Raw genomic sequence first — 72089 nt, forward strand, 5'->3', positions numbered from 1 at the left:
GCGGGGTAATGTATGGTGCGGCATTATGGGAGGAAGGATAATTGGCTCCCATTTTATGGATGGCAATGTAAATGTTTCAATGTATGCCGATTTCCTACGTAATGCTCTACCGATGTTACTACAAGATGACAGAATGGCAATGTACTACCAATATGATGGATGTCCGGCACATAGCTCGCGTGCGATTGAAGCGATATTGAATAGCATATTTCATGACAGGTGGATTGGTCGTCGAAGCACCATACCACAGCCCGCACGTTCACCGAATCTGACGTCCCCGGATTTCATTCTGTGGGGAAAGTTGAACGATATTTGCTATCGTGATCCACCGACAACGCCTGACAACATGCTTCAGCGCATTGTCAATGCATGTGCGAACGCTACGGAAGGCGAACTTCTCGCTGTTGACAGGAATGTCGTTACACGTATTGCCAAATGTATTGAGGTTGACGGACATCATTTTGAGCATTTATTTCATTAAAGTGGTATTTACAGGTAATCACGCCGTCACAGCATGCGTTATCAGAAATGATGACTTCACAAATGTACATGTAGTACATTGGAACAACCGAAATAAAAAAATGGTCAAACGTACCTACGTTCTGTATTTTAATTTAAATAACCTACTTGTTACTAACTGTTGGTTTAAAATTGTGAGACATATGTTTGTGACTATTACAGCGCCTTCCATCACAAAGCGAAAAAAGTGGTCCAACTAAAAGATATTTCTTTACGTACTATACGAATATGTATTTAAAAATAACGCAGTTGATATCCGTCGGACCTATGGCAGCGCCATCTAGGGGATCAACCATAGCGCCATCTGGTTTCTCCCTTCAGGCTAGACAAGTTTCGTTTTTTCATGTGACGCTTATTTCGTGAGAAGTTTGGCCCGGTCACGATCAGTACACCACCCCGTATAATTTCCTTGGCGCTTCAGCTAATAAGGTATGAGGTATTACTAGATGAAGTTTTAAAGGCAGATTCATAGCGCCATAAGAGGAGGATGACAAAGAGGGATGACAAAAATAAGTGTACGCATACGTAAGGAGACTGAAGTGACGGATGGAAACTCGTTCCGAGGCCTGAATTCGAGCTTAGGTCTCTTGCTCACTTGACAGTTGCATTAATCGCTAAGCTATTACTCTACGTAATAGCAGCGATTATCCCACTGGGCCGCCCTCATCCATGGGAATTCCCTTTCATGCTCCAGCTCACTCGATATTCTCCCTAATTTCGAACAGACCTGGGTTCGAATACCCTTCTTGGCACAAATTTTCATTCTGTGTGTCAGTCTTCAAATATATGTTATAGGTGTTTGAAACTTTAAAAAGTCTCTGGAACCATATAGCTCCATCTGATTAGGTGTAGATAATCTGATGTATTGTCACCAGGACAAAATGGGAGTAAAATAAGTGGCACAAAGTAAATCGTGTGTGTGTGTGTGTGTGTGTGTGTGTGTGTGTGTGTGTGTGTGTGTGTGTGTGAGAGAGAGAGAGAGAGAGAGAGAGAGAGATAGGGGGGGCAAGGGAGGGGGGGGGGAGAAAAATAGTGCAAATAAGATATGAGAAGCTGATGACTAAGTACACAGTGAAAAGAGCAAAAGGTCCCGGCGCTTTGTATTCTGTTTTCGGAATGTATAAACATAGTCGCTGGAGGTCGAGTGTTGCAGACTAGACACGCTCACAGGTTCCGAGGTACAAAGGCCCCTCTCTGGCCTGTTCGTGGTTCCGCTAATGAAAGCCACATGCGACCGCAAAGGGACTCCAAGGCTTAGCTCTCTCCATCCGAGAGGACAGCGCACCCGGGAAGCGCGCAGTACGCACCCGCCGCCTCAAACACTGGCGTACAGTCCACTGATAGGGTGCATCAAGTGTCTGCACTGTGGCACTTTTGATTAGGCAAATGAACAGCCAATCGTGTAAGCAACGCCATGCTCGGACGTTCGGTAGATATATCTACCAATCCGTGTACCTATTTCGGCCACCTGCCTTGTTAAAGACTTACACGAAATACCTACCACTTTCTGTTTTACCTATTACAGGACCATTAACGCAACCACTATCATTGTACACCAGCATGCTATAAATATTGTTTTATGGTGGACATGCGTCTTTCTCTCATCCGGCCGGTGTGGCCGTGCGGTTCTTGGCGCTTCAGACTGGAACTGCGTGACCGCTACGGTCGCAGGTTCGAATCCCACCTCGGGCATGAATGTGTGTGATGTCCTTCGGTTAGTTAGGTTTAATTAGTTCTAAGTCTAGGGGACTGATGACCTCAGATGTTAAGTCCCATAGTGCTCAGAGCCATTTGCGTCTTTCTCATACTAAACTTCTACTGAGCATAGTACGAAACAATATTCACTAAGCGGATCACATACGTTACTTTAAGAAACAACTTTCACCTTAATCATGCCTGATCCAATGAACAAATCGTCTACTCCGAACGTAGTATGTCGGTGGACACCACTATTGGTACCTCGAGTTGTGCCTTTCACTCACGCGAGTAAACCATTGTTGATCACAGTAAACAGAGCTTAATCAGATCGTGTTAAAATAAAATTATGCGATTCCAAGTTTGTGTTAACTGAGACAGTACTACAGCTGACTAGTATCTGCGCCAATTTAAATGGTTCAAATGCCTCTGAGCAGTATGGGAGCTCTGGTCATCAGTCCCATAGACTTAGAACTACTTAAACCTAACTGACCTAAGGACATCACACACATCCATGCCCGAGGCAGGATTCGAACCTACGACCGTAGCAGTCACGCGCTTCCGGACTGAAACGCCTAGAACCGCTTGGCCACAGCGGTCGGCGCCGATTTCAAAATGTAACGCTCTCTCGTACTATCTTTGTAAGAGCGAAACGTTATTCCTGGCTGCTTTTCTATTTGATCACAGAACTTTGCCTTGCGATCGCTACTAAAGTCCACCTATGAGAATGAATGTGGTTACTTTTGACTTCAGCCTTTCCTGTCTCAACTCTCAAGCTCGGATGTTTCTTATAATTAAACGGAAAGAGGAGAGTTTTCAGAGAGTTTCACCTTTTTACATACAAAAACGGTTCGAGGGAATCGCTGAAACTTTAAAATTTTGCGAAGTCCTTGCAAAATGGGTCTCAGTTGGTAGAAACGTTCAATTACCAGCAGGTCTAGAACATCCAGGAAGCTCAGTGCCTCGAGGGGTATGCAATAGAAAGTGAATCGTACAACAACTTAAACTATAGCAAAGGTATTGTGACTTCCAAGGATATGATTGACAATTCCTCGGGAATAACTGAAAGCTGAGTGGTCCCAGGAGGGCATCGTTGATGTGCTGAATATAATGAGTGGATGGTGATCTCGTGAAGTCAGGCTTACTGATACTGGCAGCTCAGAATTTCTTGAGCACGTTGCGGCTGATTTCCTCCGCTCCAGTGTGCGGCGTTGTTTCCATAACCGGATGCCTTGTTTTACCTGCCAACGCTTTGGGCACGCTACTTCAGATTGTAAGGCGGCTGCCACTTGCGGCAAATATAGTAAGGCCGCCCATGAAAGTGTTGGGTGTTCATCTCCTCTAAAGTGCGTCAACTGCTCTAGTGATCACGCTGTCTTCCTTGCAGAAAAGTAGGTACAGGAAATCAAAAGAACTAGACGTGTTTCATACGGAGAGGCCAAAGGGATCTATAACGCCATGCCGCCCCCAGCATTTGCTACCTCCTTTGCGTCCGCTCTTAAACAACCAGTTTTGAAGACCGATGCTGCTACCCAAACGGAGGTTGTCAGTGTTAGCAGTAGCTCTTGCGTTTGCCGGTGCACTTGTGCCGCTTCCATTCCTTCAAATCTCCCACCAATAACATCAGACAAGTGTTGTGTCGCTAACGTTGCGGAGCTCACTGCGTCTTATCAAAATTTTTAACTGCTGATGGTAACGTGCACAACATGAAGATTTGTCGATAACACCTTAAATAAAAGTAATACATGCTCATTAGATCTTTAACTACTTTTCGTAATTTGTCCAGTATGGAAATCTATTCATAACAAGATGAATGATTGTATTTAAGAAAAATGCGTCACGGCACTGACTATTATACTTTGTTCGTAAGAGTTTAAATGATAATAGCATTTATGGAACATTTGCCATAGCACTGCCGGTCGGAGTGGCCGTGCGGTCTAGGCGCTTCAGTCTGGAACCGCGTGACCGCTCCGGTCGCAGGTTCGAATCCTGCCTCGGGCATGGATGTGTGTGACGTCCTTAGGTTAGTTAGGTTTAAGTAGTTCTAAGTTCTAGGGGACTGACGACCACAGATGTTAAGTCCCATAGTGCTCAGAGCCATTTTGAACCATTTTGAACCATAGCACTGACTAAAGTAATTCATTCGTTATAATTTAGACGAATATTACATTTAAGAAAAAGGCACTAAAGTGCTCACTAGAATAATTTGTTCATAACAGTTTAAATGGAGTTGTATATGAGGAAAACATACCACAGCTCTCATTAGATTACCAATTAAGCATGACTTGGCCAGTGGTAGATCAATCACCAATTTCAGTGCTACCAGACGCACAAATAAAGTCAAGCATACTTAAGAAATAGGAAACAATTTTCGGTACATTTACAAGGTGCAGTTTTACAGGTGCAGCCTTGAGCAGTTAGCAGACCGGCATGAGATCGCCTGGCCATTTAAACGTGGGCACCTCGGCCTCCTACGCACCACCGCTAGACTCTTAGCCAACCAGGACAGCGGAAAACTGCTGGAAGTGCTTCTACATCTACATCAACGTGATTACTCAGCTACTCACAACAAAGTGTTGGCAGAGGGTTCAAGGAAACACCTTCAAGCTGTGTCTCTACCGTTCCACTCTTGAACGGAGAGCGGAAATAACGAGAACCTAAATTTTTCTTTGCGAGCCCTGATTTCTCTTATTTAATCCTGATGATCATTTCTTCCTATGTAGGTGGGTGCCAACAGAATGTTTTCGCAATCGGAGGAGAAAACTGGTGACTGAAATTTCATGAGAAGACCCCATCGCAACGAAAAACCCCTTTGTTTTAACGATTGCCACTCCAATTCGTGTATCATGTCTGTGTCACAATCTCCCCTATTTCGCGATAATACAAAACGAGTTGCCCTTCTTTGTACTTTATCGATGTCATCCGTCAATCCCACCTGATGCAGAACCCACACCGCACAGTAATACTCCAAAATAGGGCGGAAAAGCGTGGTGTAAGCTGTCTCTTTGGTAGACCTGTTGCACCTTTTAAGAATTCTGCCAATGAAAAATGAAATGATCGTATGGCATTGTTGGCCGGGAGGCCCCATGTGGGGGAGTTCGGCCGCCGTATTGCAAGTCCTTTTTAGCTTCGGCGACTTGCGGGTCAATGACCATGAAGGAGACACGACACCCAGTCGCCTGCCGGGAATCGAACCTAGACCCCCTGCGTGGTATGCGGAAACGCTACCGCTACGCTACGGAGGTGGACTCTGCCAATTAATCGCAGTCTTTGGTTTGCTCTACCCACAATATTATATATGTGGTCATTCCAATTTAGGTTATTTGTAACTAATCCCTAAGTATTTAGTTGAATCTACAGCCAGATTTGTGTGACTTATAGCATGATAGAAATTTAGCTGGTTTCTTTTAGTACTAATGTGAACGACTTCAGACTTCTCTTTATTCAAGGTCGACTGCCACTTTTCGCACCATACAGATGTCTTATCTAAATCATTTTGCAATTCGTTTGGATCGTCTGTGGACTTTACAAGACGGTAAATGACAGCATCATCTCCAAACAATCTAATAGCGCTTTTCAGATTGTCTCCTATGTTGTCTGTGTAGATCAGGAATAACGGAGGGTCTATAACACTTACTTGCTAAACGCCAGATATTACTTCTGTTATACTCGCTTTCTACTATTACGAACTGTGACCTGTGACCTGACAGGAAATCATGAATGCTGTCGCACAACTGAAGCGATATTCTATAGGCACGCAGTTTGGTTAGATGACGCTTGTGAGAAACGGTGTTGAAAGCCTTCTGGAAATCTAGATATATGGAATCAAATTGACATCGCCTGTCGAGTATAAAGAACTAGTTGTGTTACATAAGAACGATGTTTTCTGAATACGCGCTGACTGTGTGTCAATAAATTGCCCGTTAAGGGGGGAGGGGGAGGGTTGCAGAGTGGAGGGTGGGGGGGGGGAGTAACAAAGGCCGATATATTTGACTCAGTTACAACCGCCTAAGATTCTAAATTAACAGTTTGTTCGTTAGAAGGTTGAACAATTACAAGAGGTGAATAAAGATCAATGCAGCCTAAAAGAAGTCAGAATTAGGCTCCTATTTTACTTTTTACAACTAGCCCCTTTACAAATTGGCGATATTTAAAATTAAAACTATGAGAGATGGAAACATTTCAACCACAAACCAGGCAATAAATTCGATCCCAAACATTCATGAAAGTCACAATATTTAGCAGTGGAATAACACGCTTACCCGGGCACTGCAATTCGCCGAATGGACACCATCACTTACCGTTTCCACTTCAAATGTGATATTGTCTCGGAACATTGCCTGTCTGACGGCTGAGATAGCGAAAGAGCTTCCTGAGAACATCCGAGAAGCTCACCATTTCACCAGAGAAGGCGAGGCTGGAGTTATGGAATAAGTCGACGCCTCACCTGCAGACGCCAGAAGCTGAAAAACTACCACCTGGACACAATGAGAGCTGGCTGGTATGGAAATCTTTAAAAAGATTACGATCAGGAGTTGGACGATCCAGAGACAACCTGAAGAGATGGGGCTTCGTAACATACGATACGGCCTGTGATTGTGGACAAGAACAAACCACAGGCCACATGCTCCATTGCCTTGTGTGTCCTACAGCCTGCACGATGATTGATCTCCTGCAAGCTACTCCAAGCGCCTTGGAGGTTGCAAAGTACTGGGCACATGTAATATAAATACAATTTGTATAATATATATATATATATATATATATATATATATATATATAATGTACATATTTATTGATGTGTATGGCTACTGTAAATTTATATCTTTCTGATTCGAGAATATATATATTGTCTGTCTGGAGAGATTGCTTGGTACACCGCTAGTAAATACCTGACATCGTTGTCCAGGAGCTCCACTCGAAATTCAAAGAGTGCACGACGTTCCCTTTTATATATATGAACACGCTCTCATCAGACAATTTCCTCGCGAGATTTTTTTTTAGTCATCAGTCTACTGACTGGTTTGATGCGGCCCGCCACGAATTCCTTTCCTGTGCTAACCTCTTCATCTCAGACTAGCACTTGCAACCTGCGTCCTCAATTATTTGCTTGACGTATTCCAATCTCTGTCTTTCTCTACAGTTTTTGCCCTCTACAGCTCCCTCTAGTACCATGGAAGTCATTCCCTCATGCCTTAGCAGATATCCTATCATCCTGTCCCTTCTTCTTATCTGTGTTTTCCACATATTCCTTAACTCTCCGTTTCTGCGTAGAACCTCCTCATTCCTTACCTTATCAGTCCACCTAATTTTCAACATCCGTCTATAGCACCACATCTCAAATGCTTCGATTCTCTTCTGTTCCGGTTTTCCCACAGTCCATGTTTCACTACCATGCAATGCTGTACTCCAGACGTACATCCTCAGAAATTTCTTCCTCAATTTAGGCCGGTATTTGATATTAGTGGACTTCTCTTTGCCAGAAATGCCTTTTTTGCCATAGCGAGTCTGCTTTAGATGTCCTCCTCACTCCGTCCGTCATTGGTTATTTTACTGCCTAGGTAGCAGAATTCCTTAACTTCATTGACTTCGTGACCATCAATCCTGATGTTAAGTTTCTCGCTGTTCTCATTTCTACTATTTCTCATTACCTTCTTCTTTCTCCGATTTACTCTCAAACCATACTGTGTACTCATTAGACTGTTCATTCCGTTCAGCAGATCATTTAATTCTTCTTCACTTTCACTCAGGATAGCAATGTCATCAGCGAATCGTATCATTGATATCCTTTCACCTTGGATTTTAATTCCACTCCTGAACCTTTCTTTTATTTCCATCATTGCTTCCTCGATGTACAGATTGAAGAGTAGGGGCGAAAGGCTACATCCTTGTCTTACACCCTTCTTAATACGAGCACTTCGTTCTTGATCGTCCACTATTATTATTCCTCTTGGTTGCTGTACAAATTGTATATGACCCGTCTCTCTCTATACCTTACCCCTACTTTTTTCAGAATCTCGAACAGCTTGCACCATGTTATATTGTCGAACGCTTTTTCCAGGTCAACAAATCCCATGAAAGTGTCTTGATTTTTCTTTAGCCTTGCTTCCATTATAGCCGTAACGTCAGAAGTGCCTCTCTCGCCTCTTTACTTTTCCTAAAGCCAAACTGATCGTCACCTAGCGCATTCTCAATTTTCTTTTCCATTCTTCTGTATATTATTCTTGTAAGCTGCTTCAATGCACAAGCTGTTGAGCTCATTGTGCGATAATTCTGGCACTTGTCAGCCCTTGCCGTCTTCGGAATTGTGTGGATGATGCTTTTCCGAAAGTCAGATGGTATATCTCCAGACTCATATATTCTACACACCAACGTGAATAGTCGTTTTGTTGCCACTTCCCCCAATGATTTTAGAAATTCTGATGGAATGTTATCTACCCCTTCTGCCTTATTTGACCGTAAGTCCTCCAAAGCTCTTTTAAATTCCGATTCTAATACTGGATCCCCTATCTCTTGTAAGTCACTCCTGTTTCTTCTTCTATCACATCAGACAAATCTTCACCCTCATAGAGGCTTTCAGTGTATTCTTTCCACCTATCTGCTCTCTCCTCTGCATTTAACAGTGGAATTCCCGTTGCACTCTTAATGTTACCACCGTTGCTTTTAATGTCACCAAAGGTTGTTTTGAGTTTCCTGTCTGCTGAGTCTGTCCTTCCGACAATCATATCTTTTACGATGTCTTCACATTTTTCCTGCAGCTATTTCATCTTAGCTTCGCGAGATTTAGAATTGGTCACTGATGTTTCCAAGAAGTCTTGGATGGAAAGGCATAACCAGAAGGCTGTATCCTCCAGCGGTAACACTGGCGTCCTAACAACATACACGTCAACATGAAGGCTGCAAACGACTGGCTACAAATCGGCGTCTTACCTCACCTCGGCGCACGCAGCCCACCGCATGGGCTGGCAGTCTGTAACAGGTCTCCATTCACAGCAAGGAGCTCCCTGTATCTCCCGTGACCTAACTGACTTAAATACCACTTCAACCTCTCGTAATCTGTCTAGAACTAGCTTGTGAACCAGTTGTAACAACAATGACTCTGTACTATTGTACATATAAGTTATTCTGTTCATTTGATTTTACGATAAAGCTGGGTCATTGATGTTCTGATTTCATTTCTTTTTGTTTCATGCCATTATGTTAAGAAAACTGTAAATAAGTTTCAATGTGAGTGTTAATGTTTATGTCTAATGTTAAGCAATATTATAATAGAATTGAAATGTAACAACTGTTGGAACTGTTGTAAGATGTTTAAAATTGTAACTGTGCGTCTGGTCCATACGTAGGCAATGTGTTAGGATACGTAGACTGCAAAACCTCGTGTGAATACCCGGTCTGTCAGGGAGCGGTAAAAGGTGGATGGCGGACGAGCGCGGGAAAATGCGTACGGGCACTGCACGGCACAACGGTGACAGTAGTAGTTGGAGTTTGGCACTGGCTTGAGCAACACCTTCTGGAGCGAGGAGGCTATCCTGGAAGAAATAGCTTCACTGAGCCTCGGGTACGCCGTTCCAACGCCCACACAGCATGGCAAAATTCCATAGGCACTAAATGGAAAAGTGTTGCAACGCTGAGAAGAATTAAAGTGCCGATACATCAAGAGCCATAGCTGTGGTTGTATGTGTGCTTTGTGCGTCGCCATCTCGCCGCATCGATACAAGTAGGTTGAAACTTTTAGTACTGTATACGTATGGACCAGAGCGAACGGTTCAATAATAACCTAAATTTTACCAGAACTTCTCCATCGTTTAATTATCCTCACAATTAACCTAGACAGGGTATTTTCCAAACGTTGTGCAATCCGAGTGTCCCGAAATGAAAATTAAAAATTTTGTTAATAATAATTATTTGCAAAACTAGCTATATTAGAATGGTGTTTAAAGAAATGTTTTGTTAATGAACCAGTAAATCAATAGAGAAAGTCTAACGAAGTCGAAAGATAACTTTAGTATTGATATAGTAATGAAGTTTATTATTTCGAGACAGATTTAAAGGCATTTAAATGAGCAGTAACTAAGATGAAAAGAGTAGCAACTTATATACTGGAAATCTTGAATGAATAATAAATTCATAATCAATTTTTTTAAATACAGCGATAACAACAGTTTCAGTGTCCTCCCCCCCCCCCCCCCCCCCCTCATTTATTTGAATTCTGAAGTGTTCTAAATTGGTTTGACCAGCAAAAGTTAAAGTCAATATAAAAGTAAAAATGTATCAGTGTTTATCTTTATCAAAATTGACATTTTGTGTGTGGCATGAAGGTACAATTTCTGGGGTAACCTATGCCTGATTTTAATCAGATTAATAGACAGTATAAAGTTTTGTAGTAAACATTATAGTGTAGTGTTATGTATTCATGGTTTTCCATATCAGTACAGATCGTGATACTATAAGTTCAATAGATTTTCTGGTTCTAAAATTCTACTATAATATGCAGTGTTACAACTTCTTGTTTCGCATGAATATATACCAACTTATACAGAGAAGAAACTCAGTTATTGCCTAATTAGGAGAAGAAACTCAGTTATTGCCTAATTAGGCTGGCGACAGTATTATTGTCACATTGGTAGCATCTTCTGGTTTGCTATTGATCCGTCCGGACGTGTGATTGCATTTCGAACTTACTTGACGTATCATTGTTATTACAGAGTGGATGTAAGTCTGATTTGCTACCATTCAGGCACACGCGGTCGATATCTATGCGAAAATCCTTTCTCATAAGGTGAATTCCGCTCACTTACCATAGCAAATGCTTTAAAGACTACTGTGTCACGGGGATTACACAGTCTGCCATCGATATATCGAATCGGACACCGCGGCTCGATGCATTGAAAGCAGTGGGTAAAATGCTCCTCCTCAACCCTGGATCGATTTCAAACATTACAATTATTACTTACTATCCAGCGAGAAAAACTGTCGATGCAAGAACAATCAGCCTCTTACTGGGTCAGGAAGAAAATGTGGAGAGAAGAAGGAAGGACTACATTGGCAGACAAACAGGGAAGTGGAGGACATTGACTCACATAGGAAGGAGGACATGGAAAAGAGAGGAGAGGGGAGCAATGAACACAGAAAGGGGAGGAAATGAACAGAGACATTAGGGAGGAGGAGGTAGTGGTGGCAAGAGTGGTTGGATAGAGCGGGAAGGAGCAGACGGATGGACAGAGAGTGTAATGAGGAAAAGATGGACTGAGAAAGCGGAAAGTTGAAAATGGAAGAGAAAGTGGTAGGACGAGATGGACAGATTGGTTGGGTGTGCACAAGGTGCAAGGTGGAGAGAGAGAGAGAGAGAGAGAGAGAGGGGGGGAGAGAGAGAGAGAGAGAGAGAGAGAGAGAGAGAGAGAGAGAGAGAGAGAGAGAGAGAGAGAGAGGGGGGGGGGAAATAAGATGCACTAATACAACCACAATAAATACATACCATAGCATGGCTGGGTGCCCTGCTAGTATATCAATAAAATACAGACATATTACAACATTTATGTTGAGAAACTAAAGCCTGATCCTGCCATTAGATTCCAAATGCAACTGAGAAAGACACTGAAAATATGAGAAACGTGCCACAAGAGCACAGAAACAAAACACAGTACAAAAAGAATAAGAAGCATCAGCATTTAGAAGCTGCCCAAAATTTCAGGAAGTTAATAGCCCATGGGACAAGTTATCAGTTTCGAGAATGGTGCCACATACCACATTACAAAGTTCACATATGAATACTTATCTAAAACGTACATACTAGAGAGCCATGGACGTGTATATAACGGCTTAGTATTAATTAAGAGAAACCAGAGATTCACTCAGCCCACCAACTGCAAAACACATCTCCTTGAATGTCCAAGACATGTACACCTTAACTACACTTAGTGACATGATCAGTACCACAAATGAACAACTGGCAGAAAGCCCATTAATCCGTAACTGAAGAAATGCAGCCTATCATCAAAGTAACCGATGTGATTGTCAAACGGCACACCATTAATGCTGTACTCAAAGTTCACAGGATTATCTCTCCTACTCATCTACATTGACATACTTTTTCCACATTTAGAGGAAATTGTCTTTCTTCACACCAAGTAATTCCGTCCAATGTATCCTGTATCCTCCTCGTCCGCCAGCGACGACGTGTTCCAACACGGTGCAGCATCATCAGCAAATAGTAACAGACTACCACTCACCGTTTCCATCCAATCGTCTATAGAGATCATGAGTGATCATGTCACACTTCCCTGGTGGACTCTCGACCTTTGTCTGTGATCAGAACTTGCTATCCAGTACAGCATGCTCTGTTCCATTATATGAAGGGTGTTTATGAGTCAGTCACATGTATTTGACATTCGTTAAAAGCTCGCAGTGTGGCTCTATGTTAAAAGCTATCCAGAAATTGCTGACTATATTGTGTAATAATTGCGAGTTGTAGACTGGAGACCTAGAAATTGTATCGATGATTCAGTGAGAATTCATCTCAATTCTGTAACGAAACTTACACTTCCCCCTGCTGCCCTTCCCTCACTGTCAGATAAAGAACAGTACTGGTGTTCCTTATTTCTGCAGATTCGTTTAGATACTATTAATCTGTGGTGTTATTATGTCTGTTCCTTTCTTTTTCGGTTGGCCTGAGAAATGCTCCAAGACGTGAAGTAAAAGCCTGAAGTTTTGCCAGTATCATGATAATTCTGTCACAAATAGCAAAAGAAGGATTAGTTGGACGTATGGAAATCGCCATCAATGAACGTTATAGATGAAAGTAAATTAAAGTAGAGCAATAGTGACTAGATGAAGTAGAATTACGTCAAGAAAATCTGAACCCGCTTACATTAGGGGAGGGACATAGAAAGTAGCGTATGAAGTCTGGCAATCGCAAAAGAGGTATATAAATCTAAGATTTGAAATTCTTTTTTGAATGTATTTGCGTAGAGGATAGAATTTTAAGCAAAAGAAACGACGACGATAGAAAGCACAGAAAAGAAAAACATCGAACAATATAAAAATGGAGAGGAGTGTTTTTTTATGTAGTGCTACGAAAGAACGAAGGGGTGTCTCATGAAGAGGTGTTTCATGCTACTGGGGACATATGAGTATGTGGTGGCAAAACGTAACTAAAATAACAGAATTTTTAATAGGAGATGTCCAGAGGCATTAAGGAATAGTTAATCAGGGTTGAAGAGAAATGTGGCCGGTAAAAATCGTAAAGCACAACTCTTTAAAGTGTATTGCGGATATGAAAGTGATAGCACACAAGAAGCTAGCGTGGAGAGCTACATCAAACCAGTCCCTGCACTGAAGAGCTTAATAACATGATTTAGGTATAAAGAATGTGATAACGTCGAATAAAAAGAAATCGTGCGCTGTTTGGTATGGTGGCCCACTATCGCAAGAATTAAAAATTTTAACAGCTTTTTTTGCACCTTCAGATCTGTAACAAATTGTGGAGCTAATTATTCACATATTCACCATCATTGGTAATTTCAACAATGGCGTAACCAAACACACGCTTAGTGACAGCATCTCGGATGCAGCGTTCACCATATAACGTTAAATAGCTCGTGGAAGTAAAAGTGACTTACCTATCCTATATTCTATTCTATTGAAATTTTGAGAAACTTCGAAGCACTGGAATTCTTCAAATCTTAGGTTAACCTTCGCCCCAAATGTTTAAATCGAGTTATCGTTGTTTGAAATAACTGTGGACAGTTTTAACAAACACGATCATAAGGCGTTTTCGTACGTATGTGCTGCGAGAATGATTGAGATGCTTTCAACGTCACAGTTAATCACAACAAATACATGTAATCTACACAGAATGAGTCTTTACAAACATTCCACAGGCATTAGATTTTTTTGTCTTACACGTGCTTAAGAGACGCGGGTGTGTCACAGTCAAGCTTTGGGACCAATGATAATCTCAACGTAAGTCTACATTTTATTTGAGAGATTCGTTGTACCAACAGATTCCTCTATCTATCGGAAAGCGTCGTCGCCAGCTGATTTTAAGGGACTTTCGAACGAACAGCACAAAATTTAAACTCGGTGTACGTCATAAGAGTTTTTCTCTAAATGTGGTTAAATACAGAAAGAATAAGAAGGGAGCTGTGGTACCCCATTAAAGGTAATAACCCGTAGAACCCATGACATCTAATTGTACGAAAGGATATACAAATTAAAAAGGAATAATGAATTTTGTAGCAAAGAAAGCTAGCGAAACACTTGGACCAGTAGGGAGGATTTTGGGGTAGACGAGTGGCAGTGTTAAGCAGTAATTTACGGGAAATTAGTGCAATACTAGTTCGACGGTAAAACTAGCAATGCAAAGCGTTCGTGCCCTACTTTCAGTAATGAGATAATTAGTGACGTCAGACAGCTAATTATGCCATATCCTCCCACCCTGTTCCCGTCCATATCCCCCATTCCTCGTGGGAGATTATAAAGTGGCAGAAGCACGAAAACTGCGAACTGATTCACTTGTTCTACGTCACAGTGTGCATTTGAACTCCGACTGTACTGGGTTAAGCACTTTCCCTAATTATTTGTCTAAAAAGCGTATTACAGTATCGTCTGTTATGTTCTATCTATTGGTTTTACGGTACGGATCACTGGTTTGAATTAAAGCGCAGGCCACTTTTCGAAATGTTTTTGGAGTTTTCGTAATTTGTTTTAATTTCAGAAGAATCTCATTAAGTATACCTTGTGGCATTTCTCCTCCGATTTTTAGGTTTCACCCAGTGAGGCAATTTTTATTTGCAATATTCCATACCTTCCTACTTTTTCTGCTCAGCAAGTGAAGGGTTTGTGTATAGATGTAAGTATTTTCAGACTTTCTAACCTGTGGCTCCCGTTTTTTATGAGCCGAAAAATTCTTTCAAGACCCACATGCAATTGCGCCAAACATAAAAAGTAACAATAACCTTATCTTGGAACTCTTTCATTTGGTCCATGTTTGCATAAAAAAAACAACAATATGGGAATTGTGAGTCCACCTCGATGTAAAGTCCTTTCTCTTATTTACTTACTTATTTATTCTCCAGACCAGTTTCAGCGGCAAATATCGCCATCAATAGTGAGTTCTTTCATTTTTTTAAGTTTGTTTAAGAGCTTTACTGAGAATGCCTGGCACGGCGTAGAAACAGTAACTTCGTCTTGGATGCTTTCCATTAATTACGTGTTTTCATAGAAAAACAACAGTATGGAATTGGTGAGTCCGTTTCGGTGCAAAATACTTTTGTTATCTATTTACTTATTTATTCCCCAAATTAGTTTCAATGACAAAATATCGCTATCATCAGTGGGCTCCTTCGCTTTTTTAAGTTGGTTCTGTCCCATGCCAGGAATTTCCAGTAAAGCTCTTCAACAAACTTAATAAAAACGAAAAAATCAACTGATGATGGCGGTATTTGTCGCTGAAACTAGTTTGAGGAATAAATAAGTAACAAAAAGTGCTTTGCATAAAGCAGACTCACAATTCCAAAATTGTTGTTCATAAAAAGTAGGTCTGCATGATCCTGTTGATACGGCTAATGCCAGTTATTGGTTGTATTGTTGCTGTGGTTGGCTGGTGGGTGACTGGCTTGATGCGGCTCACTATTTATGCCCTGCAAGACTTCCCCCCCCCCCCCCCCCCAAAAAAAAAAAGAAAAGTCATTTGTTGTGGGACATCATGGAATATTCCAGCTTCAGACCCTATAGTATAAAGTTCCGGTAGGTGGCGTCGTTACAATGCAGCGTTACAAGCGGAGAGCTGCAACTGTGTTTCTCTTGGCGGAAAAGCATAGTACAGCAGATATTCAAAAGAATGTGTGTGAAATCTTATGGGACTTAACTAGTAAGGTCATCAGTCCCTAAGCTTACACACTACTTAACCTAAATTATCCTGAGCACAAACACACACACACCCATGCCCGAGGGAGGACTCGAACCTCCGCCGGGATCAGCCGCTCAGTCCATGACTGCAGCGCCTCAGACCGCTCGGCTAATCGTGCGCGGCAGACTCTTCTTCTCTGCGTAACTGGTGTACACATTTGAACGTGCTTATTCCCTGACTTCCGTCTCTCCGTACTATTTTTCATAGCGACACCTCCCTCCGTTACCAAACTTATTCTTGCTGCGGACCAGGGTGGCCGAGCGGCCCTGGGCGCTACAGTCTGGAACCGAGCCACCGCTACGGTCGCAGGTTCAAATCCTGCCTCGGACATGGGAGTGTGTGATGTCCTTAGGTTAGTTAGGTTTAAGCAGTTCTACGTTCTGGGGGACTGATGGCCTAAGAAGTTAAGTCCCATAGTGCTCAGAGCCATTTGAACCATTTGATTCTTGCTTGATGTTTCAGTATCCCTTCTTTTAGTCAAGTTCTGCAACAGATTTCGATATTCCCAGTACCTCTTCATTAATAAATCTATGTGCCCATCTTATTTTCAATATTCTTATGTAGCACATCATTTCATTCAGCACATCATTCAGTACACTCCACATATACCATCAGAAAAGCGGTTCTAACACATTAATTCATATTCGATGCTAGGAAATCTCTCTTTTACAGGAACGCTATTCTTGCAATCGCCAGTCTGAACTTGAAATTTTTGATAAACTCCACTGTATTATCATCACAGACTATTACGTATACCTTTTTTTTTTTTTTTTTTTTTTTTTGCAATAGCGCCATCAATGTCAATGAGGCACGCGGCTGGCTGCTAAGAAAACTGTTTAAGAAAGCTGTTTAAGAACGAAAACGGAAATAGTTATTTCCAAACATTGGTTTATTGTTTCAAAATACTTAGTTTAGGATACGTTACCATCTATATGATTTTGACTTCTAACGTTCAGGACTCTCTTTTGATTAAAATAAATTACATGTACTTTTTGTGCCACTGTTCAAAAATAAATAACACATGTTTAGAAAACAAAGACATATGCTAATGGCCTTTTCAGAAATCCTAAGTGAAATGATCGTCGGGCATATGGATTAAATAAGGGGAATCATAGCACATTTTTATTTAAGAAGAAATAACGATGATGCAACAGAACGCAGTAGCGTACAATATATTATTATACGAACGATAATTCTTAGACTGCTGCAGCTATTGATATCAGTTTACGACATGTATTTGACTTGGTGGCTATGATGATTGTGTAAAGATGTGACACAATATTTCAGATTATATTACTAAGAAATTCGTCAGTAGACAAGGATGATGTGGCCACCATCAAATTCTTTTGAGTAATCTTCGTTTAGTAGTTAAGCTTTACATGGTAGCCGAAGTTATTGTACATGTTCGTTCCTGAATATCGGGCACCTTTGTGGACCACAATAAGTGACTTTACATCTTCACTACGGTGTGTCATATTTTTAGAGACGATTCCTTGAAGTGGGCTGCAGGTCTGAAAAAGAGATATTCTATTTAGGAAATGTTTAGTTAAGTAATAAATACATTCGTAAGAATGAAGAGATTCAAATATCTCAAGCAGCCAGATATAGTTTGGAAACTTTACAATTAGATTCTGTGGAATTCCTATACAAGACGAAATTGGCCAACAAATTAGATAATGTTAATGAATCAAAGGCATCAGAATTCTACAGTGAGGTGAAAGGGTGAACTCATAATGCAGCACGAGAGGCCTTAGAAATAATTGGAGATCTTAAGGAAACGAACCAGGAATGATGTACGATGGGTATTGACGAAGTGGTTAAACAGAAGAAACAACTGTACTAGAAGTGGTTAAATAGACAGGATAGCACAGACAGAACGCGCTATGCAAGATGAAATTGAGAGTTTAGAAAAGAAATTTTAAGAATAAAAAATGTAAAGCGATCAATAGATATATGGTAGATACCATAGCAAGAAATACCTGAAATGAATGAAAACCTTATAGCATGGAAAAGTGGAAACAGCTAATGTCCCAATAACCAGCTTACAGATGTGAGAGGGACATCACAAAAAGCTATTGAGTAAGAAGAGAAGTGAGTACATACAAACAGTATATCAGAGGAAGGAGGAGGAGATTTGACTTTAACGTCGCGTCGGTAATGATGTCATTACAGACGGAGCACAAGCTCGGACTACGGAAGGATAGGAGAGGAAATTGGGAGTGCCCTTCCGAATTTGCCTAAATCAGAATGGCACGACGCTGGTTTGAACCGTCGTCATCCCGAATGCAAATCCAGTGTTCTAACCACAGCGCTACCTGACTGTTGAACCAGTGACGTAGAATGAAGTCGAAAAAGCTGTAAGGAGATTCGCTGTACCGGGAAACTTTCTGTGGTAGTTACTGAACTGTAGGCAAAAAGTTTCAGAAGATTTAAAATTCTGTTTTAAATTTAACTGCAAAATTTGGAACATATGAGACATGTGGGAGAAGATTATGTTAAAAAACTATCATCTCTCTTCAAAATTTTAAAACCTAAAGTAACTGACTAGATCACAACATTTTCAAAAGATGGCCACAATGAATACCTACCCTCCCACCCCCTGATTGTATTGCGAGGGTTAATGTAGTTTATCAAACAAAAACCTTCGAACTACGAGGTTTTGAAGCCTGAAATTTTCCTTTTACAGTTAGAGTGGAATAACTACACTCCTGGAAATTGAAATAAGAACACCGTGAATTCATTGTCCCAGGAACGGGAAACTTTATTGACACATTCCTGGGGTCAGATACATCACATGATCACACTGACAGAACCACAGGCACATAGACACAGGCAACAGAGCATGCACAATGTCGGCACTAGTACAGTGTATATCCACCTTTCGCAGCAATGCAGGCTGCTATTCTCCCATGGAGACGATCGTAGAGATGCTGGATGTAGTCCTGTGGAACGGCTTGCCATGCCATTTCCACCTGGCGCCTCAGTTGGACCAGCGTTCGTGCTGGACGTGCAGACCGCGTGAGACGACGCTTCATCCAGTCCCAAACATGCTCAATGGGGGACAGATCCGGAGATCTTGCTGGCCAGGGTAGTTGACTTACACCTTCTAGAGCACGTTGGGTGGCACGGGATACATGCGGACGAGCATTGTCCTGTTGGAACAGCAAGTTCCCTTGCCGGTCTAGGAATGGTAGAACGATGGGTTCGATGACGGTTTGGATGTACCGTGCACTATTCAGTGTCCCCTCGACGATCACCAGTGGTGTACGGCCAGTGTAGGAGATCGCTCCCCACACCATGATGCCGGGTGTTGGCCCTGTGTGCCTCGGTCGTATGCAGTCCTGATTGTGGCGCTCACCTGCACGGCGCCAAACACGCATACGACCATCATTGGCACCAAGGCAGAAGCGACTCTCATCGCTGAAGACGACACGTCTCCATTCGTCCCTCCATTCACGCCTGTCGCGACACCACTGGAGGCGGGCTGCACGATGTTGGGGCGTGAGCGGAAGACGGCCTAACGGTGTGCGGGACCGTAGCCCAGCTTCATGGAGACGGTTGCGAATGGTCCTCGCCGATACTCCAGGAGCAACAGTGTCCCTAATTTGCTGGGAAGTGGCGGTGCGGTCCCCTACGGCACTGCGTAGGATCCTACGGTCTTGGCGTGCATCCGTGCGTCGCTGCGGTCCGGTCCCAGGTCGACGGGCACGTGCACCTTCCGCCGACTACTGGCGACAACATCGATGTACTGTGGAGACCTCACGCCCCACGTGTTGAGCAATTCGGCGGTACGTCCACCCGGCCTCCCGCATGCCCACTATACGCCCTCGCTCAAAATCCGTCAACTGCACATACGGTTCACGTCCACGCTGTCGCGGCATGCTACCAGTGTTAAAGACTGCGATGGAGCTCCGTATGCCACGGCAAACTGGCTGACACTGACGGCGGCGGTGCACAAATGCTGCGCAGCTAGCGCCATTCGACGGCCAACACCGCGGTTCCTGGTGTGCCGTGAGTGTGATCATTGCTTGTACAGCCCTCTCGCAGTGTCCGGAGCAAGTATGGTGGGTCTGACACACCGGTGTCAATGTGTTCTTTTTTCCATTTCCAGGAGCGTAGTTTCGATTGCTTTCTACAACCATATTCGTATCCCGAGGATACAGTTCAGGACGGAGAAAGAGAGCAACAATCAACTCAATTTCCTGGATGTGTCGGTAACTAAACGGGTAGGTGGGACGATGGCTCACAAGGTATATAGAAAGAACACTCACACGGATCGATATTTCCATAAGGAATCTAACCATCATCCTAGGCAAATAAGAGGTGTCATGAAAACTTTGGAGGACAGATCCATCATCAAAATCTGCGAGCCGGCTTGCTTACAAGACGAACTAATTCATTGACGGTCAACCTTCATGATAAACCCGTGAACCAGCAAGGAAATTGATCAAGGAAGTAAAGAAGCCAGATGTCCAGAGCAACAAGGTCACCTACTTGAAATGTTTTCCTACCGTTCACTAATATAGTCACGGACGGTGTCGGGAAAGTTCCGGCCAAATATGGGATAGAAACAATCTTCAGACCCACCAAGAAAATTAAGGAATATTTAAGAACTGCAAAAGACGCCCGACAACCCCTAGCAACACCTGGGGTATACAAAATTCCATGCAGTTGTGGACAAGTATACATTGGAACAACGAAAAGGAGTGTAAACACCCGCTTAGACGAACATAAAACAAACTGTCGCTTAGGACACATTGAAAAATCGGCCGTAGCAGAGCATGTGTTTCGAAATGGGAACCACGAAATTAAATTCAATGAGACAAGCGTTCTAACACGAACGTCCCATTACAATGCGCGCATGCATAGAGAAGCAATAGAGATTCACAAACACTATAACAATTTTAATAGAAAGGAGGAAGCTTTAAAGTTAGACAAAAAATGGATGTCGACGTTGCGCCAGCAGAATGGCAATCGATTACTCTTAATCGAGAATGATGACGCCTTCCAAAGATAGGAATACCGTCGGCATCACGTGACGAATGGTGGTGCTCTCTATGCTCTCTATAAATGCGAGAGCACCTGCAGCCTCAGTGGCAGTAGCCGGACTATCTCGGAAGATGTCTCCCGCAGATGGAGACGAAACGTTAGGTGGAAATTTTATACATCGACAACGGCCTCTCAGCGCGGAAGTTTTAACTGAAGACAACCCCGGCCGTGAAAGCCTACATTGTATCATATTCATACCGTTCGAAACCTAAAAAAAACTATGAAGATATTTGGATAGCATCGTTAGCTGTTGTCAAGTAATGACATGCATTCCTAAATACCTAGACAATGACAGTATGTAATTTAAAAACATCAACGTGAGGAGGCCAGGATGTAGACCGTAATCTCGCAGGATGACAGTAATAACGAAGGAAAATGGCTAACTGCATGAGTTAAAGTTACATCAAATGAACACTCTATTTCCAATAGTGCACCAGGTATAACAGGTATTAAAAACTTTTGGAAAGTAGGAGACGAGGTACTGGCGGAAGTAAAGCTGTAAGGACGGGGCGTGAGTCGTGCTTGGGTAGCTCAGATGGTACAGCACTCGCCCGCGAAAGGCAAAGGTCCCGAGTTCGAGTCTCGGTCCGGCACACAGTTTCAATCTGCCGGGAAGTTTCATTTCAGCGCACACTCCGCTGCGAGTGAACATCTCCTTCTGATAACAGGTATTAGTAAACAATTGGAAATAATGAGCTTTAATGCCACTTTGACTAATGTAACAGGCCATTTTCCTTCGTTAGTACCGTCAACCTGCGAAATTACAGCCTGGAACCTGAATTGCTCACTGTGGTGTTTTTGAACCAAATACAATCTTTTTTTGGCATTTACCAAGACATGTCAGCATATGACTACAGGTAATGATGCTTTTCAATGCTTATTAACCCAAGTTTTAGATTTTGAACGATCTGAAGATGGCTGCAGAAAGCAACCGAAACTAGTTACTACGCTCTAAATGCAGTAGGAAAATTGCGGCCTAGGTGTGAAGGGTTTCTAACTTCAAAAATTTTTATTTAAAGACCAACTTATCTGGGGTCTTCCGCTGCACCTACTGAGCTCCCATGGTTTGCAGTAAACAATATTATTATACAATATTATTAATCGACTAAGAGGTGTGCCTGAGCGATACAGATGGCCGTACCGTAGATGCAACCACAACCGAGGGGTATCTGTTGAGAGGCCAGACAAACGGGTGATTCCTGAAGAGGGGCAGCTGCCTTTTCAGTAGTTGCAAGGGCAACAGTCTGGATGATTGGCTGATCTGGCCTTGTAACACTAACCAAAACGGCCTTGCTGTGCTGGTACTGCGAACGGCTGAAAGCATGGGGAAACTACAGCCGTAATTTTTCCCGAGGGCATGCAGCTTTACTGTATGGTTAAATGATGATGGCGTCCTCTTGGTTAAAATATTCCGGAGGTAAAATACTCCCCCATTCGGATCTCCGGGCGGGGACTACTCAAGAGGATGTCTTTATCAGGAGAAAGAAAACTGGAGTTCTGCAGATCGGAGCGTGGAATGTCAGATCCCTTAACCGGGCAGGATGTCGTTATCAGAAGAAAGAAAACTGGAGTTCTGAGGATCGGAGCGTGGAATGTCAGATCCCTTCATCGGGCAGGTAGGTTAGAAAACTTAAAACGGGAAATGGATAGGTTAAAGTTAGATATAGTGGGCATTAGTGAAGTTTGGTGGCAGGAGGAACTTGATCAGGTAAACACAGGGTTATAAATACAAAATCAAATAGGGGTAATGTAGGAGGAGGTTTACTAATGAAAAAAGAAGTAGTGCGGGTAAGCTACTACAAACAGCATAGTGAACGCATTATTTTGGCCAATATAGATACGAAGCCCATGCCAAATACATTAGTACAAGTTTATATGCCAACTAGATCTGCAGTTGATGAAGAAATTGATCAAATGTATGATGAGATAAAAGAAATTATTCAGACAGTGAAGGGAGACGAAAATTTAATAGTCGTGGGTGACTGTAATTCGACGGTAGGGAGAGAAGGAAACATAGTAAGTGAATATGGATTGGGGCTACGAAATGAAACAGGCAGCCGTCTGGTAGAATTTTGCACAGTGCATAACTTAATCGTACCTAACACTTGGTTCAAGAATCATGAAAGAAGGTTGTACACATGGAAGAATCCTGGAAATTGTAGAAGGTATCAAATAGATTATATAATGGTAAGACAGAGATTTAGGAACAGGTATTAAATTGTAAGACATATCCAGGGGCAGATGTGGACTCTGACCACAATCTATTGGTTATGAACTGTAGAGTAAAACTGAAGAAACTGCAAAAAGGTGGGAATTTAAGGAGATGGGACCAGGACAAACTGATTAAACCAAAGGTTGTACAGAGTTTCAGGGAGAGCATCAGGGAATAATTGTCACAAATGGGGGGAAAGAAATACAGTAGAAGAAGAATGGGTAACTCCGAGGGATGAAGTAGTGAAGGCAGCAGAGGATCAAGTAGGTAAAAAGACGAGGGCTAGTAGAAATCCTTGGATAACAGGATACTGATTTTAATTGATGAAAGGAGAAAATTTAAAAATGCAGTGAGTGAAGCAGACAAAAAGGAATACAAACGTCTCAAAAATGAGATCGACAGGAAGTGCAAAAGGGCTAACCAGGGATGGCTAGAGAACAAATGTAAGGATGTAGAGGCTTATCTCACTAGGGGAAGATAGATACTGCCTACAGGAAAATTAAATAGACCTTTGTAGAAAAGAGAACCCTTTGTATGAATATCATGAGCTCAGATGGAAACCCAGTTCTAAGCAAAGAAGGGAAACCAGAAAGGTGGAAGGAGTATATAGGGGGTATATACAAGGGCGACGTACTTCAGGACAGTGTTCTAGAAATGGAAGAGAATGTAAATGGAAGACGAAATGGGAGATACAATACTGCGTGAAGAGTTTGATAGAGCACTGAAAGACCTGAGTCGAAACAAGGCCCCGGGAGTAGATAACATTCCATTAGATCTACCGACGGCCTTGGGAGAGCCATTCCTGACAAATCTCTACCATCTGGTGAGTAGGATGTATGAGACAGGTGAAATACCCTCAGACTTCAAGAAGAATACAATAATTCTGATCCCAAAGGAAACAGGAGTTGACAGATGTGAAAATTACCGAACAATCAGTTTAATAAGCCGCAGCTGCAAAACACTAATGCGAATTCTTCACAGACGAATGGAAAAGCTAGTAGAAGCCGACCTTGGGGATGATCAGTTTGGATTCCGTAGAAATATTGGAACACGTGAGACAGTACTGACCTTACGATTTATCTTAGAAGAAAGATTAAAGCAAGGCAAACCTACATTTCTAGCATTTGTAGACTTAGAGAAAGCTTTAGACAATGTTGACTGGAATACTCTCTTTCAAATTCTAAAGGTGTCAGGGGTAAAATATAGGGAGCAAAAGGCTATTTACAATTTGTACAGAGACCAGATGGCAGTCGTAAGAGTCCAGGAATATGAAAGAGAAGCAGCGATTTGGAACTTAGTGAGACAGGGTTGTAGCCTCTCCTCGATGTTATTCAATCTGTATTTTGAGCAAGCAGTAAAGTAAACAAAAGAAAAACTAGGAGTAGGTATTAAAATCGATGGAGAAGAATCAAAAACTTTGAGGTTCGCCGATGACATTGTTATTCTGTCAGAGACAACAAAGGACCTGGAAGAGCAGTTGAACGGAATGGACAGTGTCTTGAAAGGAGGCTATAAGATCAATATCAACAAAAGGAAAACGAGGATAATGGAACGTAGTCGAATTAAGTCGGGTGATGTTGAGGGTATTAGATTAGGAAATGAGACACTTAAAGTAGTAAAGGAGTTTTGCTATTTGGGGATCAAAATAACTGATGATGGTCGAAGTAGGGAGGATATAAAATGTAGACTGGCAATGGCAAGGAAAGCGTTTCTGAAGAAGAGATATTTGTTAACATCGAGTATAGATTTAAGTGTCAGGAAGTCGTTTCTGAAAGTATTTGTATGGAGTGTAGCCATGTATGGAAGTGAAACATTGACGATAAATAGATTGGACAAAAAGAGAATAGAAGCTTTCGAAATGTGGTGCTACAGAAGAATGCTGAAGATTAGATGGGTAGATCACATAACTAATTAGGAGGTACTGAATAGAATTGGGGAGGAGTTTGTGGCACAACTTGACAATAAGAAGGGACCGGTTGGTATGACGTGTTCTGACCCATCAAGCGATCACAAATTTAGCATTGGAGGGCAGCGTGGAGGGTAAAAATCGTAGAGGGAAACCTAGAGATGAATACAGTAAGCAGATTCAGAAGGATGTAGGTTGCAGTAAGTACTGGGAAATGAGGAAGCTTGCACAGGATAGGGTAGCATGGAGAGCTGTATCAAACCAGTCTCAGGACTGAAGACCACAACAACAAAAACAACAAGTTGCGCTTAAAGCAGACGGGGGAAAGCTGTAAACAAGAGTAAAAGTGAAAGGCATCCGGTACAGTTATAACCGCTTAGAACGGCTGTATAGGGAGTGTTAGGTAGAATGGTGCGGGGGGGGGGGGGGGGGGGGGAGCAGCGGACAGAACAGAGCCGGCAGACACAGGGACGAACAGTTTTCCGCTAGCCAGCAATTTATTAAAGGGAACCGTCCATGGGGGCGGTGGAGGCGGGCATCGATCGCAGCGCCACGTCGCGGGAGGCTGCCGGCAGCTGGGCGTGGCGGCGCGCTGGGTGCAAATGTTGTGGCGGCGTCGGCGGCCAGAGGCGCAAACAGTCGCTACACAAAGGCCACGTCTCCGTGTAATGAGAGCCCAGTGCACCGTGCGGCGTACGTCCACCTCCTGCCACCTTGCCACGTACAGGTCCCGTGTTGCTGCTGCAGCTGAGCTGGGCTCGTGTGGAGGTCTGTTTGGCCCTGAGAAAGCCAGCCTAGAGAGATTTCTCTAACTCTCCACCTTCACCCACACCTCAACTCACACTTTCCCTGTGTGTCTACCTGTGTGCCCCAAGTATCCTCCCTCCCTTTAATGTACTCCGTCTCTCTCTGTCCACTCAACCACCCACGACTTACGTGCATGCTAGCCTGCATTGAGGTCGTCGCAATCATACTACACTACTGGCCATTAAAATTGCTACACCAAAGAGAAATTCACTTGATAAACGCGTATTGATTGGACAGATATATTATACTAGAACCGACATTTTCACGCTATTTGTGTGCATAGATCCTGAGATATCAGTACCTCTGGCCGTAATAACGGGCTTGATACGCCTGGGCATTGAGTCAAACAGAGCTTGGATGGCGTGTACACTTACAGCTGCCCATGCAGCTTCAACACGATACCACAGTTCATCAAGAGTAGTGACTGGCGTATTGTGACGAGCCAGTTGCTCGGCCACCGTTGACCAGACGTTTTCAATTGGTGACAGATCTCGAGAATGTTCCGGCCAGGGCAGCAGTCGAACATTTTCTGTATCCAGAAAGGCCCCTAGAGGACCTGCAACACGCGGTCGCGCATTATCCTGCTGAAATGTAGGGTTTCGCAGGGATCGAATAAAGGGTAGAGTCACGGGTCGTAACACATCTGAAATGTAACGTCCACTGTCCAAAATGCCGTCAATGCGAAAAAGAGGTGACCGAGACATGTAACCAATGGCACCCCATACCATCACCCCGGGTGATACGCCAGTATGGCGATGACGAATACACGCTTCCAATGTGCGTTCACCGCGATGTCGCCAAACACGGATGTGACCTTCGTGATGCTGTAAACAGAACCTGGATTCATCCGAAGAAATGACGTTTTGCCATTCGTGCACCCAAGTTCGTCGATGGGTACACCATCGCAGGCGCTCCTGTCTGTGATGCAGCGTCAAGGGTAACCGCAGCCGTGGTCTCGGAGCTGATACTCCATACCGCTGCAAACGTCGTCGAACTGTTCGTGCAGGTGGCTGCAAACGTCCCCATGTGTTGACTCAGGGATCGAGACGTGTCTGCACGATCCGTTCCAGCCATGTGGATAAGATGCCTGTCATCTCGACTGCTAGTGATACGAGGCCGTTGGGATCCAGCACGGCGTTCCGTATTACCCTCCTGAACCCATTGATTCCATATTCTGCTAACAGTCATTGGATCTCGACCAACGCGAGCAGAAATGTCGCGATACGATAAACCACAATCGCGATAGGCTACAATCCGAGAAACGTCGTGATGGTACGCATTTCTCCTCCTTAGACGAGGCATCACAACAACGTTTCACCTGGCAACGCCGATCAACTGCTCTTTGAGTATGAGAAATCGGTTGGAAACTTTCCACATGTCAGCACGTTGTGGTGTCGCCACCGGCGCCAACCTTGTGTGAATGCTCTGAAAAGCTACTCTTTTGCATATCACAACATTATCTTCCTGTCGGTTAAATTTCGCGTGTGTGGCACGTCATCTTCGTGTTGTAGGAATTTTAATGACCATTAGTGTAGTACAGTGTCGGATAACCTTTTGCCAGGCATAGTGCGGTAGCTCGATGTGGTATCGACTCAACAAGTAGTTGGGAGTTCTCAGCAGATATACTGACCGATGCTGCCTCTATAGCATCCAGCTGCAGACGTGTTGCTGTTTCAGGATTTTGTGCACGAAGTAACCTCTTGATTACGTCCTATTCATGTTCGATGGGATTCATGTCAGGCAACCTGGATGACAAAATTATTTTTTCGAACTGTCCAGACTTATTCAAACCAGTCGCGAACAACTGTGACCACCTGAAACGGCACCCTATTCTCCAAGAAAATTCCATCTTTGTTTGGGAACAGGAAGACCATGAATAGCTGTAAATGGTCTCCCAATAGCCGAACATAACCAGTGGCGGTCAACAGTCCCTGAAAACGCAACCCACACCATTACGGAGTCACCACCATCTTGCACAGCGTCTTAGGCCTTCGGTTCGTGCAGTCTGCTAGACACGGAACCCTACCATCAGCTGTTACCAACTGAAATCTGGACTCGCGTGACGAGGTCACATTTCTCCAGTCGTCTAGGCACATCCGATATGGCCACGATCAAAGGAGAGGCCAGCAGGTGATGTAGTTCTGTCAGCAAAGGAACTCGCATCGATTGTTCGCTACCATAGCCCAGTAACGCCAAATTTCACCGCACTGTCCTATCGAATAAGTTCGTCGTGCGTCTCACACTGATTTCGGCAGTCATTTCACAATGTACTGAATGCAAATGCTGCTGCTCTCGGTCGTTAAGTGAAGACCGTCAGCCAGGGGGTTTTCCATGGTGAGCAGTAAAGCCTATAATCTGGCAGTCTCCACACACTCGTAACATTTTCGGTGACGGAATTTTGAAATCCTTAACGATTTTCGCAATGGAGTGTCCCATGTCTCTTGCTCGAACTACTGTACCTCGTTCAAAGTCTGTTAATTCCGATCGAGCAGCCGTAATCACGGCAGAAATCTTTTCACACAGTTCTCCTGAGTACAAATGACAGTTCCGCCAATGTATTGCCCTGTTACACCTTGTGTACGCGATTGTGTCGCCGTCTACGTATATGTGTACATATCGCTGTCCTCTGTACTTTGAAACCTCGATGTATAAACCAACACTCTATCGACTTTCTGACATCCCACAAATGTTATGTGAACCTGTCCACTCAGCTACTCTCTCGGCACCAAGCTACCCAGCTTAGTACTCACCCTTTAGTATAACATTCTGCGTGTCTCGGACTACCGCTTTCCCTGATACTTCTCCAAAAACGTGACTGTGCACTGGTGGAGCAGTAGTTCAATTTCAGATACTGAAATTACGATGGCGCAGCCAGGGCACTACATTAATAACTAGCTAATTAATACGCAATAAGCACTTCTAATTTTTGACAAACCTGCCAGTAGGAGGACGCAAAATCAACTCTATCGTGTAAACGTAAAGCGATTTTGTTTGAAGGTTTAGGTAATTTATACACTATCAAAAGAATGTGGACACCGCTTAGAACTGAGCACCAGATTTTTACGACAGGTGGTTCCACCAGCATTAGAGGTGAAGTGGAGTATTTTGTTGTTGGTGGAGAAGCAACAAACGTGTGAAGAAATCGAAAAAGGTGTAATCGTTGGAAGGACTGACGGAGAATAGGGAAGTCAAGGCCAACTTTGATGAAATTAAAAGAAAGGTCAGAAACATTAAGAGTGCTCTAGGAATCCACTGAGAGAGCGAATAGGTGGGAAGAGTAGATCAAAGATCTCTGTCCGATGATTTGGTGCAAGAATAAATTGAAATCGATATGGAAGAGAGAGCGGATACCGTATTAGAATAAAAAAATTTAAAAGAACTTTGGAAGATTTGAGATCATATAAGGTCGAAGGGATAGATAACATATTTTGACTAAAGTTCAGTCTTGATCACAGCACTTACGTGTCAATAAGTGTTGTGATCAAGACTGAACTTTTGTTATCACTGTATTCCAAAATTGTTTACCAGATTTCGATAGATAACATTCCATCTGTATTTCCAATATCGTTGGGGGAAACGGCAACCGATTGGCTATTCAAGATGGAGACAGGTGAATACGACCAGACTTCCGGAAAAAATGTCATTCATCTGAAGATGGCAAGTGCTCATAAATGCGATAAATATGCACAATCAGCTTAAAAGCTCGTACATGGCATTTGTCGATAAGTATAATATACAGGAAAATTGAACAAAAATTTAGGATCTCTTAGATGATGATCAGTTTGGTTTAAGAAAAGGCAAAGCATTCGACAATGAGTGAAAGATAGGAGTGAGCTACAGGGAGAGGTGGGTAATATACGATTCATAGGAGAACCAAGATTGGAAGACTAAGAACGAAGTGCTCGGATTAGTAAGAATAAGACACTGAAGCAATCTTTCGCACGTATCGGTCGAGCTGCACATAGAGATGCTGCGACAAATTACAGAAAGATTAACAGTCAGATTAAAATTGAGGATGAAACGATGAAAATGATCTCTGATAAATGCTACCCTTCGTGAAGACGGATCACAGGACGTGTTGAATGGAATGAACAGTTTAGAGAGTACAGAATATGGGTTGGGACAAGAGTAACGGTTCAAATGGTTCAAATGGCTCTGAGCACTATGTGACTTAACTTCTGAGGTCATCAGTCCCGTAGAACTTAGAAGTACCTAAACCTAATTAACCTAAGGACATCACACACATCCATGCCCGAGGCAGGATTCGAATCCGCGACCGTAGTGGTCGCTCGGCTTCAGACTGTAGCGCCTAGAACCACACGGCCACTCCGGCCGGCAAGAGTAATGACGAATAGTTGATATCAGAATAGTGAGTGGTACGGGGCAGGAGAGTCCCTGGCCGCCGTTTGATCTTTTATTTAGCGTTTTGACTTAATTCAGGATATAATCAAAACCTTCTCGAATATTTCTTGTTGTACGTGTCTTTTAAAATTTATTAATACGTGTGTTTGCTGTAGTACTAACATCTTGACTTGTATAATATTACTTTGATTTAATATTGGATTCCTTCTGAACGTATAACCCTGGCATACTGTTCTGGTGAGGGCTAAAGCCACTGTAATTTTCACAGGGGCAAACAGACTGCGGTCCCCTCTGTGGTGCAGCCGGGAGCATCGTAGGAATCGGCTCAGCTGACCAGAAGGAAACGTCGGATTGTATGAGGTTCCTGGCCGGTTCCCGATTCACATTTGTTTACTCTTCATTTCGCGTACATAGAAATATTGTGAAGAAGAGGTATTAAGTTACTAAAATTTGATATGTATGGGCCGGTGTATAATTTTATGGATAATTTTACATAACTTGTTTCAAACTGCAGTGTGTTACCTGTAAGCATCATCGTCTGTAGTAGGTACATGGGTACTGCAATAAATGTCCTACAGTGTTTTTCCTGTGGCTTGGATTTTGCATTAGTATATGTGAAATGTCTTATAGTAATTTCTTTCTACTACACAGCACAGCATAATTCCTCAATTTCCGCTTTTTACAGACGGCTATCCCTGAAGCTAACGTCTCGATCTTCCCTTTTGGCCACTACTCCTGATACTGACCAAAACTGTCATACCAAGGTACTATCAAACGCCCCCATTTTCCTGAATTTATTTATTTCTGTTTATCTTATTGATATTGCTTAAGTCCCTTATGTATTCTGTAGTTAAATTGAAAATTGTCTCTTCTTTTAATTGGTTTGGTGATCACTCTCCATGTTTCAGACATCCTGATGTAGCCTTGTCTAATACTAATTTGATTTTATTTTATTAGTTTTGTTTATTAATAGAAACTTATGTGGGCATGCTATTCCTATTTTGTGTTAAGGGTTCTCCTGTCTACTCCATCGTTATTTACGAACTGTTCAAATTTTACTTTTTCATTACATTACCACCACACTGTCAAAGATGTTACTTACTGTATGTTTCTACTTCAGTCTAGACGTGTTACTTCTCTTCCAGTGTTGTTTGCAAACATTGTAACTTCTTTGGTGATAATATTCAGGTAATGTCTGAAGATGGCCTCGTAATCCGAAAACCGATTAATAATAAAAGTAATATTGTAGAACAAAAGTAAACTGGTGCTTGATTCAATATTCACTGGTTTTGCTCAGTGCAGTTATCTATTTACTTTCCACTTGCAGTTGCATTTCATTTAAGCTTCCGCCAATCATCAACCTCATTAACGCATAGAGGATTCAATTCACTTGGTATTATTTGTGCAGTGGTCACCAGTCCAGACTCTCATCCCAACACCGCTGATGTTTATTCGTTCAATCTCGTGATTGCTGCCATAATCTAGTTTTTCCAGTGAGTATGGTATGTCATATCCGAGACAGAGTGGCTGTCTACGTGGATATCTACTTGCCTGTTACGTTAGTTATTTATTTATCTTTTTGTCATAAATTATCCAAGTGCACTGTTTTTAATAATAAGGTGCACCGAAGTTTAATAGCAGCGATATTATTTTCCACAAACATTAGTTACCTCGACGACAGGGTAGGTAACAATCAGCGACTGTTTGCAGATGATACTGCGGTGTACGGGGAGATGTCGAAGATGAGTCACATTAGGAGGGTACAAGATGAGTTAGACCACATTTCTTGTTGGGTCCAGAATGAGATTTTCACTCTGCAGCGGAGTGTGCGCTGATGTGAAACTTCCTGGCAGATTAAAACTGTGTGCCCGACCGAGACTCGAACTCGGGACCTTTGCCTTTCGCGGGCAAGTGCTCTACCAACTGAGCTACGGAAGCACGACTCACGCCCGGTACTCACAGCTTTACTTCTGCCAGTACCTCGTCTCCTACCTTCCAAACTTTACAGAAGCTCTTCTGCGAACCTTGCAGAACTAGCACTCCTGAAAGAAAGGATACTGCGGAGACATGGCTTAGCCACAGCCTGGGGGATGTTTCCAGAATGAGATTTTCACTCTGCAGCGGAGTGTGCGCTGATGTGAAACTTCCTGGCAGATTAGAACTGTGTGCCCGACCGAGACTCGAACTCGGGACCTTTGCCTTTCGCGGGCAAGTGCTCTACCAACTGAGCTACCGAAGCACGACTCACGCCCGGTACTCACAGCTTTACTTCTGCCAGTACCTCGTCTCCTACCTTCCAAACTTTACAGAAGCTCTTCTGCGAACCTTGCAGAACTAGCACTCCTGAAAGAATGGATACGGTGGAGACATGGTTTAGCCACAGCCTGGGGGATGTTTCCAGAATGAGATTTTCACTCTGCAGCATGGCTTAGCCATGTCTCCGCAGTATCCTTTCTTTCAGGAGTGCTAGTTCTGCAAGGTTCGCAGAAGAGCTTCTGTAAAGTTTGGAAGGTAGGAGACGAGGTACTGGCAGAAGTAAAGCTGTGAGTACCGGGCGTGAGTCGTGCTTCGGTAGCTCAGTTGGTAGAGCATTTGCCCGCGAAAGGCAAAGGTCCCGAGTTCGAGTCTCGGTCGGGCACACAGTTTTAATCTGCCAGGAAGTTTCATATTGATCACCCTTCCCATCTCCATAAAACACTTCCTAACAGTTTATATTGGATTTTAACAAATTCATCTATTTTTAGTAACGATTTTCTTGCTATTTCCAGTTATAACTGTCGTTTATCATCAATTATTTTGCTACATAAATAAAAAAGACCGCGTACATGTTCTAATCTAATTCTATCGGCATCACATAATTTAATTAGACTCTTTTCCATTAATCTCGTTTTATCCTGCTGCCAACATACTGTCTGTTTCATTCAGTTACTCGTCCAGGTGATTTTCTGTCTCTGACAGAATGACGGTATCAAAGTTTTTATTTCTTCGCTCTGATCTTTTAATTCCCCAGGGTGTGTTACTGGAGCAGTATTCTGCTTATCACATTTTGTGTAACTTGCAACGTAGCTCTATATAGCTGGACAGGTAGCGTTCTGTCTGCGGCAGGCAAAACAGAACGGACAAAATTATAACCGCTGCGGGAGCTCTTGGGTGCGCAGTAATCCCGTTGTTCAACGTATCGGTTGTGTCTATACGTTCAGCGGGAGCCAGCAATTGCGCCAGTAGAGCTTTGTGGGTATTGGCGGTTTGGGTCCATGAAAACTGAAGGGCGTTAAACAGGGTAGGAACCGACGTTTTTGGTATGACAGGCGATAAATAATCCACTGAGAAAGATGGGAGATAGAGAGATAGAGAGACAGAGAGAGAGAGAGAGAGAGAGAGAGAGAGAGAGAGAGAGAGAGAGAGAGAGAGAGAAAGCATCATGGAGGTATTCCTGACGTTGCGCTTGATAATGAAAGCTGGGCTGAAAAAACATGAAGACACGTGTATAGAATCTGTTTACCTAGAAACAGCGTTGGACAGTGTGAAATGCAGCAATATGTTGCAAAGTCTCAGAGAAATAGCCGTAAGCTGTAGCAAAACACTAGTGATATACAGCATTTGCCAGGACCAAGAGGGAACAATAAGCAGGAATTAGAAAGGGATGCTGTCTTCCACCTATAGGGTTTAAGCTATACTTCGAGGAATTAAGGACGGAATTAAATTAAGTGTGTATTCTTCGGACCACATATTTTGTTATTTACTATCCTTCCTGCCGACTCAGTTTTATTGGCCAAAATAGTAATAACGCTCCGCTGGTTACGTATCCCTAAATTGTTCTGTTAGCTAATTAGTTACATGTTCCACAGATATTACGAAATTTTTTTGTCTGAATGAAGTACCACGAGTCATTTTACAGCATATGTATACATGAGTCGTTGCGGTGGATGACCCAAATTTAACATAACCGAACCATCTCAGGAAACTACACTTGAAATTAGAATCTTTAAAAATTTTCTTTACAGGTCATTACTTCTGAAACAGTAACTGTCTGTAAATCGGAAGTAGTAGTCCGGAAGAATGTTGCTTGAATTACATTTAAAATTGTAAGATATTTATGCTATTAGGCAAAAGTTAAAAAAATTTTGTTCGACTTTTTCTCGGACAGAGACATCATTAATAATAAATTGGGAGTCCGCAGCTCGTGGTCGTGCGGTAGCGTTCTTACTTCCCGCGCCCGGGTTCCCGGGTTCGATTCCCGGCGGGGTCAGGGATTTTCTCTGCCTCGTGATGACTGGGTGTTGTGTGACGTCCTTAGGTTAGTTAGGTTTAAGTAGTTCTAAGTTCTAGGGGACTGATGACCATAGATGTTGAGTCCCATAGTGCTCAGAGCCATTTGAACCATTTGAATAAATAGGAGATCATTTTTCTTGTGTTATCGGTATAGGTATCGTTTTTCGTTTGAAATTGTGGTGAACTGTTTATGGGTATTTTCATTTCTAAGCACGAGAATGATGGTCAAACTGATCCTGTTAATTTCCATATCGAATCTAGGTCGTCTCCAGATACCGTGTGAGCTATGTCACAGAAAAATTTTTGTAGTTTGAGAAAACTTTTGGAGGTAACCTTAGAATAAAATACAATACTCATTACAGGGAATGTACATTGAGGATTGAAACTATGCCATCTGTGAAGTAAAAGAATGGTATTTCGTTATATATTGCTCGATATTTGTCTATACATACAGTTGTTTCCATTGTTGTGTTTTGAAGTCGAAGATGGCATGTTGGGTAACTGCTCAGGTGCTGAGATTATACAGCATGTAACTATATTACGTTTACATACTTTGACGACTTGTAGCGGGAACCAGGACGGTTTGTGTCCCCGAATCTACAGTTTTCGCGCTACTCGCAAAATACATCTACACACACTCATCTCTGACTCGTGCTGCTTGTCGTCTGGGTCCACTTGTAAGTATGACTCGATATGACGATCACCGATGACAACACATATACGATACCTTCATACCCTGTTCCGGTACACACGACCACCAATCCCCTGATTCTCCAGTACCTATCGCAACGACAAGCCAAGTCTGTAGGTCATTCTAAAATTCCACAGCGGTCTCATAATCAAGGGTATCATGCGACCCCACAGGCAGCAGCCTAATGGGTTCAGTTCGGGAGAACGTGCAGCCCAAGAAGTCGATTCTCGACGAACTGTCCACTGTTGGCCAAACTGCTGGTCTAGATATCAGACCGCGCTTGAAAAATGAGGTGGTCTGCCATCGTGTTGGCACCACATGTTTTGACGCACATGCATTGGCACGCCTATCAAGAAACCCTACCATTGCACCGAGCTTCGCCGTACCATAGTATCACGTCAGCATAGTCCGCCCCTGGTAGCTGAGTGATCAGCGCGACGGAATGTCATACCTAACGGTCTGGGTTCGGGTCCCGACTGGGACGGAGATTTTCTCCGCTCAAGGACTCGGTGTTGTGTTGTCCTTATCATCATCGTTTCATCTCCATTGACACGCAAGTCGCCGGAGTGGCGTCAACTCGAAAGACTTGCATCAGGCGAACGGTCTACCCGACGGGAGGTCCTAGCCGCACGGCATTTCGATTTCCATGTCAACACATTCAGCAAACGTGTAATTCACCGTGGTCAAAAGCAACATTCTAAAAATCAAATACATCTACAGTATGAATTCTGTGCTGTAGTGAATGATTACTTCCGTACAGTAGTTCAGCATGAAGAAAGATCAGAAGCACGATAGCAGATACAAACTTGTCTTGGCGGGAACAGTATTTCAGTATGAGTAAACACCAGAAGCAGACCAGCAGGTACGAACATCCCTGAGTGGTTCGCACTCTCAGTTGAATGTCCTGTAAACAAACCTCCGGTGAGCATAGAACGTCAAGTGATAGGTGAAAGGCGAACGTAAGATTCTAGTCAGTGACGTCGGAAATGCTGGAGATTTGAACATGTGTTGTGGTACTCTTAATCAGTACATTACCTTTGCAGGACATAGAAGGCTTTTGCATTAATTGTCCTTGTTTCTTCATTCAAAATCTCCATTGTCTTACGATTACTTCCAAGACCATGAGCTCGAATTTAAAAGTGTTTGTATTGCGAATCCTCCATCAGCTCTTTCAACTGGTGCCCTTACCTTAGTTCTAAGCCTGTTTCAGAAAGGGGATGTAAGAGGAGTAACATCTCTTTAAAGAACCTTCGTCCAGCTTCCTTCGGCTGTTAGGACCTTGTGAGGGTCTGTTAACAAGGTTGCGGTGGAGTCTTCAGCAGCAGTGAAGGTTAAGATGGAGATCATAGGTTCGGCTGTCCTGGAGGAAGAGACAGCCCGTCTTTCAGAGGTCAGATGAAAGCTAAACGTGCCTGAATACACTGTCTTCAGTTCTTTAGGCCAGAGGTCAGGGGTCAGCGTTTGTTCACCTTGTTGCGGCTGCTACATGCACTTCTTGATTTCAAGAATCAAGTCATAAATTTTCACAAAAAGCAGTTAAAGCGATCTGAGTATTTACAGGGGGATTTCACAGCTCCCCTTGCGTACAAAATTCTTTCAAAATCTCAGTCAACCAGACTGGAAGAACATGCGGATTCATTAGTAGGAGAGCATCAGACACCATTCCAAAGTGGACGATATTTTATCGAAGAGATATGGAACGTGAAGACAATTCTGCAAATAACAAGGGCAGAACCGAATGGAAAGTAAGAGCCTCTTCTAATTTCACTTTACTTTCTGCCAGATATTTTATATCACTTGGTAAGTGAACAAAAATTTTATTTGCAACATCGTCCACCCAATTTTGTGCTTAAGTCAATCGTAATGTTGAGCCATGAATGTCATGTTTTCTTTTGGTATTTTAGTTACGTACATCATTTTTCCTTTAGAGCTGCAGCAGATCACTTCCAACAAACTTCATGAGGGAATAAATATATGTTGGGGCAGCGACAAATTGACTAACTCTCTAAACAGATGTCTACAAGATGAACGTGGTTGAGAACCACACATTTTTCCACACGTTTATGAGAAATAAACATTTTATTTGTTAAATCGTGATAATATTGAATAAAAATAAGCAAAATATATCGATTTATTTTCTCTCTTCCCAAGAGTTTCAATGATTATAAAGGCTAATATGGTGAAAGTAATTTGTTTGCAGAGTTCCAAATGGTTCTCATCAACAGGGACACACATTTTGAAGACACCATTCTTTTATTTACTCACCATGTCTTATGCTTACCAGTGGTGCTGAAATGAACCGTTGTGTCGTATTAAAGTTAAGAGTGAGACCATTAGCAGAAAACCAGTCACTGACATTTGGTAGGTCATTGTTTACCATTTGCTATGCTGCTATATGTGTGCTTGGACTGATTACAATACCAGTGCCATCCGCAAACACAACTAATACTGCACGCTGCATATTACATGGAGGATATATTATGTGAGAAACAACTGTGGAAGTGGCCACGTGGTATGAGGCGCCATGTCACGGATTGCGCGGCCTCTCCGTCAGAAGTTCAAGTCTCCCCCCCCCCCCCCCCCCCAGGGCGCGCGCTCGCGCGTGTGTGTGTGTGTGTGTGTGTGTGTGTGTGTGTGTGTGTTCTTAGCATAAGATAGTTTACGTTAGTTTAAGTAGTGTGGAAGTCTAGGGACCGATGACTTTAGCAGTTTGGTTCCTTAGGAGTTCACACACATTTGAACATCTGGACCGACGTTCAACTTTTGGTAGTGCCACACGTGATTCCGCTCAAGTCAGAAGATTCTCACCCCATTAAATTGGTTGAATTACTAGCCAAAACTTTCTGCATTCCTTTGGTTAGAAATGATGTCACCCAGTCTTCGTTTCCGCAGCTCGTGCTCTAGTGACCAGCTTTGCTACCTCGGGATCACGGGGTCCCGAGCTACATTCCCGGCCGCGTTGGAGACTTTCTCTGTTCGGGGAGTGGATGCTTAAGTTGTTGTCCTCATTCCATCATCAATCGTGAAAATAACTAGATTGGACTGTGTACAGATTGGGAATTTTTACGGGCGCTGATGACCGTGCAGTTGAGAGCCCAACAAACCAATCATCTTCATCATCATCATCATCATCATCATCATCCATTCGTTGGATAGACCATCGTTTCCACAAAATCTCAGTTTATCTTGGACAATATTGGTATTGAGAAGTGCCTTGGATAGTTCACAGGAAATACCAACTGGAGCTATGTTGTTATTTAATGCTTGTAAAATTTGGTGAGTGTGTATGTAAATGGCATTCTCAGTAGAGCAATATTTTTGAAATCCAGTGACTTACTAAGGATTTTGTTGTTGCACAGATGGGATATTTATCTAGAACTCGATACCATCTATAAAACTTAGGAAAACGAAATCGGTTGCTTCCATACGCGTCGCCACTGCTATCTGAATTGCAGCTATTAGTTGGATGCTCATAATGTTCTGGTCGGTCAGTGTATGTGTGTAAGGATGATCACTGAATTCCAAATAATCCAGAAGTGAGCAGAGCAATAAGGATTTGAGGCAGGGACTCGGACTCGCCTGCGAGGTGGGCACTGAGTGCGCCCCCGCCGACCGCGGGACATTTCTTTAAGAGAATCCGTTGTGCGGCCCTTTGCAGGCGGCGCTATATGCGACCTCCAGAGAACACCCCCCGCGGCGGGGACCCGGCCTATTTCCGCACCATTTCGCTAATGCACCCCTCTTTGAAGGGTGGCCGGCGGCGGCACGCCTCACCCCGCCCGCCCCCAGGAGTCTGGGAGGAGGAATTTTTCCCTCTGCTTCCGCCCCGCTGTTCTGCCTCCGCAGTCGGCAGCGGCGCCCTCGCCTTTATCTTGTGCAGCCTCTGTCCTGTACCGTCCCGTCCCGTCCTGCCGAGGGGGTGGAGTAGGAGTAGGCGTAGGGAGGAGTAGCGAGCAGAGGGGGCCTCTTCCGCCCGGAGCCCTGCGACTTGCTCACAGGGCCGCGCAGTCACTTGCCGCTGCACTTCGAGCATTTTACAATAGGGACTGCTCGGCTCTCCAGTATATGTGACGCAGAGGCACAATCTTACCCATTTCTGTGGAACTGACAGTATCAGCGGTAATTCAAATTAACGTGTATATAAAAAACAGCTCATAGTTACAAAATGAGCTTCCGAACCTCCAGCATCCTAGAATAACTGTAGGCCACAAACTTCTGCTAATCAGTATGAAACTTTTCCGCCTCCTCTATACCTCTCTTGTTATGCAACAAAAAAATGGTTCAAATGGCTCTGAGCACTATGGGACTTAACATCTATGGTCATCAGTCCCCCAGAACTTAGAACTACTTAAACCTAACTAACCTAAGGACATCACACAACACCCAGCCATCACGAGGCAGAGAAAATCCCTGACCCCGCCGGGAATCGAACCCGGGAACCCGGGCGTGGGAAGCGAGAACGCTACCGCACGACAACGAGATGCGGGCTGTTACGCAACCTCCCCTTCTACAATAACCTATGAAATCTTTCCTTAGGATTTCTATCTCTTGCTTAATAATAACAAATGAATTCGTTCTATTTCTCAACCTTTGCATACAAATTTAATTGCTGGTTATTAAAAGTGATTTTCTGATTATTTCGACGAAACATAGAATGTGTCGTCGTCGTGGCCCTCAGTCATTACCCGCAATAACCCAAAATTGTTCCTTACCTTTTTTACTGTTACTGGATCGCCATCTGACTGCTACATCGAACTGCGACATGAATATAGTTACTCTGTTTTACTATACTCTATTAGCTGCTGGTGGGCTGTCATAATAAGTGGCTGTATTTATTACCAAAGCTGACGTTATTCTTTAACAGCAAGGCTGACGTTATCCTTTAATTAATTTGACTCAAGTTACGTAATTCATAGTTAAACTTTTTCTTAACAACAATAAAATTTTGCAAAGTTTTACGTTGATGGTTTTTGGCATGGACTATAATCAGTAATGCAATATTGCTGGCAAAAATTAATTGTATTCAGAAAACGCTTCAAATATTTACTGTTGGTAATAAATGATTTTTCAAACGTTTAAATGGGACTTACTTTTTACAGTAATCTTACAACTAGCATTGCGCAAGCATACCTTCAGTGGTCTTGAGTTTCGCAAAGAAAATAATGCAATAATATTAGTTCCTCTGATGGTAATAGATAGTTGATGCCTCTGTACATCCGTTTATAATCTCTTGTAAATCATAGCTGGTGGCTGGCAGGCACACCGCTCCTCTCAACCTCTCGCTTCAGACCTGCTACCAACTCGCTTCACATCACGCTTACCACCGACTTCCTACGAACGCTAAAGTGCGGTCTCTCCTGCCAACAATTCTCTCTGGCGCAGACAATCCCTGCTACCACTACACAATGTATCAATGCGAGGTCTTCCCGGCTCTTTTCTTAAAATATATCCATACGCGGTCTCTCCCGCCCTTTTTAAAATTGTATCAATGGGCGGTCTCTCTTGCCAACAATACTTTGGTGCAGACATTCCCTGCTACCACAATTATTTCCAACATGACAAATATTAATTATTTCTACTTAATCCTATTAATAAAATATAAACATCTTTCATAAATTGTGGTTTGACAATGGACAACAGAAATATAAACGTCTTACGTAACCCTCCACTGGGGTTCCTTAAAATTTTCCTACGTCGTTGAGTCATTTGGACTTGACGTGAGGAGAAAATTTGATTATAGAAATATGTGTAGTAATAATTAAGTTAATAATAAAATATTTCTTTCAACAAAACACGTACGTATACTGTCATAAGAATTTGTTTTCCTAAATCTAACAAAGAGAATATTCAGAAGAGTATACATCAAAATATACACATAATATGAGTCAGTAAGTATATTCTCTCGATGACTAATTCCGGGTGGGGACCCATTTTGAAATCATCGTAACAGATAGTCGTAATAGTGTTTCCGAAAATGCAAAACCCTTGTCAAAAATACATACTTATTAAGAAGCACAAATGAACAATTACAGCTGTATGCCTGTAACTGTTCATCTGCACTTCATAAGACGTACATATTTTTGACACGGTCTTTTGCCTTTTCGGAAATACCATTTTGACTATCTGCTACGAAGACTTGAAAATGGCTCCCGACCCTAAACTAGTTATCGAGAAAATAAAAAAAAAGTGTATCTTGCTACTCTGGCTCGTTTTTAGTTGTACTGACAAATGATTCAAATGGCTCTGAGCACTATTAGACTTAACATCTGAGCTCATCAGTCCCCTAGAACGTAGAACTACTTAAACCTAACTAACCTACAGCCATCACACACATCCATGCCAGAGGCAGGATTCGAACCTGCGATCGTAGCGGTCTCGCGTTTCCAGACTGAAGTGCCTAGAACCTGCTCGGCCACAACGGCCGGCAGTTGTACTGACAAAACGAGTTTATTTCTAACTAGTTTTTGCTCGCAGCTTTGCCCGCATATATGTATGTTACATATATTTGGCAGTCACACCAGCTGATAAAATGTATCCGGACATGTATCACTGAACAAAGGGGAGACTGAAAGCAAGTGGGCTTCAAAGATTCAATTTTTAGATTTTAGCATATCTCAAATGCCTGGTGTTTCCTGCGTGAAACAGTTTTTGATATTTATATAAATATGACAATTTTTTCGTGAGACATGATGGTTTTCCTGACGCTAAGTGCAGTCTGGCATTTAAATGCCACGCCTTCCTTTTTGCACCATGCAGTGGTAGTGTACAGCTTTTAATTAAATTAAATGAAATTAAACCCATATTTTGAGACCTTTGTAAAGATACGTTGTTAAAGAAATGTCTTCATGGGAAAACCCAAAATTTAAATGAATGTGTGAATTCTGTCATTTGGAACCAGTTACCGAAAACTGTATTTGTTCAGCTTACAGCCATAAAATTTTGTGTTTATGATGCTATTTTATGGTTCAATGATGGCGTAATTACAAAACAGGATGTTTTGGAATTATTGGGCATAAAATATAGTGGAAACACTACAAAATCATTGATGCAAATAGAAAAAGAGAAAACCCACCAAGCAGATATTGCTAATTTAAAATGCATGAAAGAAGCCACACAGAAAAGAAGAGGGACCAAGGGAAGAAAAGAAGATCAGCATGATTCAGATGATGCTCAGTATGGTGCAGGAAAATATTAGTGGTAAGTAATTCTCATCAATGACTATACTAGAATTGCAATATTAAACTTTGAATGGATTTTTCTCAAAACTACATTTTTTTTACTTTCAGGTACCATTATTTGATAAATTAATTGCGTTAGAAACATGAAATATGATCAATTTGTACAGCAGATGCTGACAAGTTTTTACAAGTAAATTGAGAACCACCAAACCATCAGAAACTGTTTTATAATAATTAATGTAAAAAAAAAAAATTTCATAGTGAAAGAATAATTTTTTTTCCTTCAAAACCATAAGAAGTATTATGTTCATTTTACTTGTAAATTTAGCCATATATGTTATATATATGCAGTAAAAATTTCATTGTTTTATCACTTACAGTTATTTTGAAAACTGTACCTATTCAAAGGGTAAAATAGCAGTGGCAGAATAGGGATGAAAACTGCTTTCTTGTGAGTTGTGTTCACACCTCGCCTTTATGATCCCAGAAATTCTACTCATGCACGAAAATGTCTACGGATCCGAAAACCGAGAATTCAGTAGGGTCTGCTGCGAAATCAACGTTCTAACTCATCCGCTGTGTTCTGGTCGCGAACCTGGGCGGGCCGCTCCATCCCCGGAACGTCACTGTTCAGAAACGATTCCCTTACAGACGCTGCTACATAACAGGGTGTACTATCATGCTAATACAAACGGTCATCGTCTTCGACTTGTTCCTTTGCTGTATGCAATACACAATGCTGTAAAGATTATTGACATTCTTCAGCACTTGGCGTTTCCTTAAGGGAATAAGGGAACCACCCTCTGTCAAGGAAAAACAAACCACATACCACAACAGATTCTCTTCCGTATTTCACTATTGGCAGTTATTGTTCCCCAAGCATTCGCCAAACCCAAGCTTTCCATCAGATTGAGACAGTGTATGGCGTGATTCATTAATCCAAATCACTTAGGCTCAAGTGATAAACTTCATGGCATAGTGATCTAAACATATAGACATAGCGGTACTATCGAGTGCACGGGACATAAAAGTGCAGGGTATTTCAGGAGCTGTCATTTGTATTCAAGTGATACATGTGGAAAAGTTTTGGAGTGATTATGGCCGAACGACAGAGTGTTAGTTGAAGCTGGACGCATGGGACATACCATTTCGGAAGTCGTTAAGGAATTCAGTATTCTGATATCCACAGTGTCGAGAGTGTGCCAGGAATAACAAGTTTCAGGCTTTTCCTGGCAACACGGACAACCCAGTGGCCCGTGGCCTTAACTAAATCCCCGAGAGCAGCGGCGTTTGCGTCGAGTCGCCAGTGCTAAAAGATAAGCAACACTGCATGAAATTACCATAGAAACAAATGTTGGACGTACGAGGAATATACACTACTGGCCGTTGAAATTGATACATCAAGAAAAAATGCAGATGATAAACGTGTATTCATTGGACCAGTATATTATACTAGAACTGACATTACATTTCACGTCATTTGGGTGCATAGATCCTGAGAAATCAGTACCCAGAACAACCACCTCTGGCCGTAATAACGGCCTTGATAGGCCTGCACATTGAGTCAAACAGAGCTTGGCTGGCATGTACAGGTACAGTTGCCCATGCAGCTTCAACACTATACCATGGTTCATCAAGAGTAGTGACTGGCGTATTGTGACGAGCCAGTTGCTCGGCCACCATTGACCAGACATTTTCAATTGGTGAGAGATCTGGAGAACGTGCTGGCCAGGGCAGCAGTCGAACATTTTTCTGTATCCAGAAAAGCCCGTACAGGACCTGCAACATGCGGTCGTGCATTATCCTGCTGAAATGTAGGGTACGGCAGGGATCGAATGAAGGGTAGAGCCACGGGTCGTAACACATCTGAAATGTAACGTCCACTGCTCCTGTCTGTGATGCAGCGTCAAGCGTAACCGCAGCCATGGTCTCCGAGCTGATAATCCATGCTGCTGCAAACGTCGTCGAACTGTTCGCGCAGTTGGTGGTTGTCTTGCAAACGTACCCATCTGTCGACTCAGGGATCGAGACGTGGCTGTACGATCCGTTACAGCCATGCGGGTAAGATGCCTGTCATCTCGACTGCTAGTGATACGAGGCTGTTGGGATCCAGCACGGCGTTCCGTATTACCCTCCTGAAGCCACAGATTCCATATTTTGCTAACAGTCATTGGATCTCGACCAACGCGAGCAGCAATGTCGCTATACGATAAACAGCACTCGTGAATGGCTACAATCCAACCTTTATCAATGTCGGAAACGTGATGGTACGCATCCCTCCTCCTTACACGAGCCATAACAACAATGTTTCACCAGGCAACGCCGGTCAACTGCTGTTTGTGTATGAGAAATCGGTTGGAAACTTTCCTGATGTCAGCACGTTGTAGGTGTCGCCACCGGCGCCAACCATGTATGAATGCTCTGAAAAGCTAATCATTTGCATATCACAGCACCTTCTTCATGTCGGTTAAATTTCACGTCTGTAGCACGTCATATTCGTGGTGTAGCAATATTAATGGCCATTAAGGTATAAGATGAGGACAGTGAGGCGAAATTTGTCGTTGAGTTCTGTGGCAGCAGACGATGGACGCAACTGCCTTTTGTAACAGCACGACATCGCCTGCAGCGCCTCTCCCAGGTTCTTGTCCATATCATTTGGAGCATAGACGACTAGAGAACAGTAACCTCGTCAGATGATTCCGGATTTCAGTTGGTAAGAGCAGGTGGTAGGTTTCGAATAAGAGGCAGATCCTGCAAAGCCAGGGACTCAAGTTGTCAACAAAACACTGTGTAAGCTGATGGTGGTTCCATAACCGTGTTTACATGGAAGGTATTGGGTCCTCTCCTGCAACTGAACTACCTCGAGACCACATGCAGCGATTCATGGACGTGATGTTTCCAAACAACGATGGAAGTTTTAGGGATGACAAAGCGACATGTCACTTTACCACAGTTGTTGGTGACAGTTTGAGCGAATGGTTAGACCACGCGTACCACATATGAATCTCATCGAACATTTATGAGACGTCATCGAGAGATCAGTTTGTGCACAAATCTTGAACCGGCAACAGTTCGAAAATTCTGGACGGCTATAGAGACAGCGTGCCTACATATTACTGCAGAGGCCTTAGAACGACTTGTTGAGTGCACGCCAAGTCACGTTGCTGCACCATTCCACGTAAAAGGAGATCCGAAACGATATTAGGGGGTATCCCAGGACTCCTGCAACTTCATTGTACAAAAGTAACGTTTAGTTGCGGAACACGTACAGAAATGTTTGACACAGCACTGAATACAATGTGTCTTCAAGTTTTATATACAAGTGTTGTATGTGGTTATCTACTGTAATGCGACAAATATTCTGTCTCCCATCATTTTCTGCCAAATCCTATCAAACAATTCTTAATGTATAGCGGCAACGACTCGTGTTTTCCGTTGACGGAGCTCGTCAATGTATCCTAGAAAATGTGTGTTTTAAATTTTTTTTTTTTACGTAACCCCACACTAGTAAGTCCACTGGGATTAAATGAGGTGATCGCTGTGGCCAGGATATTGTTCCACCACGTCCAGTCCAACAAGCCTGCACGTTCCTACGGACATACCCAAATACTTCACGATGATAGTATTGTCAAGTAGAAGGAGGTGTAATTACGTGAATGACGAACACTAAATTCACTTAACGAAGGTTTATTCAGTACTTGCACATACAAAAGCGCGGAGAAAACTGCCTCCAGCCAGAACACATACAGTATATGTACAGCTACGGAACATTCAGGTACAATGACGATTCACATTTGTGGATACTTCTAGAATGTACTCAAACCGAATATAGAAATCAAAATTGTACAGTCCAGGCGAAGTATGAGTGCACGACCACGGTGCTACACCACGTTGCTATTCATCTTCTTATGCTACTTTTCTGTCTCCTTAAGAGAACAGCGTCTCGTTGTAACGTTCTCCTAGTCCGGGAACGAGTCATCGGTCCTGCATACTCCGATTTCCGATGACTGATGCTCGCCCTGGCAGTGATCTTAAAACTTTTTTTGCCGCTACACTCTTCGTCATCTTTCTCCTTTTTGCCTGTGGCTGGAGCTTCGAGTCTGCCCTGCGTTGCAGGATCCTTGTAAGGCTTCATTCGAAGGACGTGGACCGTATCTCTGATCTTTCGTCGTCTTGTGTTGGGGTCGAAATCTTCAACTTCATAAGTACCATCAGACAACTGTCTTACAAACTTATAAGGTCCAAAGCAGCGCCTGAGGAGCTTCTCAGAGAGACCACCCTTCCGAACGGGAGCGAAGATCCAGACGAGGTCGCCGGCCGAGGTGGTCTCGCGGTTAAGGCGCTCAGTCCGGAACCGCGCGACTGCTACGATCGCAGGTTCGAATCCTGCCTCGAGCATGGATGTGTGTGATGTCCTTAGGTTAGTTAGGTTTAAGTAGTTCTAAGTTCTAGGGGACTGATGACCACAGTCCCATAGTGCTCAGAGTGATTTGAACCATTTTTTCTAACCATACGAGGTCACCAGGCTGGTGAACAACAGGGCAGTGGCTCCAGTCATACCTTCGGCGATCGTTTTCTTGAGACCGCAGCGTGCGGAGTCGAGCTAACTGCCGAGCTTCCTCAGCTCTGGTTAACACCTGGCCGATGTAGTCGTCGTCCACGTCATCAGGATATGACAGAAACATAGAAACACAGTCGCCTCACACCCACGTACCAGGAAAAAGGGCGTAAATCCCGTGGTGTCTTGTTTGGCGGTGATATAGGCAAACGTCACGAAAGATAGCGCTGGAGGTCGGCATCTTCTTTCTGGTGAAGATCACCGCCTGACTTTTGGCTGCGTTGAACTTGAGCCGCCATTTGGTGGCCCAAGGCCCGAGGACGTCGCAAGCCGATTGCAGGCGGTGACGCATCAGCCTGGCGTTGATGCTTCTGCCGTAGAGCGCCGTATCGTCCGCGTAGAGCGCAACGTGCACGCCCTGCCTCCTCGGGACGTCGGCGGTGTAGAGTGAGAAGAGCAAGGGGCCGATGACGGACCCTTGCGGTGCTCCAGCTGCTAGGGGTGTGCTGTCGACGTCGCCCAGTCAGGTAGGATTTGAGCAGGCGGGCGTGCGACACCGGTAGGCCTTGTGTAAGTAGTTTATACACAAGGCCGTCGTGCCACAAGCTGTCGAAGGCTCTGGAAACGTCCAGGAGTACCGCCCCAAGATACTCGCGACGCTCCAGCGCCCCCATCGCCTGCTCTACCAGTCGATGCAGTTGCTGCTGCGTGGAGTGGCCCCTCCTGAAGCCGAACTGTTCGTCACGGAGCAGGCCTTCCTCACCGACGTGTCGCCACAGCCTCCTGACGTACAGCCTCTCGAAGACCGAAACTGCCGGCAACAGGCTGATGGGCCTGTGGTTTTGCGGCAGCTGCAGGTCTTTTACGGCCTTGGGGACACAACATCCGCATGTTTCCACCCAGATGGGAAGCTGCATGTCCTGAGCACGGAGTTGAAGATCTTCGTAAGTGGCTCGGCGGCAGCATCTTCAGCAACTCGCTGCTGATGTTGTCGCACCCTCCTGCCTTCCTCGTCTGCAGGCCAGCCAGCTGTTGCGGGACCTCATCGTCCGTCACTTCCGCTGCTGATGTTGTCGCACCCTCCTGCCTTCCTCGTCTGCAGGCCAGCCAGCTGTTGCGGGACCTCATCGTCCGTCACTTCCGCTGCTGATGTTGTCGCACCCTCCTGCCTTCCTCGTCTGCAGGCCAGCCAGCTGTTGCGCGACCTCATTGTCCGTCACTTCCACGTCTCTGTGCGCCAGGTACATAGGAAGGCGCTGTTCCACCAAACGGACGTGTTCTTCGTCCACGACGTCCTCCACCGGCGTGAAATTGGCGGCGAATGCGTCGGGCTCGGTGATGACGTCACCGCCGACCTGGAGCGGCGGCACTCGCTGGCGTTGTTGCAGGAAGCTTTGGTCACCCTCCAGGCGGATTCGTCCTGTATCCTGAGAGTGGTAATTGTTTCAGTCCAGTCGCGGTTGCGGTGGTTTGCAATTGCGTACTTAATTTTGCGACGCATGCGGTTGATGGTGGCCTTCGTTGCCGGCTGCCGCGTAATCTGCCACTGTCGGAACAGGCGGTTCTTCTCCCGGATGGCCTGGAGGATGTCTGGTGGGAGCTGCTTGGATTGATCCCGTGGCGCCTTCGTTCACGAGGCGTGGCTGCTGCTGCCGCTTCGTGCGTCGCGATTCTACTGTACCTTCTTCCCGTACACGTACTCTGCTGCATTCACCACTTCTACTCTCAAAGATATCCATTCGTATTCTAGCTGATTCCTTCCTCTGTTTCAGTCAGTCGTTGCATTACGGTAACTTCAAGATTATCTAAAAACTGTGGGTCTTGACTTATTGAGGTTCCATTTCCTTAATTTGCTACCGTTTACTGTCTCTTTAGTTGTAAACTGCAGCTCGTAACCAATAAAGTATTGTAGGTTTGCGTCTGCACCGGGAAATGTCTTATAATTTAAAATCTGGTTTCGAAAACTTTGTTCCAATTATGTATTATTCTTTCATGATTCTTAAGCAAGGTGCTGGCGATGATTACATTATGCTCTGTGCGAAATTCTATGAGGTGGCTTCCACTTTCATCCCTTCCCCCTTACTGTTTTCCTGTACCTGCTACCGTATCATATTTTAAATTTTTGTCACGCTTAACTATCTGAATAATCTCTTTTGTCAAATGGCTCTGAGCACTATGGGACTCAACTGCTGTGGTCATCAGTCCCCTAGAACTTAGAACTACTTAAACCTAACTAACCTAAGGACATCACACACATCCATGCCCGAGGCAGGATTCGAACCTGCGACCGTAGCAGTCGCACGATTCCGGACTGCGCGCCTAGAACCGCGAGACCACCGCGGCCGGCTAATCTCTTTTGTCGTACATTGTTTCAATGAGTTAGGAGATCGTGATCAATCATGAACGGTAGTCATGAAATCTGTTTACGGTGAAATGAGAAAACACGAATAATGAAATATGTGAAAGAGTACATTGTACAGAAAATGAAAAATTGGAATGTCTTCACCTAACTTCGTCTTTCCTTCACGTAGGTGTAAGTTATAGTTATTCAAACACACCGGTCGTTTCGGTGGGTCCCGCCCCGTACCTCAGTGGCTGTCCGTCATTGGCTACCACTAGCGTCTGCCGCTTCCAGATGGGAACGCCAATTCCGCGAGCCGCCGCGTCAAAGCGGAAAATGCTTGCCGCTGCCGTTGCCGCACGACGCGCTGCCGCGCTCTGGTGGGAACCGGCCTTCAGACGCGTGAATGCGGCAAGGGCCGCATCGGCGTCCTCGTCCTCTGGGTCAGGCATGGCGACGACTGGCTCCTCTAGGTGGTCCCGGAAGTGGTCCCAGTTGATGTTGCGATACTGCTTCCGGCCCTCCGGTGGTGCGACTCCGTCAGTGGCGAGATCACAGGGAGGTGATCGGACGAAGTGGTCGGCGCGCACCACGGACAGAGCGCCAGACGCGGCGCGGACCGCAGAGGGAACGCCTAGCACAACGTAGGCATAAATACCGGACTCGTTCCACACTGGATTCCAGTATCGGACAGCACCTGAAGAAGACTGCGAGTCACGCAGTTGAAATACCGAGCAGGAAAGACGCGAATAACCGGCAGAAACCCGATTAATCAACGTGACAACGTCTCGCGAGAAAGCTTGAAGTGTCACGGAGATGCTTCTAGAACTCAAATGAGAATCCTTGCAAGGAACGTGACGTCTTTTTTGAGAACCACCATTCAGAAAATTTAGAGAACCGGCATTTGAAACTGATTGCCGTATAAGTCTACTGCCCCAGCATTCACTGCGCATAAGGACCAAGAAGACATGATTCGAGAAATTAGGGCAATGTGGAACCAACACACAGCCGATTTTTCCTCGGTCTGTTTGCGAGTGGAGCAGGAATGGAAATGACTAGTACAGGGTACCCTCCATCACGAACCGCACTGTGACTTGCGGAGTGTATACATAGAAGTTGATGCAGACTTCACAGTTTTCCGCATCCCCCGACGCACTTTATGTTCCCTCCACTGCTAGTGCTGCCACCTACCGTCTGTGGATTTTTATTTCACGTTGACCTCCGACGTACGAGTGGTGGTCAAATTAATGTGACTGGACCGTGCATGATCGTTGAACGCGTGATCATTATGTACCCTGTGCCTCCAGGCTGTGTTGCCAGCAGATGAATCCTGATGGTTGTAACGCTTTTTTCTTCAAGTAGCCCCTCACTTGGCCTCAAGAGGGTGAATAGACGTTCTTACATAAGAGAGAAATGCAAAGAGGTACCGGGAACCGATTCCACGCCAAGGCAGGGACGATAATCATTCGCCTCTTACTCTTTCTTTGACAGAAAAAAACTCATAGTCAGAAGTAAGTTATTAATTTCTCGGCTGATCTCAGTGACTTGCTTTCCAAGACACACAAATTAAATTTCTCCTGCTGTGTTCCACTTTTCTACTGAGGAGGTCTATAACTTCACTTTTCTTACGATCTGCAATTACCTCAATCGCCAGTCTCCGTTCGCTTTGAATTCTTCTCTCGCTAATTGCATTCTCGTATCTTTTCTTCCACACAGATGAATGCATATCATTGCACATTATAAACAGAGCTACGCTGCAGTGTTAGAGCTGTTGCTGCGCCACTTACCGATAGCTGCAATCACGAAACTGAGACACATGCCATGCCATCATCGAAACGCGATTGCGGTTTTGCTGCTTAACTCACCTGCAACACAAGAAAAGAGAAGACAATAATCGATGCTGGTCAGCAGATGTGGATCATACCGAAATAAATGGTCCTGTTTTGACATTATAAAGTTTCACACAAGGTAAATAGTGTTCCTTTTCCAGGAGAGCAGGATGATTTTAGGAAGAACAGATGTTGTACCGACAGTGTGTCCATTATAAAGCAACTGACAGAGAAAAAAAAAAAACACAATACAATAAAGAAAACCGCATAGCATTTGTAGCCTATAACCAAGCATTTGATGACGTAAGTAAACTTTTCCGAAGCGTAATTGAAATCGGCATATACCATAGGATGAGCAACCTGTATACACAATAAAACAAAGGAAAAAAAAAACGGTAGACCGCCAAAGAATTATCCGAATAGGGTGGAAATCGGTAAATGTGACGTACTGAGGATGCTTAAAAATTCAGAAAAACTGAGTGATTTATTCAAGAGCAGAAGCTTCAGAAATCAGGAAATCAGTAACGCGTTGGTTCATATCTGCCTTTTATGTAGGCTATTATTCGGCTTGGTACTGATTAATAGATGTTTTTGGATGTCCTCCTGATGGATACGGTGTGAAATTCAGTGTTGGGTTCAAAAATGGTTCTAATGGCTCTGACCAATATGACACTTAAACTTCTGAGGTCATCAGTCCTCTAGAACTTAGAACTACTTAAACCTAACTAACCTAAGGACATCACACACATCCATGCCCGAGGCAGGATTAGAACCTGCGTTCGTAGCGGTCGCGCGGTTCCAGACTGCAGCGCCTAGAACTGCTCGTCCACCGCGGCCGGCTCAGTGTTGGGGGTCCTGCCCATAATCGTCCAAACGTTCCGAATTCTGGATACAACCGGCGAACTTTCTGGGCAAAATGAGATTTAGTATGCATGAAGACAAGCAGTAGAAACACTCACCAAGAGAGGGCAGGTATTATCTTGCTGAAATGAAAGGCGAGGATGGTTTGCGATCAAGGTTCAACAAAACAGGGCGTAGAATATTGTTGAGGTATCGCTGTGCTGCAATCCTGCCGCGGATGACAATGAAAGGGGTCCTGCTATGAAAAGAATTGGTACCCCAGACCATCACTCCCGGATGTCGGGCTGTATAGGGGGTGACAATCAGGTTAGTATCTCACCGATGTCTGGGCCGTCTCCAGACACGTCTTCGCAGTTAGATCTCTCTGGACACGCCTCAGACATTGGTGGGATACTAACCTGATAGTCACCCGCCGTAGAAACCGACATCCAGGTGTGATGGTCTGGGGTACCAGTCCATTTCATAGCATGAACCGCTTGGTTGTCATCCGCGACAGGCTTGCGGCACAGTGATACGTCAACAATATTGTACTCCCCGTTTTGTTCCCCTTCATGGCAAGCCACCGTGTTCCTAGATTTCAGCAAGATAACGCCAGCCCAAAAACAGCGAAATTTTCTAGTGATTCTCTTCCTGCAACCTAAATCCTACTTTGGCAGAAAGGGTACAGGATTTCTCCTCAGTTGAGAACGTCTGGAGCTTTACGGGCAGTGCCCCACAACCAGCTCTGGACTTTTGACGATCTAATACGCCACCTGGACAGAATTTCGCATGATGTCCGTCAGCAGAACACCCAACAACTATGTCACTCAATACCATGCCGGACAACAGTTCGCATGAGGGCCGGAGATGGACCGACTTGTTACTGACTTGCTCGTGAAACTCTTTCTCTTGAATAAATCACCCGGTTTTGCTGTAATTGCAATAATCTGTTTCTTTCTACATGTATGTCACCGAAACGCCCGCTGAACAGCTAATTAGGATTGTGGAAAGGGCCAAGGGAGTTGCGATCGGATTCATTTCACAATTGTAATTTCTTATCATTTAGTTCACAATTACACTTTTGAAAGAATTAAATTTGCTTCGCGGCTGAAGGCCTCCAAGCAAATGCTTTAGAATAGGTTCAATTTTGAAAAGACATGACACACAGTTAAATTTATGAATAAGATAAATCGTGTACATATATGAGATCAGCATGCGGAGTGGCTGAAAACCGCCGGATTAAATCTTCAAAATTCCAAATATACTATGATGATTACTTAAGGCAGAAGGCCACAATGTTTTAAGATGCTAAAAGGGGTGATGGCCCGCATGGTGCACAGAAAGAGACAAACGCAATAAGATGGCTGAAGACCGCAAGGTTAAATTCCAAAAATTCAGGAAATATATATATATATATATTGCAACAATTGGTATAACAATATATTAAGTTTACAAATTCCCTTTTGCAACACCATCGGCGGAAGGCACAAAATAACTTGTAAAAACTTTCACAGGAAATTTCAATAACCTTTCAGGAGCAGAAAGCAATAATGTTTGGACTTGAAAGAAACTCTGCGAGCATGTTTCCAGTGCTGGAGGCCCTCAATTAACTTTGCCCAATTGAAAATATAAAATACAGTAAGGCCCTAAGAAACCTTTTAAAATAAATTACAACAACATTAACACTGCCAAAGAATAACTAAGCGAACAGCACTCAGGAGCGTCCAGTGGATCGGTCTGCCCTCGTTCACTCCGGAAAGACAGGTGGTGGGTCCAACTGCACTTAATTCGTGCGGACTCAACCAAGTGACAGCCAAGGACCGACCGACCAACCGCTTTCTTGCCACGACGGAGTACATGACAACTCAAACACAAAAGATTACGAACGTGATAATTCACAATGATGTATGTAATAGCTATCAAAATTACACACCATGCTGGACAGCGACAATAGGTGAGGAAAAGACGCTGCCTGAAATTAAGTTAGCGGCCAGTGCGGGAAGCCGGAAAACTAACGGCCACAAGGCAGAAAATTCCGCTGGTGCACTTGACTGTGGATAAATTAATTTAATCAGTTCCACCCGACGGCGGCTATCTCGAACACTTCACTCGTTGTTGCTCACAGGAACACCTCCACAACAGCAACACTGGAACTAACAACTTAATGCTCAAAACAACTTAAGCCTCACGTCCTGGGTCGGCGAGCAACGATGCTCGTACCAATCGGACAGCTCCAGACAGACTCCAACACTGCGCAGAGACCGCCAGCGGCCCAGTTGACTACGCCGCACTGAGATGTCCCCGGACCAACCGACCGACCAACCAACAATCCACCGAAGGTCGGGTCCGGCTTAGGTGATGCTTGGCGGCAACGGCGATGTCCACGCAGGGCTCACTGCTGCTGCAAGCCGGCGACTGGCTGGCCCGAGCTGCGGTCCAGACGCGTGTCAACTGACTGCCAGGGCCCAACTCACGACCCCAACTGCCCGTGAACACTCCACGCACGTTCCAACTCACTGGCCGACCCGAACTCGCAACCGGAACTGCTTACGGCAGACAACGACCGGGAAGTAATAGCAGTCGAGGAAAGATGTAAAATGGCTCTGAGCACTATGGGACTTAACTTCTAAGGTCATCAGTCCCCTAGAACTTAGAACTACTTAAACCTAACTAACCTAAGGACATCACACACATCCATGCCCGAGGCAGGATTCGAACCTGCGACCGTAGTGGTCGCGCGGTTCCAGACTGTAGCGCCTTTAACCGCTTGGCCACCCCGGCCGGCCCAGTCGAGGAAAGATTCTACGAGAGGGGATATATCGATACGCGCTGCTAACACCACTCACGGTCAGGCAAAGCAGCAACTCAGTGACAGTAGTAATTTAAATTAACGTAATGAGGCGGAAGTACGTTAAAAACAGGGTGTAAAATACATGATGGCGGGAACACGAGCCACGCTCGGCTCAGTCACATCTACCTATTAGAGTCCCTTTTGGATAATTCATTCGTGCATTCATGGTAAGGATTTTTGGTTTTCTAGGGTGTGTATAATAGAATAGCAATCATCAAAGAAGTTACGGAAATAACGGACGAAATCCAAGTGAACCAAAGAGCTGCACCATGATTTCTGCAACATATTTTTCGCAGCGATTAAACACTGAATTTCCCCCATTTTCGACCTTGGCTGCATCCTCAGCTATCTCGTTACCAAACAACGAGCTGACTGGGAGTTGTCGTAGAAAATAAATTCCCACTTCCACAATACTCGGTCTTTTACAGGTTGGGGGGAGTAGGGGGTGGGGAGGGGGTGAGAATAAAGCCATCAGATCTAATGAAAGCCGGCCGAGGTGGCCGTGCGGTTCTAGGCGCTGCAGTCCGGAACCGCAGGACTGCTATGGTCGCAGGTTCGAATCCTGCCTCGGGCATGGAAGTGTGTGATGTCCTTAGGTTAGTTAGGTGTAAGTAGTTCTAAGTTCTAGGGGACTGATGATCTAAGGTGTAGTGCTCAGAGAGATTTCAACCATTTGAATCTAATGAAAGACGCCATGACACCTGTGAATCGCATGAACATTATGGTCAACCACTTGCATCTTTTCATCCTGTTAGTCTTCCCCGAGGGCAGTGTGATGCTCCAACTGAATATTTGTCTGTATTATTACGTCACAATCGTGCTGCCCCACCCCCCACACGCATCCCCTAGAAGAAAACTGATATTCACAAACCGACTAGCATAATTCCCCACCTTTCTGACAAATGTATCAGTTTGGTATCATTCTGAAGTATGCCGGAATATGTGACTGACACTATTAATAGGAACTTCAGCCGGGATACTTGTTGCGTTATCTCAAATCTATTTCGCGCTCCTCGTCCTCAACACAGCTCCGCATTCCTCCCCCGACTTCCGTACTAAAGATCGTAGTTAACCTCTTCTACATCTACATCTACATGGAAACTCTGCAAATCACATATATGTGCCTGGCAGAGGGTTCATCGAACCACCTTTACAAATCTCTATTATTCCAATCTCGTATAGCGCGCGGAAAGAATGAACACCTATATCTTTCCGTACGAATTCTGATTTCCCTTATTTTATCGTGGTGATCGTTCCTCCCTATGTAGGTCGGTGTCAACAAAATATTTTCGCATTCGGAGAAGAACGTTTGTGATTGGAATTTCGTGAGAAGATTCCATTGCAACGAGAAATACCTTTCTTTTAATTATGTCCAGCCCAAGTACTGTATCATTTCTGTGACACTCTCTCCCATATTTCGCAATAATACAAAACGTGCTGCCTTTATTTGAACTTTTTCGATGTACTCCGTCAGTCCTACCTGGTAAGGATCCCACACCGCGCAGCAGTATTCTAAAGGAGGACGGTCAATAGTAGTGTAGGCAGACTCCTTAGTAGGTCTGTTACATTTTCTAACTGTCCCGCCAATAAAACGAACCTTTCGTTAGCATTCCCAACAACATTTTCTATGCGTTCTTTACAACTTAAGTTGTTCCTAATTGTAATACCTAGGTATTTAGTTGAATTTACGGCTTTTAGATTACACTGATTTATCGCGTAACCGAAGTTTAAGGAGCTCATTTTAGCACTCATGTGGATGACCTCCCACTTTTCGTTATTTAGCGTCAACTGCCACTTTTAGGACCATTCCGATGTTTCTTAAAAATCATTTTGTTTTGTTTTGATCTTCTGATGACTTTATTAGTCGATAAACGACAGCGTCATCTGCAAACAACAGAAGACGGCTGCTCAGATTGTCTCCCAAATCGTTAATATACATAATGAACAGCAAAGGGCCTATAACACTACCTGGGGGAAGGCCAGAAATCACTTCTGTTTTACTCGATAACTTTCCGTCAATTACTACGAACTGTGACCTCTCTGACAGGAAATCACAAATCCAGTCACATATAATAGACGATACTCCGTAAGTACGGAATTTCACTACGAGCCGGTACAGTGTCAAAAACCTTCCGGAAAGCCAAAAACACGGAATCTATCTGAAACCCCTTGTCAATAGTACTCAACACTTCATGCGAATAAAGATCTAGTTGTGTTTCACAGGAAGATATTTTCTAAACCCAGCACTCAACACTTCATGCAAATAAAGAGCTAGTTGTGTTTCACAGGAAGATATTTTCTAAACACATGTTGACTGTGTGTCAGTAGACCGCTTCCTTCGAGGTGATTCATAATGTTCGAACACATTATATGTTCTAAAATCCTGTTGCATATCGATGTTTACGATATGGGCCTGTAATTTAGTGGATTACTTCTACTACCTTTCTTGGATATGGGTGTGAGCTGTGCAACTTTCTAGTCTATTGGTACGGATCTTTCGTCGAGCGAACGGTTGTATATGAGTTAAGTATGGAGCTAATGCATCAGCATATTCCGCAAGGAACCTAATTGGAATACAGTCTGGGCCAGAAGACTTGCTTTTATTAAGTGATTTGAGTTGCTTCACCTCTCCGAGAATATTTACTTCTACGTTACTCATATTGGCAGCTGTTCTCGATTCGAATTCTGGAATATTTACTTCGTCTTCTTTTGTGAAGGCATTTGGAAGGCTCTTCTTACTGGGTACAGTACTTCTAGTTTCCATTAGGATCTTTTTCGAACACATATACAGCTACACATCCACGTAAAAGAAAAAAGGAATGGTGAACGACTAAAAATGCACAATTCCCAAAACAGCTGTGTCACCAGTGAAATAGTTCCGCAAGATTAATGAGTTCACCCATCTGTAGCTTACTTTGGAGTTAGAGTCACCAAGGAACAGTTTCATGTCGCGCGATATACAGGGTTATTACAAATGATTGAAGCGATATCATAGCTCTACAATAACTTTATTATTTGAGATATTTTCACAATGCTTTGCACACACATACAAAAACTCAAAAAGTTTCTTTAGGCATTCACAAATGTTCGATATGTGCCCCTTCAGTGATTCGGCAGACATCAAGCCGATAATCAAGTTCCGCCCATACTCAGCGCAGCATGTCCCCATCAATGAGTTCGAAACGGTAAGGCTTCTGCTTTAGCCTTTTCCGTAAGATCTTCCAAACCGTCTGCTGTGGTACGTTTAGCTCCCTGCTTGCTTTATTCGTCGGCTTCCGCGGGCTACGCGTGAAACTTGCCCGCACGCGCTCAACCGTTTCTTCGCTCACTGCAGGCCGACCCGTTGATTTCCCCTTACAGAGGCATCCAGAAGCTTTAAACTGCGCATACCATCGCCGAATGGAGGTAGCAGTTGGTGGATCTTTGTTGAACTTCGTCCCGAAGTGTCGTTGCACTGTTATGACTGACTGATGTGAGTGCATTTCAAGCACGACATACGCTTTCTCGGCTCCTGTCGCCATTTTGTCTCACTGCGCTCTCGAGCGCTCTGGCGGCAGAAACCTGAAGTGCGGCTTCATCCGAACAAAACTTTATGAGTTTTTCTACGTATCTGTAGTGTGTCGGGACCATATGTCAATGAATGGAGCTACAGTGAATTTATGAAATCGCTTCAATCATTTGTAATAGCCCTGTAATAACGTGTGGTGTTAACGCATTCCTGGCCACCGGCGACGGCAGGGCGTCAAAGAGAGCCGTTCCTGGTACTGTCACCAGTAAACGGTGCCATACGATACCGGCGAAATTGGGGCTCGTTTCGCTGCTGCATAGGGCACGGGGTCACCGAGGCAGCGGGCCAGCTGACCTATAACACACCGCTCGCTTTTACGGTCGCTAATGAACGGTCCCCGGTGCGGAAACCCCTCATAAGCTCTCGCCTAACACCAGCAAAGCCACTGCTAATGCCAAAGGGGACTTTGGTCACCACCGCAGTTCTCACGTCTGCACCTGGGTAGTTGTAATTCTACGAATGGTAATACATTTGTCTTGGTCACCAGTTTCTTTTTATTTACCAAGACACTACAACAGAGCTGTCTCAAAATTACCGCATGGTAGAACATTCAGTTCGGTTGTGGAAAGAGCCAGGCACACACACCAAGAACGAAAGATGTATAATCTTATACAAGATTTTATTTTATCGTATAACTCTTATTAAAACAGCCAGCTATAAAAATTAGAAGCCACCAATGGAAGCAGTTATCTTCTTTTGAGACATGTACAATATAATATAATACAGTTCCTTTGTGGAGTCCAGCTGCACATAAAATATTCAAATAACCTCAATATGAATCCTCCCAAAATCCCGTGAGATATGTTAAAAAGATTAATTTTGATACATTGCGAATCACTACCTTCAGTAAGATAAAACGTACTTTATTCTTTTTATTTTCTTTTTAGTATTTTCGCTGATTTGTTGCGGCTTTCCATTACTTCCTTTCCTGTGCCAAACTTTTCGTCTCAGAGTAACACTTGCTACCTACGTCCTCAATTACTTGCTGGATGTATCCCAATAGTTGCCTTCCTCTAGAGTTCCTATTATCTGCAGCTTCCTCTTGTACGGCGGCAGTTATTCCTTTATGCCTTAACATATGTACTACCATCCTGTTCGTTCTTCGTGTCAATGTTTTACATATACTCCTTTCATCACTGATTCTGCGAGGAACATCCTCATTCCTTACCTTATCAGTCCACCTAATTCTCAGCATTCATCCGTAGCACCCAGTATCTAACACTTCTATTCTCTTCTGGTTTTCTCACAGTCCATGTCTGAGTCCCATGGAATGCCGTGCTCCAAACGTACTTTTTCAGATACTTCTTCCTCAAATTCAGGCCTATGTTTGATATTAGTATACTTCTTTTGGTCAGGAATATAATTTTTACCAGTGCTAGTTTGATTTCTATGTTCTTGCATAACCCAAGAAACTTTGATCTTTCGTTTTGAACGCGAACCAGGCAGAGGGTAGTTTTATTTTAATGCATGTTGTAATTGTTCTTTCTTTGCTGAATCAAAAACAATTTTACCAACTGCAGTACCTTTTAACCAATCTTATATCAAGATTATATTGTGTAAACAAAAAGAAACTGTATTTTTAACATCATCCAAACAATGTTTTAGTAAGTCATCGATCTCCATCTTGAGTGACAGTAAATGACAAAAGATAGCAAAGCAAAATATGGGGAAAGGGGAGAAAACCATTTTTATTACGATAACTCCGTGATATACAGCTGATTTATGATGGAGTTCGACTTGGGTACGAAAACGTAACGAACTATAGGACACACGTCTTATTACAGTAATGATGATGCAGTTATTTTAAAAAAAATTACACGGACTTGTAGGCGGAATTTCCTGAGTAATTATACGTAATTTCTTAGTTAAAGAAGAGCTACAGTTGGTAAATTGTAATACAAATTAAGTGATACTTCAAACACTAGAAGCTTTTTTTGGTCGCAATATGTTACACTAATACGTGGGTCGTCCACAGTATAAAATCGCAGTTCCAAGCTTGCGCGGGAGTTACTCTGACTCAAGTAGAAGACATGTAAACCATTTTCAGATCGCTGCTGCCGAAATGTGCTTTGTAGTGCCGTAAATGAAATTGCCGCCGCGTGTGAAATCAGATCTGTGATTCGTTTTCTAAATGAAAAGAAAGTTAAACCAAAGGAAATTCATCTGCAAATATGCTAGGTTTACGGAAAAAATGCTGTGAGTGATTCAGTGGTTATAAGATGGGTCAGACTGTTCAATGAAGGACGTGGTCAAGTGCACGATGAAGAACGAAGTGGACGCCCGTCTGTGGTTACTGATGAACAGGTTTGGCCCGCATCTCGTGGTCGTGCGGTAGCGTTCTCGCTTCCCACGCCCGGGTTCCCGGGTTCGATTCCCGGCGGGGTCAGGGATTTTCTCTGCCTCGTGATGGCTGGGTGTTGTGTGATGTCCTTAGGTTAGTTAGGTTTAAGTAGTTCTAAGTTCTAGGGGACTGATGACCATAGATGTTAAGTCCCATAGTGCTCAGAGCCATTTGAACCATTTGATGAACAGGTTCACGCAATTGAAGAGAAGATTAAGCACAACCGTTTAAGTTTACATTTAGTGCCCTTGCTATGGAAATTCCACAACTCTCACGACTACTAATTCATGAAATTGTTACTGAAAAACTGAAATTTAGAAAACTTTTTTTCCACGATCATGCCCGACCTCACAGGCCGAATGTGACCAAACCACTCTTACAGGAATTTCACTAGAACGCGTTTGATCATCCTCCGTACAGCCCTGACCTCGCTCCTAGCTACTTTCATCTCCTCTTACACCTAAAATCTGTCCTTAGTGGTCAACACTTGAACGATGATGACGAGCTTAAAGACCATGTTTACCGCATGGTTGAATGCTCAGGCGGCAACCTTCTATGAAGAAGACATACATAAAATTGTGCCATGTTATGACAAGTGCCTACAAAATTTCGGAAGCTATGTAGAAAAGTAGTTTAACAGCTGTAGATTTTTGTACAATAAATATTTTTCATGTATCTGTACGCGTTTGTTTTATGTAACCAAACGGAACTTACTTTGTGGACATGCCTCGTAAGCTGACGTACATTGTTTAGATTTTCTTTTTTTAATTACGTATAGCTGAATTAATGTTGTTATGTCGTTTGGCACTGATAATGTCAGTAACGCTACCTAGCAGAAAAGATGTTTACCGTGACATATCATGTATAATAAGAGATAGTTTTCGCACTGACGTTGCAAAGGGATGTTTACAAAATGACAAGATACACTGATGAACCAAAACATTATTAAAAGCTTCTTTGTTCATATTTGGAACGACGTACAAGACTGATTCTGCGTGCCAGGAATCTGACAGTTTTTTTCTACACCAATGGAGTTAGGTGACATTACATGTCTACACGCCGGGCAGGTAATTCGTGTAAATAACGGGCCTCTGATGTGCGTGCGCGGTTATAGCGTCCGATAGCGACTGAGATTGGTTCTATAGGATTTAAATCAGGAGGAATAGGTCGCCACGACGTCAACGTGAGTTCACTCTAAGTCTCCTCAAACACCTGTAGCACGGTTCTGGCTCGAGACACGGACAATTATACTGCTGAAAGATGTTATCGCTGTCAGGATGCATGAAGGGTTGCAAGTGGTTCACAGCTGCCAACGTTGCACGTTTCGAGCCGCCGTTCATCTCGATGACGACCTTCGACCTATTGTAGCAAAACCATAATTTACCTGAAGAGCCGACATGTTTCCATTGATCGACGGTCAAATACCGATGGTCCCGTGACCGCTGCAAACGTAATTAATGATGTCGTTGGGTGAAAATGTGATCACGTTTAGATGGTCTGCTGCGTTCAATAATGTATAATTAACGGTTGTGCTCCGAAAGACGTCTGTGTGGACCTGCGTTATGCTCTTTTGGCAGAGATACCACAGATCATCATCTATCATACTTAACAAGGCATACCAACCTGCGACCTCCACGTTATGTGAAGAGTCGTGGACGCCCAACAATGTACGTGAACATTCGACCAGCATAGCCGTTTCCGAGATACCCGTTCACAGGCTTTACATAATAATAATCTGATCTTTCTTAAAAATTGGCTGCCCATTTGCAGCCCATATCTTCGCTAGGGTGATCTCTGCTCCGCTTACATACTTCTGCTACCGCGACACGTATCCGCTACGCCATCACGCCACCAGGTGGCAACCAACGTTGCGGTGGGTAGTGGTCATAATATTTCGACGTATCAGTGTATACTATTCACCCTCACTCCGCCATTGTCATCTTTTCTCTATTTTGCCAAATTTTGTACCACAGAACCGATATTTGGCGATCAGGACAAACGTAATCATTGGACCAGTAGCACGGCGATCTGGGAAAGAGTCCGGTCAGCCTTACGAGACCAAATCAGAAGCTGCTTGAATAAGGAAACAACAGTTTCATCAGGCGTCGTCTACAGGCAATAACAGCTGGAGGAACTGGCGACTTTCTGACCACATGTACCGTGATTATAGATCGTTCTTCGTACCGCTTTGTAGGCAGCAGTCGGGCAATCGAAACACGACTGCGTCTCAATACGTGAGGGCTGTTTAAATGTAACTCACTAGTAACAAGCGAAAGTCTTTCTGCACGTCGCGACACTATTTTCTACCCAGACGAGATTCCTACCCAAAATAACACCCAAGCGCTTCGTCAGTTTCTGATAAGGTACGGTGATCTTTTGCATAATACAAGCGACTGCTGTTCACCGAAATCACGAGTTTTATTGCATTGTATTGTATTGAACTGTGGACAAAGAAACGAGGCAGAGACTTCGTCCCCGCCGTAGCCCTCAGCGTTTCACAACCCCACGACAGGCTACAGTAGTCCACTCGCCCCACCACCGCCCCACACCGCGGATCGGCTTCCAGTGGACCTCCCCCATCCTCCCCCCATCCTCCCCCCTTCCCACCCCCCCCCCCCCCCCCCCTCCCTGGGAACATCTCACACCAGAAGAGTGTAACTCCAAATGTTTCGTGTTAGAGAGAATAATTATGGTGTACGCGTACGTGGAGACAGTGTTTGCGCAGCAATCGCCGACATAGTGTAATTGAGTCGGAATAAGGGGAACCAGTCAGCTTTCGTCGAGGCAGATGAAAAACCGCCATAAAACCATCCACAGACAGGCCGGTAGACCGGAACTCGACACTAATTCCCCGGGCAGATTCGTCTCGGGGACCGGCACGCCTTCCCGCCCAGAAAGCAGCGCGTTAGACCAAACGGCTAACCGGGCGGGCAATCACAAGTTACTAATTTCTGAGGGAATATAGAAATTATTTGTTACCTACCTGCAGTCCAATGAAGTCCAAGGTCCTGCGGCCATCCTACTACTGAATACTAGTTATTTTGTCTGGATTCTTCCAGTATTGATGTCTCTAGGGTTGTCATTAGGTAAAGCTGTAGATTGTCGGCACGGAAATTATATTTGCAGGAGGACACAATCGATGAGATGTCACGGACACACAAGGAAAAGAATAGAAGGCGAAGTCTGACCTGTGAGGCTCTCCTGAGGGGACATACCGGCCATCCCAGGTAGATAAAAATACATTCCAATCTCATACTAGTTATTTGTTTTAAGTTTCACAGATAGATAAACGACAACAACAATTTTCAAATTTTGCCCATGTATTTATATCAATCTTCTGTCAGTGCACCTTCTCTTTCTTCCATCTCTCCGTCCCTCCCCCCCCCCCCTCTCTCTCTCTCTCTCTCCCTCTCTCTCTTTCTCTCTCTCTCTCTCTCTCCCTCTCTCTCTCTGTCCCCCTCTCTCTCTCTCTCTCCCTCTCTCTCTCCTCCAGTCTCTGTCCACCTCCACCAGCCCCACTCTCTCTTCATCTCCAAATTCCACTCACTCTGTCCTCCTACCACTCTCTTCATCTCCTCCACCCTCTCATTCCATCTCCTCCCCTCCCTCTAATGCCATCTCGTCCTCCCTCCTCCTCTTTGGCATCTCTTCCTCGCCCCTCTCCACCTCACCCCTCTCTCTGTCATACCTGTGATCATATCCTCCTTCCCCTCCCGCACATCTCTGTCCATCTACTCCTTCCATCCCTCTCCATGTCATCACTCCTTCCGCTATAGAAAGCTAGTGATTCTTCCAAAAATGGTAAGTAATGAATGTACCAAATTTGACTGAAATAGTTTTAGAGGTTTAGCATGAGCATTTTACTCGTGGATTCGCTCTCGTACATATGTGTCAAACACATTTGTGGTATATTTAACATATTTTACACGTATATGTAACATATTTCGCCTGTATCTCTAGCGAATTTAACACAAGCCAAAATCGCTATAAAATCATTTTATTGGATGACCTGCTTCGACGGAGCTATGCTGTTGTCATTGGATCTTATGCCTTAAAGTTTTTGCCCCAAATTGTCCATCAGAGTGGCAAGACGATTCACACTGCATACGCACGTCGCAATACCATGAAGATCATTTTAGAGCATAAAATTCGATGATGAAAATACAATAAATGATTTTGCAGCGGTCTTGGCTTGCGAAGTTTTCTTCAGTTACGATATGTGATCATTTTGGCTCCCCCTCAATGATGAAGCTGTGTACTAAGACGACAGGGGCCCTCTTCACACAGCTGGTATCGTCCACAAGTGCGTTTGTGAGCACGAGGATGAACTTTTCTGTCTCCCCTGGTCAGCACAGTCACCGGACCTCGTACAAAGCCTTTGTGGACTACGTTGGAGAGATGCATGCTTGTTCTCTATCAACCTCGATCATCGTTACCTGATCTTACCACCAATTTGTGTGAAACACGTTATAAGATTCCATTAAAAGCTATGTAGGACCTGTATTTATCCATTCTGAGACGACTGGAAGCTCTTTTGAATGTCAACGTGAGATGTGCTGTCATAACACTCTACGTGCTGAAATTCGGAAATAAAGGAAACAAACTGTAAGCTAAATGGTTAAGGAAAGTTTGAGTATTTTATTACACTAAAAATGGTGAAAAGAGCATTACGATCTGAGCTTATTTAGTGCTGATATCGGCGTTTTCATTTATTGATCGTATCAGAATTACTGAAGGTAAGCGTCAGGGGACCCGATGGCGCGTTCGGTGTACAAGCAGTTGGCGACAACAAATATCGCCAGTGATCATTGCGCGCGAATGCCACAGGGCCTGGAAAGAGAAGGTCAGTCACGGGGGTACTGAGAAAGACCCCAAAGTAAAAGGTAAGACGTACTTTTAGTACAGAGGGGCGGACACCCCTTCATTTTGGCCCCTGTGGACGAACTCTGCACACAGGAAAAGTAGTCCACCCTACACCTTGATGTGGTGGACAAAACCAAATTCGGAGGATTTACTGAAGTATTGCTTGCAGTTTGCCTCAAGTTCAGGAAACAGTAGAGAGTGACATAATTACAAGCAGAGAATATTTGGTAGACTATAGCGTCTGACGTCATTGTTGTAATGAGGACTGCAGTGATATTCCATTGTTAGAAAGGACGGAGCTCGGGATCGAAAGTGACGGACGCGCGAAAAGTGTCGCTGTCTAAAGACAGCGCAGTAAGGTTTGTTTTGGCACATGCTGTGCCAGTAATGTAGTGTAATTAAATTTGTGCCGGCAGTGAGCTTTAAAACCGTGTTATCAGTATATTTCTGCTGGAGGCAAACTGCCGAGTCAAAAAAAAAAGAATAGTTAAAGAACACAACTCATGGCGTGTGTGGCACGAGTGTGAAGATAGGTTTGCGTATCGTACTGGCAAATTGTTAACTACTCAATTGTTGCCATATTGTCTTCCCCAAAGACCGTTTGGTGGCAACTTACTATTTGTTATAATTGTTAACTTGGAGGAAATCAAATTACTTCTTCACAGGTTTCTTGACAATCCTGACAAGATAATGAGAAATCCTACATGACTAAGAGCGCTAATGGCATTGCCACTTCATAGATTGGCTGTGCTGTGGCAATTGTAAATCAAAAACTCGTACTTGGGCAGAGTTTCAACAGTGGTCCGACTACGCCATCCTCGCGTTTGAGCAGGCTCGACGCATTTTAATGAGCCCTGTCTTTCATAGTGTTTTGAGGTAATTGAGACTGTACAGCCACTTAGTATTGGGACAGAGGGCCTCCACAACATAGATCACTTGCTCCAAATTTACTTTCTCTGCATCCACGCTTACATTAAAATTCTCTCAGTTTGAGTGTGATACAACTTAACTCGACAGAATTCACCTCCTGTAGTGCAACGTACCAATAGTTGCACTGGAGGTAGTGTCAGATGAGTTTCACAGGTTGGAAAAGTACTGGCAGACCGGTCAGTGTCTATATGATGCCAGGCACCCCTGTCAAATTGCTTTTTGGCAACAGTTCGTTACGACGAACTTACAACTAAGGTTTGTCGTTCCACATCCTCTCAGAATCAGCCGGTGTATTTGCATTGTGTTGGGAAACAACGCAATTGCTGATATTTGATTATTGGGCATTATACAACGTTGCAAAGCGAATTCTCTGCCTAACGTTTCGTCTTTCACTGATGGAGACTTCATTAAGAGGCTTTAACCACTCAGAAGGCTTTAGTATGTGGATGATACCTTGAATATACTGCCTCATCGGGAAAATGAACGCTGAATTTCTAAATTTTCTGCCCAATATAAGGTACACTATGAAAAAAAGAGAAAGCGAGTCAATTTTCGTTTTTGAATGTACAAGTAATTAGACTACCTGACGGAGCTTTACGGCACAGAGTGTACAGAAAGCCCAGATACTTTCACTAAAATTGCAGTCTGCATCCCAACCAGAAATGATGAGTGATCAAAACGTTAGCAGACAGGGCTAAAGGAATCTGTGAACTATAGCACTCGGAGGACAAGCTCGATCATCTACAGAAGTAACGACTACTGTGACAAAGAGATTAATAGGGCGGAACATTCTAAAGGGTCGAGGGTTTCCAGTGAGAAAGATCCAGCTGAAGGGGAAGTTTTCTTTCAATTTGTGAAAATTGTCACAGATCGCATAAGCAAAACGCTCATAAAACACGGTACTGATACTGTTTTAAATGAACAGGAAAAGTGCATAAACATTTGTACACCGGAAAGAACCTATACTCACCATTTCCACAGTCGGAGTATGTAAGATCCCATGCGCTTGTGGCCATTTTTCATTGGAAGTACAAGAAGTAGAATAATACCTACCACCAGGAACACAAGAGAAAGGGCAAGACGGGTTAGCCAGCAATAGCAGAGGACACTCTAGGACTGGGAAACCATCAAATACCTTTATCTGACACTGTGCTTTCAACAGTATCTTTTAATAAATGCGCTAGCATGTAGACAGAAGCCATTGAAATTCATAAGCATAAATACAATTTCAACTGACAAGAAAATGGATTGGAGTTAGACGCGGTTTGAACCCTGGTGCTTACTAAAAGAAAGAGCGCCAACTCTTCCCTTCTGCAAGCTCCACAGCATACACCGGCGCGTCTCTGCGATCTTAGGCAGCGGCCTGATGACGTCATGAACCGACCGTTGGATGGATGTCTACGAACAGTTCGGTTTTCTGTACTTGTTTTCAGTCTATAGGAGCTTTCTGAGTCATTAAAGCTTTTGGTGAAAGCACCATCAGTGGAAGACGAAACGTTAAGCAGAGCATTAAGACTGGGATCACTGTTTCATGCCCATAAATCAATTACTACGAATATAAAAAAAAATTGTTCAAATGGCTCTGAGCACTATGGGACTCAACTGCTGTGGTCATAAGTCCCCTAGAACTTAGAACTACTTAAACCTAACTAACCTAAGGACAGCACACAACACCCAGCCATCACGAGGCAGAGAAAATCCCTGACCCCGCCGGGAATCGAACCCGGGAACCCGGGCGTGGGAAGCGAGAACGCTACCGCACGACCACGAGATGCGGGCACTACGAATATCGCAAATACCGATTGTAGAAGCCTACATTGTATGATCGACACAGTCGTTAGATTCATAATGGAAGTAGTCAGCCGTGAGAGGGTTTCGGAAATATTACAAACGGCACTTCTACGCCGTATTAGGCATAAGGACAGCTATTACTGGTGAAAGAACCTGTTTTCGGTTACACTGGTTCGTTTTGTCTCCAGTTTCACCTATTAAAACAGTTCAAAATAACCAGTTTCGGAAATAACCGGTTTTCAGCTTTTTGTTGCTATTGCTTCCTGTAGGAAACGCGCACTTACAACAAAAAAATGAAACTAGTAGAGGTGAAGAGGTAGAGCACGACCGATATGGGGTTCAGGCTGAGACAGAAATTGGTCTTATTGTCTCCAAGAAACACTGCGAAGGCGAAAGAGACGGTGCATTGTTAGCAAGACCGCAAAGTCACAAGTTGATAATTTCCCCGCTTCTTTACTTTCGGATGGTATCAATCTTTCACGTGGAGTAAAAGAAAATCAAAGATACTGTTGTTGTCCCAAGTCTACAAACTGACAGGTATATCAACCAAATTTATATTTTCTGTCAAGGACCATTGTCAAAGTTTCTTCTTAATCTGCTTTCTGTATTTTAAAACAAATTGAGAATTTCAGTACTAACGCACTTTGTAATGTACTTCCAATCTACGGATGGTTACACCTTACAATACAACCGACGAGCGAGGAAGATAGCGAAAATCTATCCTATATGCGTAAAACAAGGAAACGGTCCGAGCAGTCCTTGGAGAACCAACGGCACCGACCGGCCGCCGCGTCATCCTCAGACTTTGGGCGACACCCGATGTGGGTACGGAGGGCCACGTGGTCGGTATGCCACTCTTCCAGCTGCTGTCAGTTTTCGTGATAGGAGCCGCCACTTCTCGGTTAAACAGCTCCTCAATTGGCCTCAAAAAGGCTGATTGCACCCCTCTGGTAAAGAACACTCGGTAGACCCGAATGGTGACCCATCCTAGGGCTACCGAATCCCGACAACGTTTAATGTCGGTGATCTGACGGGAACGTCCGCCCCAGTAGCTGAATGGTCAGCGTGACGGACTGCCGTCCTAAATGCCGGCACGGTAGCTCAGCGTGTTCGGTCAGAGGGTAAGCTGCCCTCTGTAATAAAAAACTGAGTAAACGGCTCAACACTGAACTTGAACGGGTATCCTGGGACATCCGCACCGAACAAATGCAACGAACAAAATCCCCCATCCGGCCCGCAGGCCGCCCAATGTGCCGTCGAATGTAATAAGAGCTGCACCAAGGGCCGTCCGGGGTAACCGAGAGGTTCTAGGCGCTACAGTCTGGAACCGCGCGACCGCTATGGTCGCAGGTTCGAATCCCGCCTCGATCATGGATGTGTGTGAAGTCCGTAGGTTAGTTAGGTTTAAGTAGTTCTAAGTTCTAGGGGACTGATGACCACAGCAGTTGTCCCATAATGCTCAGAGCCATTTGAACCATTTTGAACCTGCACCAAGGCGGCCGTCCCTGCCCCGTGAGGGGCCTCCCGGCTAATGATGCCAAACGCTCATTTCATTTCCATCTGACGGGAACCAGTGGTACCACTGTGGCTACTCTACAGACCAGATGGGGCAGATATACGTAACGTGTACCATCTAAAAAGCCATGTAGCAACGTAACAGGTACGTCATTGTCTCTGTATACTGTGCAGATTCTTATGTCATGCGCTTGTTGCCAGTTTGTCTGTAGGAGTTATTTTGAAAACAGTGTTGACTGCTTTCCTCAGTTCTACAGCAGTCAGTGTTTCAAAGCAATGGAACTTCTACGAATAAAGCTTACTCGTTTTGTGAAAAAGAAATTTTATTTAAGAACCGAAAATTTTAGCACTGCTGACATGGCAATTTATAAACCAGTTATTTAAATACTTATAGTAAGAAAAGAAAAAAGTCCTGTTATGGACGACACAAAACGAATACCGAAAAATATCAGTTATCCAAAAATTAAATACCGGTCTCAGTTTTAGCCGGTCATGGTTTCCCATCCCTAATTAGGCATGGTAATGTGTCACATTTTAGGGTGGTTCTATATTTTTGTTGAACCTTGTTAATAGCGTGGCAGCCGATACTGTGCACCTAATTTTCGGTTCTCACACGGCTCCTCGCTCCCATTCGGGCGGCCGCCTGTGCTGGCACCTCCACTGCGCCAGAAATTCGCAGCCACAGGCGTAACAGCGCCGTCGCGCGCCACGGTTGTCCGGGGTGACGGATTGCGCCGCTGCAGCCACTGCGCGTCGACCACGGACCTTTGTCTCACGCCTGCGGCCCTGTTTCGGGCTTCGCCGTCATTGCAGCAGCAGGTCACAGCCACTGCTACCCGCTGCCACCTCGGCACCAACGGTGCGCCAATGCGTCCAGTTCTACTTGTAACAACAACGACGTTGTACTGTTGTACATATAAATAATATTTTTTTCCATCTGATTTTTCGTTAAACTTGAGTAATTGATGTTCTGATTTCATTTGTTTTCTAGTTTCATGTCATTGTGTTAAGAAAACTGTAAACAATTTTCAATGTGATTATTAATATTTATGTCAAATGTCAAACAATATTGTAACGGAATTAAAATGTAAGAAACGTTGAAACTGTTGTAAGATGTTTAAAATTGTAACTGTGCGTCTGGTCCATACGTAGGCAATGTGTTAGGATATGTAGAATGCAAAACCTCGGGTGAATACCCTGTCTGTAAGGGAGCGGTAAAAGGTGGATGGCAGGCGAGCGCGGGAAAATGCGCACGGGCGCTGCACGGCATAACGGGCTCAGCAGTAGTAGTTGGAGTTTGGCATTGGTTTGAGCAACACGTTCTGGAGCGAGGAGGCTCTCCTGGAAGACGTAGTTTCGTTGAGCCTCGGGTATGTCGTTCCAACGCCCATACAGCATGGCAAAATTCCATAGGCACTAAACGGAAAAGTATTGCGACGCTAAGAAGAATAAAAGTACCGATACGTCAAGAGCCACAGCTGTGGTTGTATGTGTGCTCTGTGCCTCGCCATCTCGCCGTCCGCCAACCGACGCATCGGTACAAGCAGGTTTAAACTTTTAGTACTGTAATTGTATGGACCAGAGAGTGAACTATTCAATAATTACCTAAATTTTACCAGAACTTCTCCATCGTTTAATTATCCTCACAACTAACCTAGATAGGGTCCTTTCCAAATGTTGCGCAATCCGAGTGTCCCGAGATGAAAAATTAAATTTTGTGTTAATAATAATTACTTGTAGACCTAACTATGTGAGAATGGTGTTTAAAGAACTGTTTTGTTAATGAACCAGTAAATGAATAACGAAGGTCTGATAAAGTTGGAAGATAACTTTAATATTGATTTGGAAATGAAGTTTAATTATTTCGAGACAGATATAATGGTATTTAAACGAGCAGGAAATAAGATAAGAAGAGTAGTAACTCATATATTGGAAATCTTGAGCGCATAATGCTTTCAGTAATAAATTTTTTTAATACAATGATCATAACAGTTTCAGGCCCCCCCCCCCCTTTTTATTCATTTGAATTCTGAAGTGTTCTAAACTGATTTGACCAGCA

The 72089-nt window shown here is 43.9% G+C and overlaps 1 non-coding gene across 1 annotated transcript; it reads left to right on the forward strand.

Annotated features, from left to right (window-relative positions):
• Positions 1-33026: 33026 nt before the first annotated feature.
• Positions 33027-33101, forward strand: Trnas-cga. The gene has a single exon. It is a non-coding gene; the product is annotated as a tRNA-Ser (tRNA).
• The last annotated feature ends 38988 nt before the right edge of the window (positions 33102-72089 follow it).

This window comes from Schistocerca americana, chromosome 9 (assembly GCF_021461395.2).
Source record: "Schistocerca americana isolate TAMUIC-IGC-003095 chromosome 9, iqSchAmer2.1, whole genome shotgun sequence".
Taxonomy (NCBI): domain Eukaryota; kingdom Metazoa; phylum Arthropoda; class Insecta; order Orthoptera; family Acrididae; genus Schistocerca; species Schistocerca americana.